Below are 60,368 nucleotides of genomic sequence, written 5' to 3' on the forward strand. Positions count from 1 at the left end.
TTAGGGACACTGCTACAGTACCTATTTTTTTGAACCGTGTTTCTGAGCAGAGTTCTTGAAGCGTAGGCCCACCGGATCTCCCCCGGAGCAACAGATCTCCCCCTCTCCAAAGTCGCTACCTCATTTCTCCTTCAGCCTTTTCACGCTTGTTTCACCGTCCACTTTCAATACCAGCCGATTGCCAGCTCTGCTGCTCCACTCCAGTCATAAAACCAGAACATTTTGTTTTCTGCCAAGCACCATTCCTTCCGTCCAACAATTCAAAAAGAAGCTTTGAAGAGGCAGATTCAAGAAAATATTTTATATACAGACATATATACCATTTCTCCACCTCCCGGTTCTCCCAGCCCATGGGACAGAAATAAAGCAATATATCCTTTCCTTCTTTAGACACCAGAACAAATATCATCCTTTGGAATGTTTTCACTTCAGTGTATTTTTCTTTTTCAAAGCAAGCAACAATAACCAGTACCAAGCTGTAGAAAACTTACACGGTTTTGGATGGCAGCCTTCCCCCCGCTGTTTCACTGGGGATTGTTTTATTTACCCGGGAGAGAGAATCGCTCCAGTTCCACTCCCTCTCTAGCACAATTTACTTGCTTCATTCAGAGCCGGTCCTCAGACTTTCTTCTCTATAAATGCGGTATGTTGGCCCTGAAGATAGCTCACTATCTTTTCCTCTATTTCCATGCCTTGCGCTATTTCCTCATCAGAAAGAGATAACGGAGTCTGTGAGTCTTTGGTTACGATAATAACAGAGGTTCTCCGGGACTCCAGGATATTTGCTACCACCACCTGGTGACGATATTTCTCCAGAGCCTGCCGTGATTTATCGATTAAGATCAAGGGATCCGTCTCCAGTTTAAAGGAAATAACAAACGCCTCTGGGGCCCACTCTTTGACGAGAGGAGACAGCATTTTTGGCACCATCTTCATTGTGATCTACATTGGGGAAAGACAGCAGAGAAAAGTTGCAGTAAAAACATTACGATGCATTTTAAGAAGAGATGGATGGTGCAGGGCTAGGGAAATTCCAGCTTCACTTGATTTTTAGACTGGAAAGTTTTCCAAGGCAGTATTTGGTCAGATCTCACCAAACAAGGTCGAAATGTCACTGGCATGCACTGTAAAATTAAATTAAATAATCAGTCTGGTATTGAAAATAAGGAGGGCGTTCTGAAGTGACGAAGCAGGCCCACAGTAACTGCATAAACGTTTTGTTATTCAAGAGCTAAAACCCACTCCGGGAATATAAATGTAAGCAGAGGAAGATAAAAAAGAATTACAACTGCAGAAGTCTCGAGTTTTCAGCTCTCCAAAATCCAGGCAGCTTATCAAATCTTAATCCTTCTTTCTAGCAACTCTTTCAGGCACATGAAGCAGAAATATGCCAAAGCATGGGAGTCTTTGTGCTCCAGCTTCTTAACCTCTGGGTCTGCCACTGGGAATCAGGCAGGGTCTCGTTTCTCCTGCGCTAAGGATAAAGAATTAAGCCCAGCAACTTGTTAAAAGCTAATTAAACGAAACAAATTTGGTATTTGTTATACACAAAGCTCTAGATCCACCCACTCCCATAGCTGAAAGGGATCTGGGCGTGAGACGCGCTACACTTTTGGGCTGTTGTCAGCGTTAAGCAGGAAGAAAGCAATATGGGTACTCCAGCGGCAACTATTCTTCAGCTATGCAAGAGCCACCATCTACTCACCTCCACGCTGTAAGCACGTACAGCTTTAAAGGGATATTTCCGTGGGATTCTGCTCCCATGGAAATGCACCCTCCCATTCCCAGAGAAAACGCACGCTTTTTTAGCCAGCGAGCCGTTGCTTTGCAGCCTTTCCCAGGTCTTATTCACAGCCAGTCTCCAGGCAGCCACGACCCTGGCAGGACGCCGGGACAGCCAGCGTGCTGGGAGGGGAGGAGGGGGCGGCGGAGGGGGGCCATGCCCAGGGGTGCCTCACCTGCAGGGGTCCCTCCGAGGACTGGATCTTGTGCTCGGGCATCTCTGAGGTGGGGATGTAGAAATCTGACACGGCGGCTGCCAGGTAAAACATGACGCTGGAGCCTGCGAGAAACACAACTGCAGTCACCCACCACCACTGGCGCGTACCAAGCAGCCTGGCCCTCTCACCCCAGGGACCCCCGGGATGGACCAGAGCCGGCTGGGCTGCCAAGCCCCCCCCACACACCAACTAGGGGAGCCCAGGGCCCCCCTCAGAGACCCCCCCGTCACCTGCCAGCACTGTCCTGAGCAGGACAGCGCTGACACCCCACACTGGGGTCCCCTCAGACACACCGTCACCCACTGGAGCCGCCTCATCCCCTCACACCAAGCCCCCGCAGCCCCCAGGGATGACCCAGACCCTCACGCCAGGGTGCTGGAGCCCCCACGGGCCCCCTCGTCCCCTCATGTCATAGCCCCCGTGGTCCCCAGGGACACCTTGTCCCCTCACGGCCCCCGGGGCCACCCCGTCCCCTCACGCCTGGGCTCCCCCCCGGGGCCGCCCCGTCCCCTCACGCCTGGGCTTCCCCCCCGGGGCCGCCCCGTCCCCTCACGCCTGGGCTCCCCGTCCCCCGGGGCCGCCCCGTCCCCTCACGCCTGGGCTCCCCGTCCCCCCCGCCCCGGGGCCGCCCCGTCCCCTCACGTCGGTCCCCTCCCCGTACCGAGGGGCGCCAGGGCGCGGGCGGCGGCTCGCAGCAGCGCCAGGTACTCGGCGAGCCCGGTGAACTCGATGGCCAGCAGCGCCCCCGCCTCGGTAGCGCGGCGGTAGTCGCGGAGGGCGGGCAGCAAGGCGGGGAGAGCGGCGGGGTCGGCGGCCACGCCGGGCGGCGGCCCGGGGGTGAGGCGGAGGGCGTCGAGCAGGGCGGGCCCGGGCGGCGGGAGGGCTCTCGCCCAGGGGAAGGCGGAGCGGGCCCGGTGCAGGAAGCAGACGCCGTAGCCGGCCCCCACCAGCCGCTCGGCCGAGGCGGCGCCGCGCCGCCCGCTGCTGAAGTTCTCCAGGAAGCGAACGGCGCGCGCCTCCAGCGGCACCTGCGTCCCCCCCGACGTCACCAGCGCCACGCGCCGCCCGCGCGCCGCCTGCCCCGCCGCCCAGGCCCGCACGCGCGCCTCCGCCGCCGCCTCATCCGCGCCGCCCGCCGCCATGCCCTGCCCGCCCCGCCCCGCCCCGCCCCGCCCCGCCCCTTCCGGCGGAAGCGCGCCGCCCTCCCCTTGCCGGAAGCGTCGCCTTGGCGACGGAGGGGCGCTGGAGGGGTCCCGCCGCTGCGAGCTGTGCGGGGCGGCGGGGCGGCTCCGCTGCGGCCGCTGCCGCCTCACGTACTACTGGTGAGGGCCCGGCTGGCTGCGGGTGGACGGGGGCAGGCCCCGGGTGAGGCCCGGGACGCAGCCCGGGTGGAAGCCCGGGAGGCAGGGACGAGGCCGAGGGCGCAGGGAGAGGGCCCGGGACGAGGCCCAGGAGGCAGGAGCAGTCCTGGGGCAGAGGGACAGGGCAAGAGGCAGGGACTAGCCCCGGGACAAGGCTCAGGGCACAAGGAGGAGGCCCAGGGTGAGGCGCAGGAGGCAGGAACAGGCTCAGGGCACAGGGAGGAGGCCCAGGACGAGGCGCAGGAGACAGGAACAGACCCAGGAGAGGGCAAGAGGCAGAGAGAAAGCCCAGAACAAGGCTCAGGACTCGGGGAGAAGGCCCGGGAGGCCAGAACAGGCCCAGGACAAGGCTCAGGGCACAGGGAAAATGCCCAGGATGAGGCCCAGGAGGCAGGAACAGGCCCAGGGCAAGGACTGAGAGACAGGGACAAAGCCTGGGACACGGTCTGGGACACAGGGACAGGGCAAGAGGCAGGGACTAGCCCCGGGACAAGGCTCAGGGCACAAGGATGAAGCCCGGGTGGCAGGGACAGACGAGGCCTGGGACAGAGCTCAGCAGGCAGGGATGAGGCCCAGGAGGGAGACAGGGAGAAGGCCCAGGATGCAGCTCAGCAGGCAGGGTAGCGGGAACTGGAGCGGGCACGCTCAGCAACCGCTCAGCTGGAGCGTTCCTCCTCGCTTCCAGTGGTGCCCGCATCAAACAGAGAGCAGTGCAGTGAGCTTTCTAGATGTTTACACAAACATCTTACACGGGGTCCTCAGTGAAGTCATACGCTAACTATATATTTCATTGGTTTCACAATGACTTGGGGTTTGTTTGGCTTTGGGGGGGAGGTTTGTGTACCGCAGTGTTGAAAGCCAGGCATTTGCTCAAACCTAACTGTATCAGGAGTTTTGCGAGTGATTTAAATAAGGTTTTAACATGCAGAATCATGCTCACTTGGCAGGACAGCGCTGTGTTCCCGTTTGGGAATATCAAGTATATATTAGGTACTCTGTGATACCCACAGGCTGGCGGCTGTTGTGGGTAGTTCTTGTGGTGAAAGTCCAGAAGATAAAACAGGCAATAATCTTTCCTTACATCATTTCCAAGCAAAAAAAAATACCGTTCTTCCCTTATTTTGTTAGCGATGTAGATCACCAAAAAGCTGACTGGGTTAGTATCCACGAGCGGATATGCCAGCTGCTGATTCCAATCCGTACGTCCCTCCCTTTTCTCCTTTCTGAAAAAGAAAGAAAACATGGCTCGGAACAGTTGGTGAAAAGGCAGGTATGTACAAAAAAACCGAATACCGCTTCAAAGTGCTGCCAGTGAGATTTAATGAGATCTCTTCTTCCTATATTGTGATGTATGTAGCGTTGGGAGGGCACCTCCTTGGTTGGTCGGTACGTAGTTGCAGAGCTTTAATTTTTTTTTTTTAACAAAAACTCTATAATAAGGGGAGTGGGAGCATCCTCTCTCTGCTTCTACGAGCCTCTTGCCTTTTTTCACAGTCCTTATTTGAAGTCCTGAGCTTCCTCAGGCAGCGGCAATCCTGGATCTCCCCGGTTAGTCCGGGATCCAGCTGAGTTTTGCTCCTTACAGGCTGTCCTCATCCTTCGCTGATGAGAGGGATTCCCCTTTCTCCAAGCAGGGGGGAGGCAAAGAAATGAAGTCCCCTCCCTTTGTTTACCTGGCCAATTTTAAACGCCCTTTCCCACCAAGTACGGTCTTTTATCTCTGCTTTTTGGCCTCGTGGGCGGTGCAGATGTGCAGCTCCTTTTCAGCCCGAGCGGTTTTGAACTCTTTTTTTTTTTGTTTGTTTATAGGGTGGCAGGATCTGCTTTTCCACAGTGTTGATGAAATAAAATAACCCACCCAAATATATCTGCTACTTAAAATCTTGCCCATAAAAATAAATTATCGTTCTGTCATTGCATAACTCCTAATCGCAGAAGAATAGGACAACAGAACAGCTGAAAGTGAGCTGGTAACAGTCAAACGGTGCCACTGGGAAGAACATCATTAATCTTCTGGGTTTTACATCCTGTATTATTTTTAGGGTTGTTTCTGGGCCAGGTGCTAGTATTTTGGTGGCTGGCTCATTGCTGCGGTCTTTCTTGGGAGCATCCAGAAAGAGAAAGTCTAAAAGTCTACCTGCGTAGACAAAAGTCCTGCTTGGTGAAAGCTTGCGACAGGCTTTAGGCAGCAGATTCCTTTTAGGCTTTGTAGGAATTAGGCGCTGACAACCCAGTTTGGTTTTGAAAATCCCATCTGCTCGAAAATCACGGGCAAGATTGCTGACCAAAGTCCGAAGAAGGTATGTTAGAACAGTGCGTCCCAGAAGCGTCAGGAAAAATGCAAAAGCTCCTTTGTTCCAGGCTACGTTTCAGTTGATCTTTTATAAAGTCTGCAAAGAAGCGAAGTTAAAATTGGTCTTACTGGGGGGGGTGGCGGCAGGGTTTTTTTGCATCCTTAACTGCTTAAAGCTTTTCCAAGAAACTTTACGTACATATCGAACGCTGGTGCTTGAAAGCACCTGTTGCTACAACATTGATTTTATAGCAACTAAAATTGTGCTTTATAATTACAAAAGTCCACGTGACCGCCAGATCAAGGAAGTCCTCCTTGATCAGCTGGAAGCTGATCATTTGGTTTTATTAGGTTCCAGGGGAAGACAGCAGGAAGACGGGGCTGGTGGAGAAGGGAGAGTCACTCCTCTTGATTGGAGTGCACACCTAGGTTAGCAGATGGCAGCTGCAAACCTGCAGCTTGGGCTGAGGCCTGGAATGACGTCACAGAGAGAAGGCTCCGTTTTTTTTTTTTTGAGGTAGAGGGTTTTATAGGATCTTTAACAACCCTATTACATTTGTTCTTTGACCTTTGTCTCCAGACTATTTAAATAAAATAGATTCTGGGAACGGTATGTGCAGGGACACTTTGTCTTCCTTCTCTCCTAAGAAAGGAGTGACAAGGCAGAAACATCTTGTTTGTTACCCGTTTGCTTTCACAGCAAGACTGCAGCCCCTAGCCCACGAATGGAGTCTGCCTTTACGTACAGCAAGGTATAGCGTAGACAGCGTTGGGCCTAGACTGGCTGACAAGCGTTGGAAGAGCGGTGTGGAGAGGGCGAGATCATTTACTGCCCCGTCTCAGTGTCTTCATGATTTTCCTATTCACAGAGCCAACAAAAATGCTTTAAAGAAGGCCTTTGGAGCGCAGGGAAAAGCTACATAGTCTCACGACGATCAGAGAAAAAGCTTTCTGCTCAAAGCCTGCCCATAGGTTTATTATTTTTTGAACGTTTCTGCTGTACTTCACAAACTCCCGCACGGTGTTTGTTTAGAAAACACTCGGCTCGAGCCTCAGTCAGGACACAGGAAAGCTTGTGCGCATCAAAATGCCCTGTGGCTTAAGGGAAGGCGCATGAAGCTGAGAGCCAGAAGGTTATGAGTTTCATACCTCGTCTGTACTTCCAAAGCTTTGTTGATAGAAATCTGCTTTTGTCAACATAGCCGGGGGGGTGCCTGCAGACAGTACCTCCAAACTGACAGAACTCCAAGTTTCTGTTTGTAGAATAGCCTCACCTGCCTGCGTGATGTCAGCTTACTGCAGCCCCTGGGTACGGGAAAAGATCCATGCCTCAGCCAGCTACAGCAGTCCTCCAGCAGCGATGCTAGCCCCGCCGACTGCAGGTTTCAACTCAAACCGACTGGAAGCCTGCCTTCCTCTTTAAGTCGTCGTTTCTTCCAGCACGCCATCATTTTTGGTGCCTGTGAGTGAGTAAATGAACGTGGCACCGAACCCCAAGCGTGTTCCCAACCCCCCGCTCCCACCTGGAGCAGAGCTGGGGTCCTCAGCCACCGCAAACCCCAACTGGGGGAAAACTGCGTGGGGGCATCTTCAGAGAAACCTCTGTAATTGCAACACACATGAAAAGAGCCCAAAGTGTGCAGGTCCGGGGGCGTGGGGCTATGGGCAAGATGAAAAACTGTGCAGGGCCAAAGCTAACGATCCCCCCAAGGCTTGTAATTGCGCAGTCTTAAATATTCAGTGCTGCAGGGCTTCTGAGATCTCCTGCCCTTTCTTCTCCTCCTGGGAGCTGTGCAAGAGTCTAACCCTTAGCTTGTCCTCACTGCAGATGTTTTTCAGATAGCTTACATCATGGGAAGCAGCAATGATCCTATTGACAAGGAGTAAAAAAAAGAATGACGCTGATCTCCAGCACCTCCCCAGATGACAATCTGCTTGATACCCACACACCAAAGCCAGTGCCAGTTGCAACAGAGAAAGAGTGGCATGGACAGAAGAGGCAGACTGATAAATAACAGCTTTTACTGCTCCTTGCCCTGAGCACGTGCTGACTTTCTCCTGGGCGCCACACGCTCCCCCAGCACGGCTTGGTTTTGGCGCGTGCCTTTTTCACTCTCTGTATGCTGGCAGCTCAGGGGCTAGAGAGGGGATGACCGCTGCGTTTTCTAGCTCTTGGCTCTCCTTGCTGTAGCAGGGTGCTATCACTCTGGGGTGTGTTCTTCAGAGGTCTCATTTATCCAGAAAGGATGTCCCTTTATCTCGGGAAACACTCGCAGCTGTTCCTTCACCTGTGGCATGATTCCTTCTGCCTCTCTCTAAGCGCTTAAAGCTCAGCCAAATGCCAAAGCCTGGCCTCCAAAAGCACTAGGATTTGTTTTTTTCTGCCCTCTGCTCAGCCACAGCTGTAAAACAGAAGGCAACAGAGAGGTAAAACGGTATTTTCTGCCGGCGCTCACTGCACGGGCCTGCCCGTGCCTCCTAGCAAGAGAAGAGCGAGTGCCTTGCTGACTTACCATGGCAGCACTGCTAGGCACGCCAGCAACAAGATTTCTTTCCAGGTAGCTTTCCCGCTGCACCACTTGTGTGAAAAGCCGACGCAGAAGTGTTGGGAGTTGGCAACAATTACGCTGAAAGCAAAGAGAAACAGATAAATAAGCATCCTGGCTCTTTTTCGCCAGCATCCCTCAGCACATTGTGAGGGCACAAGATCTACAGTTGCTGTAGAGCTCTTGGCAATGAACAGGCATTCGAACGGAGATACTTTTATGGAGCTGGTGGATAGATCAGGGTGAAAAGACCAAAAGCGGCGTGGACTGCTAGAAGCAGCAAAAGGCAGGAAGCAACTATACGTACGGGAAGCATTATGGATTCTGACAACAAACAGAAATCCTGCAAAAGCTGCTTGACCGCCAAACCCGGCTTGGGTGATGGCCATGCAGGAGTATAAGTGCATTAGGGTATTCTGATTTTGACCGGCTTTCCAGACTCCGCGCCCAAAATATCCGGGGGAGGGTGGGAGGAAGCTGCAGCACCGTGCGAGGGGCTCTCTCCTCGCTTCCAGACCGTGCCTCATGCAGCTAGAGGTGCGCCATGCTGGCACCAGCTTGGCAAACCATACGCTCCGCTGCCTTGCTATGAGTCACCGTTATTACCGTCAGCAAAACCCCGCCGTAGCCCCTTTGTCTAATCTTTCCTATGGTCTTGTGATGATCATTTTCTGTGCTTCACAGCTTTTATTGCTGCAGCCTTATTAGCCCTTTTTCGTAGGCGTAAAGGATTCTTCGTTTCATAAGACACCACATGACCTGAGAGGATATCCAAAGCTGTTCCTGCTAGAAGTAGGAACGAAATCCAGGCTCTAATATGACAGCTTTAATTTCCATCCATTAATTACAGACACAAAGAACATTGCAGTCACTGTTTTACAGCTTGCAAACTTGAATGTAAAAAGAGACCATGCGTTTTATTTCTCCTTATCCCTTGCTCACTCTGTCCCATTACTATGTTTCCCTGCAGAAATACATCATCGATCTGGCATACAGCACAGCCCAGGAGTTTGTTTTGGATGGAAAGCATCGAGAAGCGATACCTGCAGCTTTGCATGCTCTGCGTTTCAGTACTGAAGTGTACGGCTCAAATTCTGTGCAATTGGTGCCTGCTTATCTCCTCTTGGCTGAGGCCTCCACTGGTAAGTATTGTCTAAACAGTCACGTTGGCAAGGGCAAGACCTCCCGTGGGTCAGGTTTCTGGTTTCCTTTTACCATTTATCAGGGAAGGACCAGCTCTGCGTTTCAACATTGTGCCATGCCTCTACCCTGCCCTGCCTCAAGGGCATTTCAGAGAGATTTGAGAAGTCACACCCCGCCCCCCTTTTTCTGTGTGGGTCTGGGGAAAAGAATCACTCATCGGTGATGAGAGATCAATGAAAGCAAATGAAATGTTTTCTCCATCTCTACCGATTCCCGCAAGAGAAGCAGTATGAAAATCCATTCTTTACCTCTGTGGCTTCGTATGACTCAAAAGCATTAAGTTCCCGAGGGTGGTTGGTTGCGCTCTTATCTCAGGGAACCAGCAAACATTTCTGAGGCCAGGGCATCAGAGGAATGCCTCAGTCCATTCACAAAAGCGCGGTCTGCCTGAAGCGGAGCTTTTTCTCATTGACTGTATGCTTTATAAAAAATGTCAAATTAGGATTCTGCGTGTGGAGGACTGCTCTCCTCAGCTGCAGACGTAAAGGACTGAGAAACCACTGTAAATCATTGCCGTGACAGGAGTACACACAATGCTGTGCTGGCAGAATTGAGCTATCTCAAGGATTGTCATAAATGGTGTGGCGAGAGAAGGGAAGGAAAATCCCATGAGTAATTCCAGTGTGATAATACACGAGTCATTAGTGGCTGCCTGTACCTAACCTGTTTTGGACACATGTTTCAGAGGTATTGAATGCAGCACACAGTTTCTGGCTTCTCTTGTAGCTCTAGACACTCAGCCTGCCTATAAATTAGATTCTGAACACCTGCTCGACTAAGGAGCACTTAGGGGAGAAGTGGGGAATCCACAAACTAGGTCTCTGTATCAAGCTACTGCAAAGGATTAATGGGCAGTATTCTCTAATTTTCTAAATAAAAAAAAAGTTCTTTATCCTGCTTATTTCTACGTGTCATTTCAGGCGTTGGCCATCTTCCGGAGGCATCGAAGTATCTCTCCCAAGCTCAGTGGATTGTCCTCAGAACTCCAGACTGCAGTGTTGCTGTTCAGTATAAATTACATCGTAGTCTGGGACTTTTCTGTGCTGCTGAAGGAAACTTTGAACAGGCTTTATATCACCTGGCCAATGAGGTAAGCCAACTCAAATACAGAAACGCTTCAATTTTTCTTCCTTCTCTAACAATTCCAGGTCGATGTGGAAGGCCCAGCAGAGAGATTTGTAATCCTGATTTTAGGTACCGAGAGGATACATGTTATGGACACCTGAACTGTCGAGATCTAGGACACCTGTGTATCCATGCGCTACCAAAGCTGTGTTTTACCAGTTATCCTCGTTCCCTTGAAGTGACGTATACCTTGTCCTTACTGCATCTGCTTATAGATTTATCTGTCAGCTTGGTTCCGGTCCTGAGATGAACAGACAATCCCCCCCCTCCCGCCCCAAACTGATATAGTTGCCTTATATTCAACAGATAAGTTACTTTATATTTTGGCTGTCATTTTCCTCAATACTCTTCTGTTAGACAGCAGTTCTCTGTCAGCCGTTATTTAATGAATGCCTTATTTAACTGTTTAAATGTCTGGTTCAATAGCGTTTTCCCCGACCCAATCTTTTTAGCCACGAGAGCAGTTTGTCAGATTTGAAGTGGCTATTGCCTGCTGTGTTCCTGAGGATGCTTTGCCTGTCATTTGATCCCCCAAAGGCAGATGAACTCCGCGACATCCTATTTATGTCCCACGTAGACTAAAGTTATCCAGTGCAGAGTGATGTGTACTCGCTACTGTTGAATTTGATAGTAGCTTTGTGTGGACGTAAATGATGACATACGGTCGAGAATTTGATCCTTTCTGTTATAATACATACAACCCTGTCTTCGCTTAGTCTGTAAACCTTTTGGGAGAGATTCCCCGCTGTGCCATTGTTTTTTTTTTTAGATACCCTGGATCTGGTGCCTGAAAGGGCGTTGGGTAATAGTTTTTTTGCTATTAGCAAGTCGCTGGTATGTCAGAGCAGCCCAAGACCTGCCTGAACTTTGGCTGCGTGTCTGAGATCTGCTGAGAGTCACACGCCAGCTCAGAATAGCTGGAATGTGCCACTGCCTTCCCGCTCCCCCGGCTCTGGCCGGGGCTTTGGGCAGAGAAACGGGCGCCGTGGGCAGGACTGGAGAGCTGAAAAGCGGCAGCAGGTTGTGCATTTGAAGACGAGAGACATACGGGTTGCACAGTGAGAGGAGGAGATGTGGGAAACCTGCCCCATGCTTCAACGGGGTAACACGCTGTGCTAAGCAAGGTTCCTCTGCCCCAGCGAGCAGGGGATTTGGGGGTGTTGCATTCCTTTGCATAAAACCCAAAATACAGCTTTTTTAGTACCACGTTTTACAGTCATAATCAGGCACAACTAACGCTATAGTTATGCAGAAAAAAATTGAATGCTTGCAATATTATTAATCCATAATGAAAAATGTCCCAGGTTTGATACGAACGTTAAACTTCTGCTTTTTTTTTTTTTTAATATTGATTTCAGATTTACCTTGCTAGTTCTACATTCGGGCTGAAATCTATTGAGGCCTCTGGAGGGTATTTCCACATGGCTAATGTTTTCTTTCGCCAGAACAAAATGGACGTAGCAAACTCACTCTATGCTGAGGTTGGTAAAACCAAAGGGCATCCTCTATATACTTGGCAGTTTTTTTCTGTGCTCTTTCCAATGTTTTTCCTGTTTCTGACTGCCTTTGATGTGACGGTGACCATATCGAGTGCCAGCGTTGCCTTTTAGGATCAATCTCAGAAACCCTTTTCATACTTAAATTCTCCGAGTTAAAACCAGGAGAGAGAAATTTCTGCACTCGGTTGAAAATTGTTATCCAAGCTGACTTCAATTTGGGCAGCCAAACCTCATTAAAAACCAGCTTTGCTACCAAATACCCCGCGCCAGAGGTTAAAGAGCGTCCCGCGAGCAGGGAGGGTTGCCAAGGAGTTTCCATAGCCAGGGAAGAGTGGCTGAGCAGCGGTGGGATACAAACGAGCCGTGTAAACTTTACGCTGAGGATCAGTGGAAGGTCACACTGATAAAAGATTGTCAGAACAGAATGATGAAGCAAGGGAAGTAACAACTACCTAATCGCTCTAATAACTGGAAAAAAAATGAGCTTGCATTTGTTGAGCTTGATTTTCTGTGGAAACGAGGCTTTGGCAGCTGTGCAGTCTGCCGCCATCCCCCTTGCAAACTTCAACCAGATTTGCTTTTGCTTAACAATTTAGTTAGATTTGTTCAAGTTTGATGAAAATTAATAGTCAGCCGGAGAAGCGAGCTTCCAGCTAAGGCTGCCACTGGGAGAAGAGCGGTCAGATCTCTACGTGAAACATCCAGCTTGGCAGCAGCCAGCTCACTAACCAGCAGGCACTCCGGTTGTTGCGGCAGGGACGTGCATTACAGGACACATTGTTTATGGAACAACTAGTTGCTAAATACCTTGTATTCATACAAGTGAAATAATTCATTTGTTTCCTGATAGGTAACTGACATCTGGCATGCCTTTCTTGTGAAGTCAGTTCAAGCGCAGGAGCAAATTCTCACGTCACCACCAGAAATGTCTCCGCTCACCAAGGACAAGGAAGTCAGCGAAAACCGTATGAGTAAGCACCGCTATTGCGCAGAACCATTTGGAAGACGGGATTTTAAAGGGTCCATACATCCCGCTGTTCATATTTACGGCGTTGGGTTTTGCGTGGCATTTCTGTAGACCAAACTTAATCGGAATCACGGGTATTTCTGATGTTGATGCTCAGTGGATCGTGCTGGATGAAACAAACGAGGCCACTTTAGGAGTGAGGGTGTTCAAGTGGAAACGCGGCTTTGCCCTTTTTGCTTACGTGCTCCTTTTCACAGCGCCCTCGGCAGTGACTGTAACAATACGAGATTTTGCCTTTCGGGATTCGATTCCACTTCAACATTCTCATTTCTCTGCAGCTCCTTTGTCTCCATTTAATTACATGAAAGTGACATTTCATCTCACTTAGGCAGGTTTACAACTCTGTCTTCTGAAGCAGTAGGACACGATGAAACAGCGTGTACTGATAATTGGATGTATTAATCCGGACAATTCTCTCGGGAGAGGAGCCGGGAAAACTCTCACTAGGACATAAAGGTGCATAAAGCGTTAGGAAATACGCTAGCGTGCATGGTGCTACCCTACGCTCCACTGAGGTCAGGCTGGACTCTGGTCCTTCTCTTCTTTCTGCCATCTGTGCCAATAAGAATCTTGTCAGAGAAGAGAAGCGTTTCTGTAAATCCCTTTACCCGGGCATTGTCTCCATCCAGCAGGAGCCACGCCAAGATGGGGCTACACGATACCATCTTCGGTTATGACAGGAGCATGAAAGTTGCTCTTTTCATGCAGCTGTTATGACTCCACATCCTCACTAAAGGCTAATCAACACAATTACTGACTGGATGAAAAGATATCTGTTAATGGGTGTGGAATTTGCATGGAGCTGGGATACCGCGTTGATGCTTGTAGTAGAAATGCTTTGATGTCTAGAAGAGATAATTGGACAGTTTTGAATATATTATCTTGCATGCATACGTACATCCAACAAGATTATTTCGTTCTTGATGCAGCTGAAGCCCAGCAAGCAGAAGCAATCCGAGTACTGAACGCCGTATTAGATGTCAGAGAACAGGCACCAAAGCAACAACCTGGGGAAACTGCCAGAGTTTTGCATGCTCTCGCCATGCTTTATTACCTGATCCTGGATTTGTCGAAGGTAAGTCTCGCCTGGCGAAAGGGTCCAGGAGGGTTGCCTAACTCTGTTTCAGTGCTCGCCCCAGCTCATGAAGCCGGTTGCCTGCGTTCACCTGGCACCTCTCCTGAGTCCACAACAGCCTTGGGGCACTGGATGACCGAGGACAAAGCTGCCTCAGCAGCTCTGCATGAAGCCGGCTCGCGATCTGCGCTCTGTCAAGGCTAATAAAGCCCCCTGGATCTGTTTTGGCCTCTGCCAGGCCATCCACAGTGGATCCTGTAGTTATCCACATTTTCTGGGTTCGTCCTTCACCTGGGACACCCTGGCAGCGTAGCTGCCTGGCACAGGCTGCGTGCAGACGTCAGGTCAGGTGTTAGGCAGCGAGCAAGGCATGGGCCTTGCACGTGTCTCTCCTTGAGCCAGACTCCCTGTAATTACCACTGTATTAATGCAGGTTCACTCTCTCGGACCCCGTAATTCAGTTTTGAATTTGCACCCCTGTATTTTTACAGCTGACAATTTCAGATGCGGCTGCTAACTTCAGAGTGACCGATTCTCTCTATTAAAAATCGTTGATTTTGAGGAAGTGCTGAGCAGTAACCATCTGGAAATCAGGCCTCTTTGTTCGAGCTAAGCACTCAAAAGCCTGAGTTTCTTCTGCCTGTGTTTTGGAGGGTGAAAATACAGATTACTAATGGTCTCTTCATTGTATCGGAGAAAGCCATAATGATGTGAGTCAGTGTTTGGAAGACACAAAGAAGCAAATTCAAATTAGAAAAAAGGCACGGCTTTATAATTGTGAGAATGCCTAATCCCTGGAAGAGCTGCCGAGGGAGATGAGGGATTTAGTTCAGACTGAGTCCATACAGCTGTTTTTTTTTCTGAAATAGCTTTGGGAATGTTCAGATGAGCTGCTGTGTTAGATGGGAGGTAACGATCTCCAGCGCAGGGGGCTGGGGTTAGTAATCTCTTCCGTCTGCACCACTGGATCCTAAACACGGTATCTGTTGGCAGCTTTACTCTCTCCCGTAAAGCAGCTTGTGCGGGTCACCCTCCGAAGCAGGCGGCTGAGTGGCTGGAGCCTGGATCCGCTCCAGCGCAGCCGTTCCGATGAGCCTCTGCGGGTATTTTAACTGCACCTTGGGAAAAGCCGAATTCCTGACAATTGCTTTGTCTTTTCTGTTTCGTTCCAGGCTCGTGAGGTGGGGATGAAAGCCTTTGACCTGGTGAAACAACTGCCCCAACAAGAGTCTCTAGGAGCCATCGGTCATTTGTTAAAGTTGATTAACTCCAAGCCTTCCCACACAAAATAAAGAACTCTTTCTACCCGAGCCAGGCGTTTGGCTGGGTTATCTGTTTGACTAGGCTGCTGAAAACAAAAAGCGCTACAAGCCGCGGGTCCTTTCTGCTGCTGTCATCGCTCCAGATGTGTCCCTTTCTGTCTCAAGGTGCTTGAAAATTAAACTTTTCGGTACGAATTAATTTTCACGTGCTGATCAACCGCTGCAGACTGTTACGGAATAACAGCGTGAGGGTGGGAAACAAAAGCACAACCAACACACAATGCATAAATCATTACCTAACCTATGAATAAGCAAACAGCCTCTTAACGTCCTCACATTGCCTGTCCAGAAGCTAAGACCAGCTGAGATGTGTTTGTTACCGGTTTCCTCAGTTTGCCTTTCAGTTTGATGAGGGAGATACGAGGGAAGGATACGGGAGGGGCGCAGGGAAGGTCTTCGCTGCATACTTAACCTGGGTGGTTGACACCTCCTCCTCAGGCTCTGGTTGGGCTTCATCAGGTGTTGCACCTCTCTGCAGCGCCCCTCCACCTCCAAATCTACGTTCTCTCGTTTTGCAGAGCTTTAGAGGAGTCTCGTAGCTCTGGGCACCGAGGGACTCGCTTGTTCCGCTTGTGGAAGAACTCGCGTCCAGGAGGGACCACGGGAGCAGCATGAGGGACTATAAGCAGTCTTGAGGGAAAGGATTAAAAGGCCAGCTAGCTCCACTCAGAGCTTCCAGCCCAAAGGAGACGAGGTTTCCTCATGGCTGAGAGCGCCTCAGCGCGTAGGCATCCCGTTAACTCTGACGCCAACCTCAAGAGGAGGAAGTCCCTTGTGTCACCACGCGCTTCTGCCCACAGACCACCAAGCACGCTCCCAACCTGCGGCTCTCACGGGCTTGTGGCCTGGAGAGCAGAGAGACCGGCAGGGCAGAGGGTCCACGTGACCCTCGGTGAGAAGGTAAAAGGAACATTGGCGAAAGGCTGGAGGAGACCCCGGGAGAGCGAGACAGGACGCGGTCTGTGCGGTGAGCTCGGTTCAGACGCCGAAGCATGTGACAACCTCGCACAGTTGGGAAAAAGGTTAAGGGAAACTTGCCCTGCTGCTAAGGTCTGAATTCAGCTGAGCTCTAAGCCTACGATTAAGTCTCATTTACTTCAGGAGGATTTATGAGTGCATTTAATTGCCTTGCTGAATTGGGACGGAGTCAAGTACGCTTTTTAAATGTTTCGTCAAGCTGGGACCTGAGCAATTAGAAGGGATTCATGCTGCTGGTAAAGGGAAAGCCTCCGCTTCAGCCGATGTTCATTACACGGGGAGGGGGAATGGTGCTGGTCGGGGTGCACGAGGGGCCCCACGGCAGACAGGCTTGTGGGACGGGTGGGAGACCCCCGAATACATCTCTCTGCAGGCGATGGTGGTGGACACGTCCACCCTCATCAGGTCTCGCCATGGCCGGACCGACCACCTCTATGGGATGGGGGCCGCTGGGGGCAGGGGTGGGCGCCGCGCCTGCTGGCACGCTGCCTCGGGGCGCAGAGGATTTGGGTCACCGTGGCCGGGGATTTGGAGCTGTGGGCTCAATCATGGCGGTAATCCCTCGGGACGCTCCGCAGCCAGGCTGAGCCTGCCTGACGTGCCAGGCCAGCGGCTTGGTGTCACCGCTCCTGGCTGTTTAACGCCATAAAAGATGGCATGAAAATTAACTTTGCACAGGGCTGAGCATCTCCAGGAGCGGTGACAGACAGGGGCTGGAAATGGGAACGTTAGCGTGGGCGATGAGAAGAGCCCTGGGCAAATAAAGAACACTTTTGGGAGCTTTGAAAGATTTTACAAGAGCTATTTCCTACGACACGCTGCAACAGCCATTTCCAGCGCGTGCACTTCAGGGCAAAGAGACGTTTCAATAAATAGAAAAAAGCCTGAAGTGACCAAGATCAGCGTTTCTTTGCCCGAAAGTGTTCAGACTTGCAGCTCTTGGCATCTTGTCAGTTCAAGGGGAAAAAAAAAAAAAAAAAAATCCGCCAAGAAGCAGCAACCTCCCTCCCTGCCTCGCTCCGGTGCTCGCAGCAAGAGGCAAGAGCTCCGTCCCAAAGCAGACGACCTTCACGGCCCCGCGGGCAGAGCTGGGGTGGGGGGGTGCAAGTTTTGGGGTCCGGCGAGGGGATGGAGCAGGTCAAGGCTCCAGCCAGGTACCCCCACGACACCAGCTCCAGGGCGGTGGGTCCCAGGTGGGGCTGCTCAGGGCAGTTAAAACCTGGTTGTACATCCAGGGAGGGCGTTTGCAACAGGGAGAGTTGTTCCCATGGAGGAAAAGCTTTGCAAGGGCACGAGCTCGCCGGCCGAGCCGGGGAGACCCCCTGAGCTGTGCCTGTACGAGCCCCACCACTGCCAGCACGTCCGCAGGCAGCGCATGCTGCCTGTTTGGCCGCGTGGACAGCTCCGGTGAGGAGCTCGGAGCTCGGGCGGGAGCAGAGCTGCTCTGGTCCCAGCAAACCCCAAATTTAGGAAAGATGCTGCGAGCCACGTCCCCGAAGCCGGGGCTCCGAAGCAGTGCCAGGGCGGAGACCGAGGGGAGCGAATTTCCCCGTCGGGGCTCCCCACTGGCCCCGGCAGCAGGATTTCCCCCTTCCCAGCCCCGCCACAACGTGCTGCGGGAATTAACCCTGGCCCCGGCGACGGTGTTTAAGCACCAACGCAGCCAGGAGGATGAGGAGGATGCGGTGACGGAGGGGGGGGGCTGCGATGCCCCGAGCTTCCCCACCCACCACCGCTCCATCCCGCAGTGGGGACGGGGCAGACAAACACCCCCCTCCCGCACCGGAACGGTGGATCAAAGCCAAGGGGAGAGCCCGGCTAAGCCGAAATAAAGGCACAGGACGCGGCCGGCTGGGTCACTGCAGACATCCTCGTTTATTGTTAGCACACCACACGCCTTCCTCTTGGCACTTATTTGTATGCATTTGTTAAAACAAACAAACAAACAAACAAACCCCCCCCCCACGCGCTCCCTGGGTGCTGCGCAGAGACGCCGTGAGCTTTTCGCAGGGCCTTTTTATACACCTGTTCCCCCCCCCCCTTTGTTTTCGTTCAAGTGTGGTCGAGTGTGTTCACTCCCAAACCAGGCAAATAAATTAAAAAAAAAAAAAAAAAACAAAAAACAAAAAACAAAAAAACACCAAACCCTACGTAAAAAAACCCGGGAATGTGCCAGTAGCTCCCCCAGCAGCTGCAGGCAGGGAGGAGGGATGCTTTTTTGTGAGGGTTTTGTGTTTTTTGTTTGAAAGGGACAGTATTTCTCTTTTTTTTTTTTTTAATATACTACGGCCTGAAATTCAGTGCAATAGATACAACTACAGTGCAGGGAATGAACTATACAAAAGTCATCCTAACCATGTACAAGCTTTTCCTTAGTCGCTATAGAAACTATACCTTTGCATCTGTACCTTTTTGTATACATTATACAGCGTGAATATACTTCAATATTTACAGTACTTTGCTTGTCAAATCAGAAACGCTATAACTTAAACGTCTACTATTAACAACCATTGAACAAAAATATATATAATATAAATATCTTCCAGTCTATACACAGAGCAGGAGATGGATGTGTCCGCGTGACGATGAGTGTCGGTGAGTCCGGGGCCGGGAGCGACGGCGGGGGGGTGCTGTAGTGTGTGGCTGCCGGTTCGCTCTGCCAGCGCTTCACCATCAGGCAAATATTGCCGAGATTAAACCAAAAAAAAAAGGGAAAAAAAAAAAAGGACACTCCCCCTCCCCTTTTCCCCTCCTGGATGAAGTTCAGGCGAAGGAGACGAGAAGCCGCTGGCGGAGACGACGCTCTGCAACCTGCTGGGGGCTGGAGACCTTTCCCGCCGCCCGGGGCCCGACTCTCCGTCCTCAGCGCTCCCCCGGGGCGGGGAAGTCCCCATCCGCGAACCCACCGGGGGCTTGAAATCAATCAGACTGCTTTAAAAAATAACTCGTTTTCTTGGTTTGTTTTTTAAAAAAAAAAACAAAAAAACAAAAAAGAACAACTGTTGGTTTAGATTTAGTCAATTTACGTGATTTTTCTACGATTAGAACGTTAAAAAAACCCCCGTGTTTCCAGCTTTAAAAACTTCCGCTACGTGATTTCTCGTTAAATAACCTATCGCGTCGTTAAAAAAAGGGAGCCGCCCTCCCGCTGGCGGAGGCTGCGTGGTTGGTTTTTAAAACACCTATTGGCTTTGAAATCCTGGACGCGAAACCAGCTAAAAAAAAAAAAATCGTTCCTAGCAGGAAAAAAAAAACACCAACAACAATAATAATAATAATAAAACAGGTCAGTCTGTCCCCGATAAACCAGTGGGAGAGTCTGGAAAAGGGGTGTATGCAGAAGAGCCGGACGCCTCGCTCCCGCCTTCCTGGTTTCTGTACAAAGTATTTTAAAAAACAAAACCCACCAAACTCGGGGGAGCAGGTGGGCGGCCGGGAGGAGCCGGGCAGAGCCGGGCGGAGCCGCGGGCGGGTTAGACCTGGGAGTCGGCGCCCAAGCTGTGAAACTCATCCGGGGTTTTGTCGCTCTGGCTCGCTCCCCCCTGACGGAAACCCGAGGCGATTTCGTCGAAGGTCCGACCCTTCGTCTCCGGCACCTTGAAGTAGGTGAAGATGAAGAAGAGGACTAGCAGCACCGTGAAGATGATGAAGACGTAGGAGCCGCAGAGTTGCTGGGAAGGAGAAAAGAGGAGGAAGGGGTGAGCGCGTGGATGGAGACGGCGCCCCGTCACCGGTGCCAGGAGCGGAGCGATGGACCGCGGCTGAAGGACCGTCCCGCGACCATCCCGCCACCGCGGTCCAAGACCTGGGTCCCCCTTCCCTTGCACAGAACATCCCAAGTCGGAAGGGCCCCGTACGGGCCATCGGGTCCAACCCCCTGCTCCCTCCCTAGATCCTGGCCCCATCCCTCTTCCCCAGGGGCGTTCACCCAACCAAACCCTCCCAGCCCGGGCTTTAGGGCTCAAGGTAAGTCACACAACCCACCCCCGTTCCCGCCGAGAGCACCAGGAGGCGATTACCGCGATGTACTGGAAGCCCATGCCCACGATGAAGTTCGAGGTCCAGTTGGACAGCCCGGCAACGGCGAAGGCAGCGGGACGAGGGCCTTGGCTGAACAGTTCTGCCACGATAAACCAGGGGATGGGGCCTGGACCGATCTCAAAGAAGGCCACGAACCCGAAGATGGCCACGATGCTGAGGTAGGACATCCAGGGCATTTGGTCCTAGTCCAAGGGAGAGAGAGAAGGTCGGTTCGGTGGGGGGGGGGAGGGGGGACGGGGGGACGACACGAAGCATCCGGCCATCCCAGAGGATGAGACTCGAGCAAGCGTGGTGCTGGCAGAGAAGCCGGGAGGTTTCTCCAGATCGGAGACTGGATTTCTGGGCCCTCAAGAGAGGTCTGGGCAGTGGGGACCGCTCAGCCATCACCTCCAGGAGGACGAGCCCTTCCCTGCTCTCCCAACCAGACCTCCCCCTCCAAGCCACCACAGCGAGGGGCAGCCCGCGGGACCTCCTCCCAGCCCACCCGTCTCCTCGACGCCCATCACTCACCAGCAGCGTCAGGGCAATGGTCATGAGCACCGCACACCCCGCCATCCCCGCCAGGCCGATGAGGTGGAGGGTCCTGCGTCCGGCTCGCTCCACCACGAAGAGCTGTCGGGTGGAGACAGGCGTCCGTCAGCACATCCCCAGCCTGGAGGAAAGCCCCCTTCTCTCCACCTTCCCTGGTGAGAGCTTGGTGGGCCAAAACTCACCGAAACGACTGTGAAAGCCGTATTCACCACGCCGGAGCCGATGGTGGCGTAGACGGGCTGCTCCACACCCGCCTTCTCAAAGATGCTGGTGGAGTAGTAGAAGACCTACAAAGGGCAGGGATGTCAGGCCTGGCGTCAACCCACCACGTGATGCTGACTTGGACCCAACACAACCCAAGTTCCGGGTGAAACAAGCTGAGCCCACGGCACCCAGGTCCCCCCAAAACTCACCGCGTTGATCCCCGAGAGCTGCTGGGACAGCTGCAGGACGATCGCGATGAGGATGGGCTGGCGATACATGGGGGAACGGAAGAGCTCCATTATGGTCACCTTCTTCTCCCTCATCATTTGCCGGCTCTCCTCCTTCATCTCCTGGAGGTCGCTGCTGACATCCGTCGTGCCCCGCAGCTTCTTGAGGACTAAGGGGGAGTCAGGAGCAGCTGAGGACCCTCCTGCATGGTGGGAAGAGCTCAGGGACAGGGGGGGGTCACTCACCACTCTTGGCTTTGTTCTCCTCGTTGCGGTTGATGAGGAGGAAGCGGGGGCTCTCGGGGGCGAAGGGCAGGATGATGCACTGCAGCAGGGCAGGGACGAAGATGAACCCCAGGAGCAGCGGCCAGAGTGAGTCGTTTCCCATGATCAAGTCCAAACCGAACACCTGAGGACGAGAGGGGTTGAGCCACCCTTTCCCAGCTTAAGTTGGGCCCAACTCTGCTGCTCATGGGTGCGCAACAGGCTTGGACACCCATCAGAGGGGCACGGACAGCTGCGCTGCTTCCAGGTGGCCAACAGACTTTCATATCGTGATGCTGCCCATCCCAGACCTTAAGACCTCACGGCACCCCTGCTCCTGCTGAGCTCCAGGTCCATCCCTCCAGCCCCGTCTCCTTCTGAAGGACCACGCAGATCCACAGCACGGGCAACGCTCCGCGCTGCTGCAATAAACCATCCCCTGCAGACCCTGATGAGCATCGGCATCAAAGATGGGGAACCCATCCGGTTCTCCGGCACTTACCTGCGCGATGAGAATGCCCAAGACGATGCCAAGCTGGTGGAAGGTCCCCAAAGCGCCCCGCAGCGCGGTGGGCGACACCTCGCCGACGTACATGGGCACAAAACCGGTGGTGAGGCCGGAGTAGAGGCCAATGATGAAGCGGCCAAGGATGAGCATCTCGAAGGAGAAAGCCATCTTGGAGAAACCCATGAGGACAGCGGACACGAAGGCGAGAACGTTGGACATCAGCATGGAGTTGCGCCTGGGGAGGGAAGGGAGGAGGGCGGTGAGGACCACGGGGGTCAGAGAGGCTGAAGGGGTGTCGGGAGAACCCAAACATCAGCTCTTGGCAGGAGGAAGGTGCCCAGAGCCACCGCCCTGGGATGCCGGGGTGGGGTGAGGTTGCACACTCCCCTCCGCCCCGTTGAGGTCCACCACGGGTCCACCACGCTCGGTGCTCACCGTCCAAAGCGATTGACAAAGAGCCCCACAGAAAAGGATCCGACCATGCCTCCGACGGAGAAGATGGCGACGGAGAGGGACCAGAGCGTGGTGAGGGTGGCAGGGCTGATGGGCTCCTCATATCGGTACAGCCAGGTACGGTTGTAGAAGTCCTCAATCACCTGCAGAAGAGGGGGGAGAAACGAAGCCATGGGTCAAAACCATCCCCATTTCGTCTGTGCCACCGGTGTTATGAATTGCTCGGCCTCAGCCCAAGCCACCTACAGACCCTTGGCCAGCAAGCGCGGCTCACAAGACGATGCGTCACGGAGCCGGGAACCGCCCAGCCGGTGGCTCGGCTCCAACCCAAGGGAGGAAACCTGATGGGATGCGCAGAGGAAATGCAGCCGGACGGGTTCTGGTCTTGCCCTGCCAAGAGGCTCGGCGTTGCCAAAATACCTCTTTCACCTCGCCAGGCGGCCGCGGGGAGGTCACGGGAGGCAGGGAGGGATGCCTCCATCACCGGAGGAGAAGCAACAACGGCGGGGAGGGGGAGACGGCAGAGATGGTGGAAGAAGGTGAGGAAGACAGCGGGGTTATCCAGGCAGCTGATCAATTAATTCCCATCCCCCTGGACGCTCCCTCGAATTTAACTTCCAGGTTTTTTTTCCGCAATACTTCCATAATGCAATACTTCTGCTGTAATTCTGCAATACTGCAATGCTAACATCCAAGACAGGCGCTTGTTTTTAATTACCGGCTTCGCAGAACACCCTTTTTTAATTATTTTATATATTTTTTTTAATATATTTTTAAAGCCAGCCCACTGCCGAAAGGTTCAAGTAAGTTATTTAAGGGTCACCCGTACCCAAAACAAAAAAGCAAAGGGCGCGATAACACGCCCGACCAACCCCGGCCGGCCGGAGCGGAGATTTCGTGCAAGCGGGGGAAGCTGCTGCCGGACATCAAGTGGCTCGAGGACCTCGCTGCTTCGAAGGGTTTCGCAGGGGCTCAGCTCCCCATTAAGCGTTTGCACAATCGCGCTTCGTTTTCTAGTCTTCCCGTCGCTTCAAGCACAAACGAGAGCCCCTGGCGAGGGGCAGCGCGAGAAATACACCCCGTGCTTCGCTGTGAACTTCAATAATGTAGGGTTTTGGTTTTGGTTTTGTTTTTAAGTTGTTCCTTTTACAAAGCCCCTAAACCATCAGGATTTCAACAGTGGTCTCGTTTGCCTCCTGCTTCACCTGGAGGTTTTGACGCTTTGGGGGCTTTTTCCCCTTTTCCTATCACCAAAATAAATAATTGATATTATTATTTGGAGAACCCAGGACTGGCTCAGGCTCTCGGTGCGGGTAAGCAGGTCTCTGCACACACCCCACCAAACCCTGCGGAGCTCTAAATTCCTCCCTGCTTTCCCCAAAAGCCTCCAGCTCTCTCCCCTTGAAGCAGAAAAAAAAAATTAATCCAAGCGCCAGCGGGTGCCCCAGAGTTGGCTGAGCCACGCTGGGCTGCGCTTTGGCTTATCAAAAAACAACACCCAAATACCCCCCTCCTGGCCCCCTTTCCTCCTGCAAAAAAGGATGGATGGAAAAACCCACCGTGAGCCGGCTGTCGGGAGAGGAGGAGATGAAAAATCGTGAGTTTAAAGTGAGAAGCATGAAAAAAAAAAATAATTGCATTTCCCAAAAGTTGGGGTTTCCCCCCCCCCTCTTTTCATTTCAGCTGAGTGTTTTCTACCGGCCCTCGCCCCGTTTCGGGCCGGCCCCCTCCACACAGCGCGTCTGCAAACACCCCACAAACAGCAAGCCGCTGTTTCGGCAGCGGCAGGGAGGACTATATTAAGAGGACCCCAAAACGGGGCACTCGGCCCTCCGCGTGAGAACGGGGCCTTTCTGCGAGGCCGCGGGGAGCTGCTGCCAGCGAATGCCGCCGCATTTGCATGGCTGAAGCCAGGGGAATGACGCACCCCAGTCCTGCGCCCCCATGCCAGCCCCGTCCTGCGCCCCAATGCATCCCCATCCTGCATCCCAACCCCGCGTCCCAATTTATCCCAATCCCGTGCCCCGGTTTATCCCGACGCATCCTCATCCTGCACCCCGATGCGTCCCCATCCCAATGCATCTCCATCCTGCGCCCCAATGCATCCCCATTCCAACCCCGATGCATCCCAATCCTGCACCCCGGTGCGTCTCCAATCCCAATCCCGCGCCCCAGCGCGTCCCCACCCTTAAAGGTGGGACGAACCCCCATGCCCGAGCGTCCTGCCACCCGGGACAACGCCCATCCCGCCTCCCCTCGTGCCCCCACTACAGAGCACCCCAAATCCTTTCCCCCCCGTCAGTTCTGCACCCCGATCGCAGGGTCACTCGCTGGGTGACTCGCCCCTAAAATACACAGCCCATCCCTGGCCTGAGCCCCAAGGGTTTAATCCTAAAACGCACGAGGGAAACTGAGGCAACACCCATCGGGGGGGGGGGGGGGGGAGGGCAGAATCTTGCCTTGCTGGGGGTCTGCATGAACCGGAGCTCAGTCCCAAGGGAAGACCCCAGCTCAGACGTGGTCCCTGCCCACGTCACCCAGAGCAGCATCTCCTGGGCCAGGAGAGGACGGAGGAAAGTCCTTCAGCCGTAGGGAAACCACGCGCGTCCTCGGGATGCGGGGCCCGAGCTCCGACGCAAGGCGGTAATTACAGAGCGCCTGCTCCCCACGGTGCCGGAGCTCGGGGAAAAACGAGGGCGGATGCCAGAAAGCGGCGCCTCAGCACGTTTCCAGGGATTTCCCAGCTTGCCGCCGTTTCAAACGCCGCTCCCGTCGCCCGTCTCCAGAGAAGGATGCTCACCGCCAGCCGAGCACGAACGTCACCAGCGCGGGTCGGTCCAGGGGAAGGCGAGCACGGGTCGGGATTTTTTAGCAGGGTGATGCTTTCGGCAGACGGATGCGTGCGCCGTGGCCGTGGGCGCAAGCACCAAGGGTGCTGGTCGGGGGTCGCAGCCTCCAGCCGCGTGAAATCCCACTCGGGCCACTCACCGTGATTAAATACAACTTAATGCAATACCTCCGATACAGGCAATTTGCGTCTTTATTGCTCTTTCCACGCTGATGGGGGTGTGGGAAGTTTTTGCACGGGGTCTTCTCTCCCGCGAGGAGTTTTTTTTGGCGCTCGAGGTGAGATTTTGCAGCCCGTTCGCTGGTAATGGGATTAATACTCTGGCGGCGTGAATCCTGCCTTGGTGGTTTTCATTATTTGGGACGGTGCACCAGAGGCTGCGATGACGCTCGGGGACAGGCTCTGCTCTCGCGCAGCAGCAGCCGGACCCCGGTTTGTCCTTCGACACCTTACCCTGGCAGTTGAGCTTTGCCCAGGGCACGCTTGCAAGCACCACATGGGATTTCTGAGCTCACATTTCCAAGCCTTTGACACCTCAAAAAGCCACGTAATTTGAGGAAAGTCAAGTTTTTCAAGGCTCCCGCGTACCTACCAGTCGCTGGAGGGTCCTGGCACCATGCTAGGGGAGGGAGCAATCGCCTCCTGCTCTCCATCGCCCTTCGCAGGTAGCCCGTCTCCCAGTCGACCCTCTCTCCTCCCAGGGACGTCCTGCCCCCCCCCGATGCTCCGGGATGCAAAGATCCCATCGGAACGGTCATTCCGCAGCCCCCCGCCCCCCCGCCCCTTCGAGATGACTCAAACCCTAATTAGCTCCCAGACCTTCGCTAAAAGCCGAGGTTAAAAGTTACACCAGTCCCACCCGGAGAACATCCTGCACGCGTTCCTGGGATTTTTCCCGGCAAAAACGCTGAGCAAGGAGGAAACTAATTCTCCTGGGAAGGCGGGAGCTAAATAACTCCCTTGCAAATCCCATTACAGGCAGTAAGCTGCCTAGCGGGATGTACTATTTTAGCCGGGCTGGTGGTGGATGCAGGTTTGTTTTCGGGCACGGGGGGTGGGGGGGGGAGGGGTTGGAATTTTGCTACGGCGAGGCTGCTCGGCGCACGCTCACCTTTTGGGGGGCATTGATGACACCGGTGTTGTAGCCGAATTGCAAGGAACCCAGCACCGCTCCTCCCACGGCGAGCATCAGGCGAGCCGTCATCTGCAGGAGGAGGGGGAAGAAAATGAAAGAGAGGGGTTAAACTTGGGGTCCCGGCTATGCCCCCCTCCCCCCCCCCCATCAGAGAGGTCCCCCAGCGCTTCTCCCCGGGGAGCAGCAAGAGGAGGAGGGCTGCTCGTCAGATTGTGAGCGTGAACATGCAGGAAGAAAGAGAAAACTTGCTTTTTTTTTTATGGCACCCACGTGGGCTAGCGGGAAAAAAAAATAATTAAAAAAGAATACCGTTTCGGGCTTAAAAAAATACTGTTTGGGGATTCCAGGAATTTTTTGCCTCTGGACTGGGGCGGGAGGTTTTATCTGGGCTCGCAGGGTCCCCTCCGAGGGCTCCACGTGACACCTGGGCGGCACGCCAGTGCGAGATGCTTTTGGGGATGCCGCGGTGACGCCGCCGGCTGGCCAAGCATCGTCCCAGCATCGGCGCAAGGATGCCCTGGACAGCCGCCGCTAACGAAGCTTTTGCATCGGAGCCTAATTAACAGTCGCTAAGCAAAATCCCGGCTATTTGGCAAACCCTTCGCCTGCCTCCTCTTCCTCCTGCTTAAGCCGGAGCGACAATCGGAGCCTTGTTTGGGAGCGGGGTCAGGGCAGGCCAGTGCTCAGGCCACCTTCGTTAACAGACCAATTATCCCAGGCAGGAGATTTTCCCGGCGCTCAGCTCCAAGAACCAGGATCCGACATTCCCGGTTAATCAGCTTTGGGATGATCCACATGAAGTTTATAAACCCCTTAATTCGGGGGGCTGCGCTCTCCCCGGTTATCCCAGGTACCGGTGCATCACCCCAACCCAGGGATGCTCCCCCGGCGTCTCAGATTAATATTCCCAAGGGATTGGTGCCGGTCAGACCCCACCTAAATGCAACCCCTAGATTAGGAGGGTTAATTGCAAAGCAGACGCAAAAAAATTGGGCATTTTCTTATTTAAGAAGCATTTTCTTTCTTTTTTTTTTAATAAATAAATATAAATAAGTGCTGCTCGCTGACCTCGCCTCTCCGGCCAGGCCGCCTCCCCCCACGTTAAAGTTTGCAGGGAAAAAGCACCAGGGAATAAAGCCAGCCCCGTTAACGAAACCCATTAATTAGGCTTGGCCCCAACACAACTAATCAGGGAGGTTTCGGCACTCGGTTTTGTTCGGTGCTTCTGAATAAACCCACCCCGAGAAGAAAATGCCCCGCTTGGGAGGGCAAAAACAGGCTGGAAAGTTGCTGGCATCCCAGAAAAACAAGGAAAAAGCCCCCAAAAAATCTGAAATCCTGACTCCGACCTCATCCACCCGCCCGCCGCTCCGCAAAACTGCGACGGGCGACACCGGGAATGCTGAAAGCCACCTGTGCTTAAATAAAAGCTGTTAAAAAAAAAAAATGGGCTTTTTCGTGGTTTGGGAGGAATTTTTTTGGTTGTTTTGGGGTGTTTGTGGGGGTTTGGGCGATTTATCTTCGCTTTTCGGGGTAGCAATTGTTACTCTGCAATGCTAAAGGCCGGCTCGCCCGCCCCGGAAAGCCGATCCCCCACGTACGGCGAGGGCGCGGGTGAGTCACGGCGGCACCGTGCCACAGGGATGGGGATGCATCACGCCAGCGCGAACTTTGCTCTGGGAAGGTGGCAGGTAGCAACACCTCTTCGCTCCAACGCCAGCCACTACCCCACAAAGAATTCAATAAGAAAACTACTTTTGCTGTTGTAACCTCTAGCAAAAAAATAAACCTTAAGTTTTTAACCTCTAGCACGAAAAAAAATCATCTATTTTTAGCCTCCAGCAAAAAAAACACCACTTAGATTTTTAACCTTCAGTAAAAAGCCCTTGTCCCTTGTATTTCTATTAAACTCCAGCAGCTCGAAGAGGCGAAGGGACAGTTGGTAGGAAAGCTGCTGGCATTTTTTGGAGGCTCTCCCCGGGCAGGGTCACCGTGAGTCAGCTCTTCCTGCTTACTTCTGGCTTCCCAGCTCCAAACACGCTGCCCGGCCCGATCCGGGAGCCTTTCGGCTTTAACCTCACCATTAAAGGAGAGGCTTAAGATGGCGAGTTGGGGGGGGGGGGGGGGGGAGAATAATAAAATAAATAACAAAGTTGATTTTTAAGGGCAGCCTTGCATGGGAGACTCCTGTAAAACCACATGCAGCGTTTGTTTTGGTTTTGTTTTGGTTTTTTTTTTTTTTTTAAACTGCTTGCAGAAAACAGCAGCTTTATTTGGAGTTTAGGAAAGGAAAAAAAAAAAAGCCACCAAACCAACATACTTCCCCTTCTTGCTTTTGTGCAACAAACTTATTTACAGCCTGGAGATATCCAAAAAACAACCAGTGAGGCATTTACAACTCAGATTCTTCCAAGGCCCAGGCTACAATAATGCAACATATTAAAATATATGGGTTTTGAGCAATATCAGTTATTTGAAAATAAATTTAATTGTACTTCTCAGGTTAACACTCATGGTTTTTTCCCTACTAACTCATATACCTTAGGAAGGCAAGCGCAGCGCTTGTAATTTTAATAAATTTGGTTTTGGTTTTTTTTGCTGCTTCCTGCTTCCTTTGTCGCTCAAACACGGAAGCCGGGACGCTCGGAGGAGATATCGACCCATGGGGTGACAGCAGCCCCCCCAAACCCCCAGTGGGTTGTGTTTGGCTTTACCACTCTTTTTTTTTTTAAACCCTTTTTTCCCCCGCCTCCCCCTCCAGTCTGGAAGGGTTTCGGGATGCTGCCTGCCTCATGGAACAAGGAAATGAATAATCCCTTTAAAAAAAAAAAAATATATTAAAAAAAGTGTCCCAGAAGGGAATTTCAGGAAAACCCACATTTAAAAAGAGCCCGTCAAAATTAAGCACGAAGCTTTAACAAGCATCCCGGAGGCTGATTGCAAGAGGTCCCGTCCTGGGACGGATGCAGGGGGTTATTGCGGGGAGGGGGTGCAGCCTTGCAGCATCTCGCACGCTTGCTTGCACGCTTGTGCACGCTCGCCGGAGTGAAGACAACCGGATCCGGCCATTGCCCTGGATAACAGGGCTGCACACTGGCTCCCAGTCCAGGAAAAACTTACGCACCCACCGAGGGCCAGGTAAAACCTGCTCCCAAAGCCACGGCATGTGCCACAGCGCCGGCATTTACCAAGGGGGGGGTGGGGGGTGGGGGGGGGTGTTCTGCAGCCAAAGAGGGGGAGTAACACCGGCACCACGGGGATCAGACGAGATTTTGGGAGATTATCGGCGTGGGAGAAGACTCGCGGTGAGGGGAAGCGGAGTCAGAGCGACGTTATTTTTTTTTTTTTGTTCCCCCCCTTAAAGGTCAGCTGGGGACGGCGACACAAGCCCTCCGTGTTTTGCAACCACAAGAGCGTCTGCGATGAGCCCAGGAAATGTTTTCACAAGCAAAGAGCCGGAGCAGCCCAGCTCCGTGGGCAGAAAAGCATCTCCGGCTTCAATAATATCAAGTATTAAATTCAAGGGTGGAGGGGTGAGCTCGTCCCCCACCTCCCGGTGCCCCCAGCATCCCTGCCGCCGGCTGCTCCAATAAAAAAAATCCCTTTTTTCCTTGCAAAATGCACTCTGGATTTAAGCGTCGCCCATCAGAGCGCAGCAAATTATTCCTGCAATTAATTACCTTAAAAAAAATGAATCATTTCTAACCCAAATTTATCTAATGGGGTAGTTATTAAGATGGAAAAGCAGAGGGAGCGCGTCTCCGGCTCCATTTTGGTAGCTGGGAGTTGAGCCCCGCTGGCAAGCGCATCAGATTTCTTCGTTACGAGAGCAAATTTCTTCTTAATTCCTTCCCCCATCAATGCACTGCCGGCCGTCACGTTCCCGGCTCCCAGCCCCAAACCCACACCTCGACCAAAAAAAACCGGCGCTGGGGTAGAGCCAGCTTTAAATAGAAATAGTAATAATAAAAAATATAATGGGTTTATAAATACAAATTTAAGTTACAAAAAAACCCCCTAGTATTCCCAATGCTCCAAAGCTGGGGGGGGGGGGGGGGGGGGGGGTGGAATAAGGAGTTGTTTGCTGGGGAGAAAAATAAGAGGAGTCGTTCCCGTAACATCTTTAATTGGAATAAAATTATTATTTTTGGTTTTAATCACACATAGCCCGGCGCTTTGCACCGCCACGGAGCAAATTTTTTACTTCCTTCCCTGGAAAAAAACAAAAACAAAACCCCTATAGTACTGGAATACATCCCAAAACACTCCCAGGAGGGAATATTTTGGGGGGGCAGCATCATCAGGCGAGGCCGGGACAAGTGAATCCCGAGGTCTAACGTTAATGACCCCGCCGCAATTAACTCACCTTCCTCATTTAGGGCCTGACGTCGCATCGCTTTAACGCACCTTTATTATTATATCAGTTTATTTGAGGCAGGTCGAGGCGCTGCGGGAGGACTCGGCTGCCGCCGACCAGCCGAGAGAGTTGATGTTATTTAATAATTCCATTTTTTGGGGGGGGGGGGGGGGGGTGTAAATTGACAGGAATTGGGTCAAAACGGTGCAAAGAGCTCACGCTGCGATGCGACCCAGCCGTACCCCCGCAGCGCCGAGGGGGTCCCGGGAGGGGGGGGGTGTCCCCAGTGTCACCCCGGCCTTGCACACACACACCCCCCCTCCAAAAGCAAACTCAGCAGTTTTGGGGGCCTTGTGGCCTTTTCCTCACCCCCAAAACGGGGCCAAAAGGGCCTTTTTCGGCTCTTCCCTCTGCATTTTCTCACCTCAAAGGCGGGGGGGGGGGGGCTGTCACCCCAAAACTCTTTCCCGGGTGCGCTCTGCAGCGCGGAGGCTGGGGGCGGGCTGCTTTGGGGTGCGGCCCCTCGTTTCTGAGGTAAAAAAATCTTTTTTTTTTTTTTTAAAAGCCGCTTAACTTTGCGCGGCGGCGCCGGCTGCGCCCCGCGACGCCTGACGGCTCGGGGGGGGGGGGAGGCCGAACGGAGCCCGGTTGCCCCCCCCCCCCCCCCCTCACCCCTCCCCGCCGCCTTCGACCGGATCGCCCGCGGACGACCGTTGCTTCGCCGGTTGTGTAACGCGGCCGAGGGGGGAGGGCGGGCCGGCGGGGGGTGTAAGCGGGACGGCGGGGATTTGTCCACGCGCGGCGGGCTCACCTTGCTGCCGGTCTCCATGGCGGCCCCGGGGCGGCGGCGGCGGGGCGGCGGGGCTGGCGGCGGGACGGGGCCGGGGGGGGGCGGCGGCGGAGCGGCACGCGGCGGAGCGAAGCGGAGCCGCGCGGCCGCGGCGGGGGCATTGAAGCGGCTTAAGAGCGCGGGCGAGCAGGGGGCGCGCGGCGGCGCGGGGCGGCGGCGCCGGGCGGTGGCGCCCATTGGGCGGTGCGGGGGAGGGGGCGGGGCCCGGCCGGGGAGGGGGCGGGGCCCGGCGGGGGCGGGGACGGGGCGCGGAGGGGCGGGGGCGGGGCGCGGAGGGGCGGGGGCGCGCGGCGGGGGGGGAGGAGGGCGCGCGCGTGTGGGTCTGCACGTGGGCGTGGGGGCGGGAGGGGGTGTGTGCACACGCGTGAGCGTGCAAGCGTGGGGTGTGCACGCGCGAGTGTGCAAGTGCGTGTGCCCGTGTGTGTGCGCACATACGAGTGTGCAAGTGCATGTGCCTGTGTGTGCACGAGTGTGCAAGTGCGTGTGCCCATGTGTGTGCACATGAGTGTGCAAGTGCATGTGCCCATGTGTGTGCACATGAGTGTGCAAGTGCGTGTGCCTGTGTGTGTGCACGAGTGTGCAAGTGCATGTGCCCATGTGTGTGCACATGAGTGTGCAAGTGCGTGTGCCCGTGTGTGTGTGTGCACGAGTGTGCAGGTGCATGTGCCCATGTGTGTGCACATATACAAGTGTGCAAGTGCATGTGCCTGTGTGTGTGCGCGTGCACATACGAGCGTGCGAGTGCATGTGCCCATGTGTGTGTGTGAGCACACAAGTGTGCAAGTGCATGTGCCCGTGTGTGTGCACACATATGAGTGTGCAAGTGCGTGTGCCTCTGTGTGTGTGTGCCCATGTGTGTGCGTGCACACATACAAGTGTGCAAGTGCGTGTGCCCGTGTGTGTGTGCACATATGCAAGTGCGTGCATGCCTCCGTGTGCACACATGTGAGTGTGCAAGTGTGCGTGCTTGTACGTCTGTGTGTGTGCTTGTGTGTGCACACACACGTGTGGGTGTGTGCCTGCGTGTGTCTGTGTGCACGTGAGTGTGCCTGTGTGTGTGCACGAGTGAGCAAGCGCATGTGTGTATGTGTGTGCCTGTGTGCACACGTGAGCATGCGTGTGTGCGCCTCTGTGTGTGCACATGTGCCTGTACACGCGCGTGTACCTGTGTGCGCACACATATGAGTGTGCATGTGTGTGTGTGCCTGTACATGTGTGCGCGCTTGTGCAAGCACTTCGCTGCACGCCCTTGTGAGCTGTGTGTACCTGTGTGCGTGTGTGCATGCACATGTGCCCGTGTACCTGTGTGCATGTGTCTGCACGCACCTGCGTGTGTTTCCGCGCACATGCATGCACACGTGCATGTGGGCACCTGTGCGCGTGTGCATGCGTGTGCAGGTAAATGCGTGCGTGCACCTGCATGCGTGTGCGTGTGTGCAGTGCATGTGTGCATCAGTGTGCGTGCGCACCTGTGCAGGTGAACGCGTCTGTGCACGCGTGTGCTTGCCTGTGCGTGTGCGTGCACCTACCCACATGCGTGCAGGCCCCTGTGTGTGCGCGGGCGTGCGCGTGTGTGCATATACATGGGTGCGTGCGTGCAAGACCTTCCCTGCAAAGCCCTGGCGAGCACACATGCGCGTGCAACAGTCCCTGCAAGGCCCCCCGTGCAGCCAGGTGCACGGCACCCCCTTGCACCAATCCCCTTTGCGAAGTGCAAGCCCCGGGGGTCCCGGCTCCACCGCCCTCCATCCCCAAAAAAAATCCGGCAGTCCCGCTGCCGAGCAAAACCCCGGCTTCCCGGGAACGGCGCTGGAACACCAACGTCAGGGGAAGAAGGCGGCCGCGAGCCAGCATCCTCCTGCAGCATCACCCCGGTGCAAAACCCCACGGCCGGTGCAAAACCCCACAGCCGGTGCAAAACCCCACGGCCGGTGCAAAACCCCGCGCCCGGTGCAAAACCCCGCGCCCGGTGCAAAACCCCGCACGCGGTGCAATACCCCGCATGCCCTGCAAAACCCCACAGCCGGTGCAATGCCCTGCACGTGGCGCAATACCCCGTGCCCGCTGCAACACCCTACACCTGGTGCAAAACCCCACAGCCGGTGCAACGCTCCGGGCCTGGTGCAAAACCCTGCAGCCGGTACAAAACCCTGCAGCCGGTGCAATACCCCACACACGGTGCAAAACCCCACGGCCAGTGCAATACCCTGCATGCGATGTAGAATCCCACACGCGGTGCAAAACCCCGCACCCGGTGCGATACCCCGTGCCCGGTGCAACACCCTACACCTGGTGCAAAACCCCATGGCCGGTGCCATACTTTGCATGCGGTACAAAACCCCTGCACCCTCTGCGATACCCTGCACCCGCTGCAAGACCCCCCACGGCAGGTGCAATACCCCAGTCACGGTGCAAAACCCCGCTCCTGGTGCAAAACCCCGCACGCGGCGCAAAACCCTGCACCTGGTGCAAAACCCCGCACCCGGTGCAAGACCCCCCACGGCGGGTGCGATACCCCCGTCACGGTGCAAAACCCCGCACGTGGTGCAAAAACCCCACACCCAATGCAACACACACACACACACACACACACACACACACCCACCCCCGGCCCCCGCAAGGCGCAGGGCTGGGTCGGAGCCAGCCAAGCACCCCCTCTCCCCCTTTTCCAGGGTGCAACGAATTTTTTGGGGTGCACGCAGCTGAAAATCCGGAGGGAAAACCAGCCGGGCAGGGGTTTCTGGGGTGGATGTGCCGGCGTGCACGTCCGCCAGCTCCTCCCATCCCGGCGTCCCACCACCAGGCCACAAAAGGTGATGCCGGGGGTCCCGCGCGGGGACGCGCCTGCAGCTCTTTGTCCACCCTCGGGCCCCAAAATCTCCCTCCTTCCCTCCCCCCCCCCCGAAACCGTTTAGAAAAATCATCGAAAATCATAAAAATAATTCAAAAAATTCGATTCCCCGCATTATTTTTCTTCCAATCCTCATTTTTTGCTATAGCAAAAAATGCAAAAAGAAAAAAACAAACAAAAAAAGAAAAAGCAAAAGGCAAAATCAGAAATTGGGCAAAAAAGTCCAAAAAACTCAAAGTCAAGTTAATTTTATTTTCCTAAAACTGCAAAATTTTGCCCCGAATTTGGCCATTTTGGGCGAATCCTCGACTCCCAACTCCAATAAATATAAATTTTAGCAATCGCAATCCCAATGCCCCTTTCGAATTCCCCCCCCCCCCCCTTTTTTTTTCTTTTTGCTCATCCCAAATGGGAAACGGGGCAAATTTTTCTGCTGATCTGGCATTTTTATGATGGGGGGGGTGGGGGTGGGGAAATGGGTGTCGGGCGGGAATGCTGACGGAAGGGAAAAGGGCCGGAGGAGGGATAATCCCCGCTGGTGCGATGAGCTGGAGGGGGATTTAGGGGAGATTTGGTCAGTCCCGTCCCTTTGAACGGGGGGAAAAAAGGGTTAAAACAATATCCCGGCGCTCCCGGGGGGATTGGGGGGGGGGGGGCGGGAGGGGACACGGGAATGAGGGAAGAAAAGGGGAAATTGGGGTTTTGGGGGGTTTTTTTTCCAAGGGTCAAGGAGGGGGGTTGTGGGGAGGCCGGAGGCTGCGGTGACGGGCTCGGCCTCCCCAAGGGATTCCAGCCGCGGTGGAGGCCGGAGGCCACAGTGATGGGCTCGGGGATTCCAGCCGCGGTGGAGGCCGGAGGCCGCGGTGACGGGCTCAGCCTCCCCAAGGGATTCAAGTTGCGGTGGAGGCCGGAGGCCGCGGTGACGGGCTCAGCCTCCCCAAGGGATTCAAGTTGCGGTGGAGGCCGGAGGCTGCGGTGACGGGCTCGGCCTCCCCAAGGGATTCCAGCCGCGGTGGAGGCCGGAGGCCGCGGTGACGGGCTCAGCCTCCCCAAGGGATTCAAGTTGCGGTGGAGGCCGGAGGCCACAGTGATGGGCTCGGGGATTCCAGCCGCGGTGGAGGCCGGAGGCCGCGGTGATGGGCTCAGCCTCCCCAAGGGATTCAAGTTGTGGTGGAGGCCGGAGGCCGCGGTGACGGGCTCAGCCTCCCCAAGGGATTCCAGCCACAGTGGAGGCCGGAGGCCGCGGTGACGGGCTCAGCCTCCCCAAGGGATTCCAGCCACAGTGGAGGCCGGAGGCCGCGGTGACGGGCTCAGCCTCCCCAAGGGATTCCAGCCACAGTGGAGGCCGGAGGCCGCGGTGACGGGCTCAGCCTCCCCAAGGGATTCCAGCCACAGTGGAGGCCGGAGGCCGCGGTGACGGGCTCAGCCTCCCCAAGGGATTCAAGTTGCAGTGGAGGCCGGAGGCCGCGGTGATGGGCTCGGGGATTCCAGCCGTGGTGGAGGCCGGAGGCTGCGGTGACGGGCTCGGCCTCCCCAAGGGATTCCAGCCGCAGATGGAGGCCGGAGGCCGCGGTGGCGGGCTCGGGGAGCCAAGCGGTGGCGGAGGGACAGAGGCCGTGGTGACGGGCTCGGGGATTCCAGCCGCGGTGGAGGCCGGAGGCCGCGGTGGTGGGCTCAGCCTCCCCGTCCTCGCCCTCTTCCCCACCGCCGATCTCGGCTCTGACTCACCGGCGCGGCGCACACCCCCTGCCACGCGGCCGGCAGGATTTCTGCCGAAAAACGTAATTCCCGGCAGACGAGGAAATCCGGTCTCTTTTATTCCCCTCCCCTGTGTCATCTCACCTCGTCGTCTAACGAGGCCGTTGTTATCTCGCGGCCTCTCCCGTCCCTACCCGTGTCCCCAGCCTTGGGGACACTGGGGACACGGGTGTCCCGCTGACACACAGGATTTGGAGGGGGGGGTTTGGGCAGCGGCTCCTATTTTTTTGGGCAAAGTCCAGGCTGGGACAGCCTTTCCAGGGACGGTTTTTGGGTAATAAAATCGGCATCGCCCGGCGGCACGAGGGAGGGAATTTGGCTTCGCCGGCACTTGATGCCATCGGTGTCTCTGCAGCCAAAAATCCCGGATTATCCCTAAAAAAACTTAGAGAGATCTTTCGCACTTGACCTCCGACGCCGAGCACCCTTGGGACGGAGTTAATACGCTTCGGGGGGGAATTTATTTTAGTATTTCCAGCGTCCTTCAAGGCATCTGAGCCTCGAGGAGCTTGAAAATAAGTCCCTGAGCCGAAAGGGTTGGGGTTTTTTTTTTTCCCCCTCTTAAAATCCAGGCAGAAATCCCCAAAAACGGGATTTCCAGAGATCCACCACCCCAATTTCTCCCCATCCCCAAAAAAATCACGGAAAAAAAACCCCCAGCAACAGAGCTTGTAATTCCTATTGCTGCTCGCACAACAGTCCCGGCCCCCAACAGCTGGAAGCAGCTGTCATCAACATCTGGCCGGTGCCACACCCCTGTGACCCCGTTGCCGCGCCGGCGTTCGGCAAATTGGGTCAAACCGCGGCGGTTTTGCCGCCGTGAGGCTCTTTGAAGGTGCGGGTTGAGATGGGGTCGGGCCAGGAAGCGGCTGAACCCGGCAAAACGTCAGCCCAGGTGATGAAATTCGGGGCAAAGTCCATAAGGAAACGGGGATTCGTCATAAAATTGGGTTGGGCGACGCCGGCACAGCCTTCCCCCGGGATTTCAGCCCTAAAATATCTTGGGGTTGACTTTTCCGTCGGGATTTTGGAGGGGTTTTGGGCTCCATCCTCATCCAGGGGATGGACGGTCCTGCTGCACGCCGGCACCGCGTGGGGGGACGCGGGGAAGCATCAGCCCCATCACCCCAACCCTGGAGACATCGGAGCTCTTCAACGTCCGTCCGGTTTGGATTTAACAGCCATGACCTCTTGGATTTCACTCTTTGTCTTTAAACCAGGACTGGTTAAAGCCCGCTCCTTGTTAGGCTGGGATTAAAGTGCATTAAACCCTCCAGTCCTCGGGTTAGCGTGAGGCAGACAGATGCCCCGCGTCCGAGAAAGCAAGAACACCGAAGCCAATAAAAGCAATTGTTGTCATTTAATTTATCCCAATTAATAAGCAGCGAGCCTCGTTTCAAGTTTCCCAGGCTAGGCAGCGACTTTCTAATCCTGAACCGCGCTGGTTTGGGTGGCTTTTCACCCTTTAAAGATGGAAAGGATTGGAAAATAAAGGCAATTGCTGGTTTATCCATTAAAGGGGGGGAATTATCCCCTGGTCCTGGGTCTTGCACGGGTAGATTTTGCATTTCAGCCCTTATTTTGCATTTTTAGGGCAACCCGACGTGTGTGAAAACATGGGGAGAAAAGAGGCCGGGGCTAAAAATAACTGGGTGAGTCACACCACGGCGCTGGGAGGTGTCGTGCCGACGGAGCCGGAACCGAAAACCATGGGAGGGGGCGGGGGAAAAAAATCCATTTTCCCTTCGGCTTCGCACGTTCACGCGATCGGATTCCTCCTCCTCCTCCGAGCAGAAAGAACAAGGGGTATATATATATATATACACACAGACAGACAGACACGTACATACGCACAGACACATACATGTGTAGATAATGCGGCTTTTCCCCGCCCGTAAAAACTCCTTGGACTTCACAAACTACCCTCGCACAGCCAAAATTGCAGGAAAAGGGGATTTTTTTTCCCCCCCTTTCCCATAACATTGAGATGGAATAATTCCCCTTTGCCGGAGTTTTCTTCCCTTCAGGAGCTATTTATGGAGCGAAAGGAGAGCGGCTGTTAACGATGATAATTAATCATTAATGATAATAAGCAGATAACGGCCACTCCCACATCTTAATTTGCAGGGATGCCCCTTTTTGTCTAATTTTTGACCAGTTCAGTTATTTTTTTCATCCCATTCCCATGGTGTGGACGATGCTATGGGGGAGTTTGGGGGGGTTGCAGGGATTTTGGGGTTCAACCACGGGGATTTTCTCCGCCCGGAGAGACAAAGGGTGGAATAAGGACGTTTTTGCCTGTTTTCTGCCCCAAGGCCGGGCGGCCGGCGCGTCCCAGAGGCTGCCGACCTTGGCTCAAGGTCGCCGGGATAAGGGATGTGCGAGCAAGAGCCACCGCGGCGGCGCCCCGAAAACCGCCGCCAGCAAAACCCCCTGCGCCCCACCACCCTGCAAAGAGCGTCCTCCCCTCCCTGGCGTCGCCATCCCAGCGGGGATCCATCCAAAAAATTGCTCAGGATTTAGGAATTCTCCAGGTTTTGGGGGGATTTTGCAGCGGCCGGATCCTGCCCGACGCCGAGCATCCTGCGGCGCCCGGAGAAATTGCAGGTTTGCTCCCGGAGCGATGGCTTTCGTTGCAGGCAGATTTTGGACTGCCCGTCCCGTGTTCCCTGCCGGGCTTGGCAAAGCCCAAAATGCTGATTTTTTCACCCCAAATACCCCAATTTTGCTAATTTAAGGCATCCTGACAGCCTGCAAGCTGGGCGGGGAGGGGGAGGGCTGCCGGTGCGGAGGGAGCGTCCCCATCAGCATCCCCGAAATGGGCTTTCTGCGGCCGGTCACTTGCAGGGAGCCTGGAAAGGGGCTGGAGGACAATTTTGGGGGTGATTTTCAGGGGTTTTGGGGACGGGGGAGTTGCATAAATGTGGTTTTAGAGGCTGGGAGCGTCGTCGCTGTTGCAATATCGAATGCGAGGGTGGGCTGGGTGCTGCTGAGCACCTCCCCGGGGGGACGCAGGGCGAGACGCTCCACGCATCCCGCTTCAGATGGAGAAGGAAGATCTGAAGAGCTTTAGGGGCGCTCCATGGGACGCCGTTCCATTTTTAATTAACGAATTTAATTAATAACTTTCCCCCCTCCGCACAAGGCTGGAGCCGGGCGGGTTTTTTCCCCCCCCCCCGCGCCCACGGGGAGCACGTCGGATGCTGGGCGCAGGCGGCGTCGGCATCCCAAGCCGTGAAACACCAGAAAGGGGAAAAACAAGCTCATCCTAGAGTTCAAAGATCCTCGTATCTTGCATTAAAAAAATCCCTCCAGCTACAGGCAAGATGGGCTTTGCCCCCCCCCATCCCCGTACTGGACTGGGAAGTGCCCAGTTTCTGGACTGGGAATATGTCGGAGCAAGCTCGCATCGGCAATTACCGCCCCGCAGGATGACAGATTAATCCCCATTACCTAATTAACTCGCTGAATAATAATTAGTCAGGTATTTCTTTGCTCTTCAGTCATAAAAACTCTTTTGCAGGGGCATGTTTTAAAGCCGGTCCCGCACATCAAACACGTTTCTGCTAACTCAGAAGCAAAAAAGAATCATCACCCTCGCCCCGGGGCGGCGAGCATCACCCTGCTGCCCCGTGCCCTCCCGCTCCGGCAGAGCTGGGCTGGGGTTTTGGGGGGGTCATCACCTTCCCAGGATGATGCAATTTGATTTTGGGGGGCCATCACCCTCCCAGGATGATGCAGTTTGATTTTTGGGGAGGCCAGCGTCCTCCTAGGATGATGCAATTTGATTTTTTGGGGGCCATCACCCTCCCAGGATGATGCAGTTTGATTTTTGGGGGCCATCACCCTCCCAGGATGATGCAATTTGATTTTTTGGGGGCCATCACCCTCCCAGGATGATGCAGTTTGATTTTTGGGGCCATCACCCTCCCAGGATGATGCAGTTTGATTTTTTGGGGGCCAGCATCCTCCTAGGACGATGCAATTTGAGTTTTTGGGGGGTGCTCCCAGCACCTCTCCATCTCACAAAGACTCACCCGCCCTCTCAATAACCCCATTCCCCAAACTCATGACTCAGCATCTCTCAAAAATTCAGGAGGCGGATTGCAAAACTCATGACTTGACCCGTTCCTTTCCAAGTCGGGGAAGAAGAAAAGCCACGCCGCCGGCTCGCCTCCAAAACAAAACCTCCCAAAAACCGTCTCTGTCAGCTTTGGGATTTATTCAAATTTTTATTTGGGGTTTATAAATTATGAAGAATAAAAAGGCTGGATAGAAATTATCTATTATTATTAGCTGTGTCAGGATGGGAGAGGTGAAGAGTCAGCAAACGCATGCCCTGAGCGTCGATGGGCGAGATAAAGCAGAGCCTGCAACCCCTTTGCTCATGGATTTGGGGATATTCTCCCTATTTTGGGGGGTGATGTAAAGCCGTTGGATAAAACCGGTGGAAAATAGCCCCCCAAAAAACCCCCTTGGTTGATTTTCTTGCAGTGCTGGGTCACCGGCCCCTCGCTTCTCCCAATTAAAAGAATTAAAGAAAGGAAATTGGAAATGCGGCCCCCGCTGCACCTCGTCTGGAGTAATTAAAGCCCAAGGTTTTAATGAGCGGCTGATTAAATACAAAAGCAGAAGGAAAGGGAAATTCTCCGCTCATTAGAAGAAAGCGGAGGCGGCGGGGCGGGGGGCTCGGACCCCCCAAAAATGTGGGGTGACGTGGAGGGTCTTGCTGCGGCCACGGGGGAGGGGCATCGATGCCATTCACCATTAAATCCCGAAATTTGGAGGAGGGGTTCCCGGCTGGATTTGGCCGGAGGAGATGCCAAGAGGCTTTTTGCACCTTATCTGGGCAGTTTGCAAGGTTTAGTGCTTGTAAATCCAATTTCGAGGCTTCGGTGGAGCCTGAAAATCCCCTACGGCCAAACCGGCTCCGATATCTTCCAGGTTGGATTTTCCTTCCCCATTCCCAGGGGCTGTAAATGCGACGGGACCGGTTCAAAGCCCCGAATATTTGCCGAAGGGCTGCAATAGGGCCTGAGTCCGTCCCAAAGTGCACCGGTGCCAGACGTCCCCCTTCGTCTTGATCCCACATCCCCCGAAATCCTTCATGCACCTGCAAAAGCGGCTCTTTCTCTGTTTTCAGGCTTTGCTTCCCATGCGATCCCATTAAATCCCATGCAATCCCGTGCAATCATCCAACGCAATCCCACGCAATCCCGTGCAATCATCCCATGCAATCCCATGAAACACCAGGCAATCATCCCATGCAATTCCCGTGCAATCCATGCGATCCCATTAAATCCCACGCAATCCCGTGCAATCATCCCATGCAATCCCATGAAACACCAGGCAATCATCCCATGCAATTCCCGTGCAATCCATGCAATCCCATGCAATCATCCCATGCAATCCCATACAATCCCAGGCAATCCCATACAATCCCGTGCAATCATCCCATGCAATCCCATACAATCCCAGGCAATCCCATACAATCCCGTGCAATCATCCCATGCAATCCCATACAATCCCAGGCAATCCCATACAATCCCGTGCAATCATCCCATGCAATCCCATACAATCCCGTGCAATCATCCCATGCAATCCCATACAATCCCAGGCAATCATCCCATGCAATTCCCGTGAAACACCGGGCAATCGTCCCATGCGATTCCCATGCAATCCCAAAAACCAGACCCTGCGGGCAGCATCACCACCGCATCCCGCGGGGAGGGTGGGATTGAGCCAGAGCAAAGCCCCCGGCGCCGGTTTTTTAGCACCAAATTCTTTGCATAGGAGCGGAGGGAGATAGGAAAATGCTGGAAAAGCGAGTGCTTCCCGGCACGTCCCAGCATGCCAGAAAACTGGCCCGGCTGCAAACGTGCCGGTGGGTTTGGGGGATGCTGAGCCACGGGGGATGCTCAGAGCATCCCGAAAAAGCCGGGTGTCCAAAAATACCCCCCCAGCGGGGTCCTTTAGGTGCTTCGAGCCCCAGTTTTGGGGGCGAGGCGGGGGGTCAGCCCGGCGCGCCGGCTGGACGGCGAGCGATGCCGGTTGGACGGGCCAAAATGTTTTGGGATGTCAAAGCAAGGTCACCTTCGGATCCCGCCGGGGCTTGCGAGGTTCCCACGCAGCCACTTTGATCCCTCCCTCAATTTTTAGCCTCCGAAATTCTTGCGGCTTTTGAATTACGCTCTGCCTTACCCTGCCCTGGATTTCGGATTTATTTTTACCTCCTTTCCACATTCCCTGGCTTGTTGGGGGGTCAATATTTAGGGGTTCCCCACCACCCCCCCATTGCCTGGGGACCCCCTCCCCCTCAAAAATGAAGCTCAGCTTTTGCAAGAGGAGCAAAAAAAAAAAAAAAAAAAAAAAAAATCCCTCGCTTCCCAAAACTGAGGTCAAATCCTGGCAACACCCACCCAAAAATGATCCATCCCGGAGCTGCAGGGACCTGCCCTCCCGCCGGTCCATGGGAGCCCCGACATTTTGGGGGGGGGGGGGGGGTGTCAGGCCAAGGCTTGTTGCCTCCTGTTGCAATAATTGGGCCTGTTGCCGGCTGGCGGTTGGGGAGGGCGGCGGAGCTCTGCTCCGGCACGTCGGGCTCCCGGCTGGCAGCAAGCGGCATCTGAGTCCTGGGAAGCTCCTTGACACCAATAGGCGCCATTTCCCAGTGGGGTTGGTGAGGTCCATGGGGGGATGAAGGACATCGGTGGGGTGAAGAACACCCGCGGGGTGAAGAACACCCACGGGGTGAAGGACACCCATGGGGTGAAGGACATCCGCGGGGTGAAGGACACCCACAGGGTGAAGGACATCCATGGGGTGAAGGACACCCACGGGGTGAAGGACACCCACAGGGTGAAGGACATCCATGGGGTGAAGGACACCCACAGGGTGAAGGACATCCATGGGGTGAAGGACATCCATAGGGTGAAGAACACCCGTGGGGTGAAGGACATCCGCGGGGTGAAGAACACCCACGGGGTGAAGGACTTCCACGGGGTGAAGAACACCCACGGGGTGAAGGACATCCATGGGGTGAAGAACACCCGTGGGGTGAAGGACATCCGCGGGGTGAAGAACACCCGTAGGGTGAAGGACACACATGGGGGTGAAGGACACACACTGGGTGAAGGACATCCATGGGGTGAAGGACACCTGTGGGGTGAAGAACGCCCATGGGGTGAAGGGCACCTGTGGGGTGAAGTAATCTGTAGGGTGAAGGACATCCACGGGGTGAAGAAAACCCATGGGGTGAAGGACATCTGTGGGGTGAAGGAATTTGTAGGGTGAAGGACACCCACGGGGTGAAGAAAACCCATGGGGTGAAGGACATCTGTGGGGCGAAGGACACCTGTGGGGGGAAGGACATCCACGGGGTGACGACCAGCAGATGCTTTGGAGCATCTGTTGAGCAGGGACCCCCACCGAGAGGGACCGCGGTGGGGACATCCGGGGACAGGTCGCTATGGGGTGAGGGTTGGATTTTGGGGTGACGTCTCAACCAGGCTCCGACACCCCTTCCAGGATGTGGGGAGGAGGAGGAGGAGGAGGAGGAGGAGGAGTTTCTTCCTCATACCAAGGTCTTTTACAAGGGCGGAGGGCAGCGGGGTTGGGCATGTGGCGGCCTGACGCCAGGGTGATGGGCACCGTCTTGCCCGGGAGCGTGCAGCTGCGTCCTCCCTGCCTCTCCCGGGCTCTTCATCCCCCCCGTTTCCCATTTTTCGGGATGTTCCGGGGCTGGATTTATCCTCCTGGGTGGAGAAATTCCCCCGGTATGGGGGATCAGCATCGTGGTCAAGCCCTTTTCCCAGGGTCAGGGTCACCTTCAGCAGCCAAAAACGCTCGCTGGCAGCAAACCACAGGGGTGGGGGGGGGGGGGGGGCTCACGTGTGTGCCCCCCCCCCCTCCCCCCCCAGTGTCGCCCGCTTTCCATGAGCCAAACTGAGGCAATTTGCACCCAAAATACCCCTAAAACTGACCATTTCCAGCCCTGGGTGCATGGGGGACGCGGGTGCTAACGCCGCGTGCTCGCCCGGCTTGCAGCAGCTTTTTTATAATATCTCTTTTTAACATTTATTTTAGAAAAGCAAGGAAAAAATAAAGAAAAATTAAATATAAACACACACCCCCCCACACCCCCCTCCCCCGGCGATATTTTGCCCCGGGGGGGTGGGGGGGGGGAGCGGGGGGAGCTGCTGGCGGCGTTTGTGCTGCGTCTGCAGGGTCAGGGCGGCGGGTCGGGCTGTGTTGGCTTTGCAAAGCCCGGCTCCCGCCGCGCTCGGCTGCGCAGCAAAGCCCGCCGGCCGCGGGAGAGCCCCGAAAGCGGGGCGAGGGGCTGCTTCCCTCGCACGCTCGCTCCCCTTGCACGCTCGCCCCTTTGCACGCTTGCTCCCCTTGCACGCTTGCTCCTCTTACATGCTTTGTGCACTCGCTCCCCTTGCCCGCTTGCTCCCCTTGCACGCTCGCTCCCATTTCAAGCTTGGTCCCCTTACACGCGTGCTCCCCTTGCACGCTCGCCCCCTTTGCACACGTGCTCCCCTTGCACGCTTGCTCCCGTTGCAAGCTTAGACCCCTTACATGCTTGCCCCCTTTGCACGTGTGCTCCCCTTGCACACTTGCTCCCTTGCACACCTGCTCCCATTTCAAGCTTGGTCCCTTTACACGCGTGCTCCCCTTGCACGCTTGCTCCTGTTTCAAGCTTAGACCCCTTACACACGTGCTCCCCTTGCACGCTTGCCTCCCTTGCACGCGTGCTCCCCTTGCACACTTGCTCCCCTTGCCTGCTTGCCCCCCTTGCACGCCTGCTCCCATTTCAAGCTTGGTCCCCTTACACGCGTGCTCCCTTTGCACGCTTGCTCCCGTTGAAAGCTTAGACCCCTTACATACATGCTCCGCTTGCACGCTTGCCCCCTTTGCACGCGTGCTCCCCTTGCACACTTGCTCCCCTTGCAAGCTTGCTCCCCTTGCACGCCTGCTCCCATTTCAAGCTTGGTCCCCTTACACGCGTGCTCTCCTTGCACGCTCGCTCCCTTTGCAAGCTTGCTCCCCTTGCACGCTTGCCGCTTGCAAAGAACTACGAGGCTGAATAAACCCAGGAAGGAGAAATCACCCCTTTGCCCCCCCAGAATGATCCCCCACCCAAAATATGGGTGCTGGGGGGGGGGGGTGCGGGCGTGAAAAACCCCGGTGACGACAAAGAAGAGAGCGATCGCTCGCCCTGCCGGCCTCGAGCGCGCAGGAGAGACGCTTCGCCCCCATCGCCATCCCACCCCGGCCACGTAATCCTAATTTTGGGGGGATTTCAGGGTGCGGAAGCCGCTCGCCCCCTTTCCCACGGCCCCAGCCCCTCCCAGGGGGTTTATTTTCGCCGCCCCCCGCGGCGTGAGCTTTTCTCTCCCTTCCCTTCCCCTGCCCAAGATTTCCTCCCCGTTTCCTGGCCCGCCTGTTTATTCCCTTTCCCGCTCCCAAATCCCGGATTTCTTTGTTCGCCCGACGGTAATTTTCCATCGAGGCTCCAAATCCGACGCGACGCCGTAAATTCCTGCATTGCCGTGCCGAAAAATCAATGTCCCACCGAAAAAATACCATATTTATGACTTCTGTAGGCACCAAAAGCTCATTTATTCTCCCACCAAATCCCTAAAATTAATTTCTGAAGGGGGTTGGAAAGGTGTGAAAATAAATCTGGGAGAAAGAAGGGGGGGGGGGAAGATAATAAATATAATTCTGCATGGAAGATTTTGCCCAAAATATCAAATTTTCCGAAATTTTGGAAAAACCGTTGTTTTGCATCCATCGAAAATTAACTAACATCTGGATCTGGGCTGCCAGGGAACATCTGGAAGAGTTTTATTCCCAGTATAAGCTACAAGTGCTGGGGTGGTGTTTTCCTTACGGAGGAAGGCCCTGAGGATGCCGGTTTGGGATGAGCCGGGGGCTGGTGCCCAGCCGGGAGGCCGGGATGCGGGGGGCTGCGCCGGGCGGAGGTGCTCAGACGCGCCAGCCGCAAAATTAGATCTAGAAATATACATATGGGGGGGGGGGGGTTGGGGTCTTTTTTTGCACTAGAAAGCTGCAAAATTGTATCTATAAATATAGGGGGGGGGGGGGTCGGGGACTTGTTTGCACTGGAAAGCTGCAAAATTCTGTATATACACACGTAATATGTTATATAAATGTAATATTAATATGTTAATGTATTACACAATATATTACACAATATATTATATTGTATATTGTATAATATGTAGTATATTATATAATAAATATACTGTACTATATAATATACTAGATAATATAATATATAATATAATATTATATTATACTAGATAATATAATAGTATCATAAATGCAGCCTAATGGAATGATTATATATAATTAAATATTAAAACAATACATTGTTTTATAAATAAATAAAACATTATGTAACTAGGACTAAAATAAATATAATGAATAAATATACTGAATAAGCACTGCTAATAACTAACTAACCAGGCGTTTTAATCGTTCAAATCCTTCCCGCGGAAAACCACCTTTTTTTTAGTCCCTTTTTCTAAGGAGACGCGGAGCAAAAAAGGTCCCGGCGAAGGGAAAGTTGGGCCGGGGAGAGGGGAGCAGCCGGGCTGAGACCGTGGCAAACTCCCGACACTGGTGGCGCCGGCCACGAGCCCTTGGAGCATCACTGAAATCCCACGGGGCGGGGGGTGATTTTTTTTTTGGGGGGGGGGGGGGGAGGATTTTCCAAAAGCTAGGAGAGCTCGGTCCGCGGGTTAAGGGTTTTTTGGGAAGTCCCGTCCCCGTCCCCCGTCCCCCCGGCTTCAGCATCCCGCCTGCGGTGGGTACCACAGGCCGCAGCAGCGTCACCCCCCCCCGGCGATGCGGGCAGGGATGCAGGAGACGCCGCATCCTCCCGCATCCCACCGCCCGCGCTCGTTCGGAAAGGCCTTTTCTGACCAGCTTTAATCCACGACGGGGGTTGGTTGGTTGGGTTTTTTTTTTTTTTCCCCCCAGGCATTAACATTTTTCGGATATTATTCTCCGCCGTCACCTGATGTCCAAGGAGGTTTTGGGGGGGTTTTTGATGCCTGCGTGGTTTGTTTTCCTCTTCCCGGAATAGCCGGAGAACAAAATAAAAAAATAATAAAATAAACCACCAACGGGGGCATTCGCGGGGTCAGGAAAATTCCAGAAAGGTGGGAAAAAAACCATGTTTATTTAATTCAGGAAACCCAGAAAAAAAACCCTCCCGGTGTTATTGAAGGCGGGATGTGCATTGTGCCCAGTCGGTTCCCCGCTCCGGTCCCCCGCTAAGGGCGCTGGGGGGGAACAAAGCGGCCGGGAACCCCCCGCAGGGGGGGCTGGAGGAGGAGGAGGAGGAGGAGGAGGAGGAGGCGGCGGAGGTGTGAGCGCTCCTCATCCGCTCCAGCACAAAGTCATCCCCTCCCCGGAGCCGGCGTTCCCGGCAGAGCGACGTCGTGGGAGCACGTGGGGCGGCACAGTAAAATGATGAATGTTATTAGTTTTATTACTGTGTTATTTTTATTTTTGCATTCTTTTATTTTTGCATTCTTCTATTTTTATATTATTTTATTTTTATATTATTTTAGGTTTGCATTCTTCTAAGTTTTTATTTATTTTGCTATTTTTATCTTTGCATTTTTATTTCCGTGTTAGTTTATTATCGCATTACTTTATTCTTGCATTAGTTTGGTTTTGTATTATTTTAATTTTTCACTACTTCTTTTACAATTTTTGTTTTTGTATTAGTTTTCTTTTTGCACTAGTTTATGTTTGCATTCATGGTTTTTGTATTATTTGTTTCACTAGTTTTATTTTTGCATTATTTTATTTTTCTATTGTTTATCTCATCATTTTCATTCCTGCCTTCTTTCACTCGCTCTTCTTTGCATTATTTATTTTATTATTTTCATCCTTGCCTTAGTTTATTTTTGCACTCTTTTACTTTCGCATCGTTTTACTTCTCCATTGTTTCATTTTCGTGGTATGTATTATTTTCTTTTCGTATTATCCTTCCAGTAAAATTACAAATTTTGCCCATTTTCAGCCCTTTTTCCGGGCATCCAGCCCCAGCCGGGCCTTTCCTGGCTGCCCAGGCACATCCACCCCCAGCGCCTGACGGTCACCCTCCCCCCTCGCATTTTTTGTCTCCCGAGTATATTAAAAAACGGGGCTAAATCCTTTCAAAACCCTATTTGGAACCATTTCAATGAAACAGCTCGTTTCTCAAATGCAATAATTAAAATTAAAATTGTCGTCGTCGTCGTCGTCGTCGTCGTTATTATTATTATTATTATTATTATTATTATTATTATTATTGCGGCGGGGCCCTGGGCGACGGGGGATGGAAAGAAAAGGGGGGTTGGGGGGGGCACGTGAAGGGGCTGTGCGCCCTAGGCTGGGTTTATCTTTAGGCCGGATATTTTTAGGCCGGCACAAGCCGCAGAAATATCCCTCTCGGGGGGGCCCCGGGTGGGAGAAAATAGCTTGGGGGGGTGGGGGTCGGATGCAGCTCCCGGGGGGTCGGCACGGCCAAGAGCTGCTGGGGTTCCCGGGGGACCCCCCTGCTGCAAGATGGGTCTCCTGGGGGGCCCCATGCTGGAAAAACAGATTTATCGGGGGACCCCGCGGTGCAAAATTGGGTCTCTTGGGGGATCCCGTAATGCAAAAAATAGGTTTATTGGGGGATACCGTGCTGGGAGAATGAGCTTTTTGGGGGACCCCCATGCTGCAAAAAAATAAAGAGTCTCTTGGGGGACCCCATGGTGCAAAAATAGGTTTTTTGGGGGACCCCAACACTGCAAAAATGGGTCTCTTGGGGGACCCCCTGCTGCAAAAAAAATAGGTCTCGGGGGGGGGGGCGGTGATGCAAAACTGGGTCTCTTGGGGGACCCCACTGCTGGAAAAATGAGTTTCCGGGGGGACCCCCCTGCTGCAAAAATGGGTCTCGTGGGGGATCCCAACGCTGCAAAAAGAGGTTTATTGGGGGATCCCACACAAGAAAAATGAGTTTCTTGGGGGACCCCGGGCTGCAAAACTGGGTCTTTTTGGGGGGAACCCATGCTGCAAACATAGGTCTCTTGGGGCACCCCAACACTGCAAAAATGGGTTTATTGGGGGATCCTGTGCTGCAAAATGAGTTTCTTGAGGGACCCCCCCGCGTTGCAAAAAAAATAGGTCTTGTGGGGGACCCCGCGTTGCAAAATGGGATCTCTTGGGGGACCCCAACGCTGCAAAAACGGGTCTCTTGGGGTACCCTGGGCTGCAAAAAGAGGTCTCTTGGAGACCCCATGGTGCAAAAAGGGGTCTCCTGGGGGACACCATGAGGCAAAAAAAGTAAGTCTTGGGGGGGACCCCAATGCTGCCAAAATAGGATTATTGGGGGACCCCGCGCTGCTGAGATGGGTCTCTTGGGGGACCCCACACCTCAAAACCAGGTTTACCGGGGACCCCAATGCTGCAAAATGGGCGTCGCGGGGGACCCCGGGCTGCAAAACACACGGGTCTCGGGGGGGGGGGGCCTCGTGTTGCGAAAATAAACCTCTTGGGGGCCCCTGTGGGGGGTCTCTTTGGGGCCCCCCTGCTGGAAAAATGAGTTTATTGGGGGACCCCGCTCTACAACCCCCCCCCCATCTCAATTTCACGCGTTTACCTTTGGGGAGGGAACCGATTGGGGGGGGGGGGGGGTAAGGGGGGGCCAGGCTGGAGATGCCGCGTGTCCCCTTGTCCCCACTGGCAGAGTCCCCGGCCCAGCCGGTGACGTCCCCTCGCGCGTGTCCCCCCCCCGCCCCGTGCCCCCACGCCTGCCATCGAATCCCTTCCCACATCAAAAGCTCCGCGAGGGGCTGGGAGGACGCTCCAGCCCCCGACCCCTGTTTTGGGGATCACACGGCTTTCGGGGCGCAACCGGCCCCGGCAAAGGCTTTTCTGCTCCGAATGGGGATTTTTGGGTGCTTTTGTCGCACTATTTTTGCTGAAATAACAGCACGGGGATCAAGTAATTAGCAGATTAGCTGGGAAAGAAATCGCACGGGGATAAAAAACAGCCCTTGAGCCACTCAGCGAGGAGCTGCTGCCAATTAAATCATTTCCCAAAACCAGGGGTTTTTCATTTTTAATACCTATTTAGGGGTTCAAGGGCATTTCCCACGCGGGATGGGGTGGGAAATCCTCCCGGGACGCCCGCTGCTCGAAGCGAACCTGGGACCCTTTGCGCAAACCTGGGACCCCTCTTAGCAATCCCGGGGTGCCTTTTTGCAAACCTGGGACCCCGTTTTACAAACCAAGAGCCCTTTTCGCAAGCCTGGGGCCCCGTTTTGCAAATCGGGGCTCCTTTTTGCAAACCTGGGGTCCCTCTGTGCAAACCTGAGGCCCCATTTTACAAACCAGGGCCCCTTTTTGCAAACCTGGGGACCCTTTTTGCAAACCTGGGACCCCATTTTGCAAATCGGAGCTCCTTTTCTTAAACCCGGAGTGACTTTTCTTAAACCTGGGACCCCTTTTTGCAAACCTGGGGTGCCTTTTCTTAAACCTGGGACCCCTTTTTGCAAACCTGAGACCCCTTGTTGCAAACCTGGCGTGCCTTTTTGCAAACCTAGGGCCCCTTTCTGCAAATCTGGGGACCCTTTTTGCAAACCTGGGACCCCATTTTGCAAATCAGGGCTCCTTTTCTTAAACCCGGAGTGACTTTTCTTAAACCTGGGACCCCTTTTTGCAAACCTGGGACGCATTTTTTGCAAACCTGAGGCCCCGTTTTGCAAACCTGCGGTGCCTTTTCTCATGCTTGGGGCCCCATTTTGCAAGCCAAGACCCCTTTGTGCAAACCTTGAGCCCCATTTCGCAAACCCGGGGCACCTTTTCTTAAACCTGGGGTGCCTTTTTGCAAACCTGGGGCCCCGTTTTGCAAATTTACGACCCCCTTTTGCAATCCTGGGGTGCCTTTTTCCAAACATGGAGCCCCTTTTTGCCGACCTGAGGCTCCGTCACCTCTTCCCCTTTGACTGAGCATCGTTTTGGTCACGTTTTCACTTCTGCTTCCCCTGTGAAAAGCAGGAGGGCTGCAAAATTTATTGCCTCCGAGTCCCCGCACTCAGCGGGATGCCTCGTCGGCTTCAGCACCAAATATCTTCCCTGTGAGGGTCGCATCCGACCCCGGAGAGGGATGCTCGCACCTCCCTCGCCTTCCCGGCCATAAAAAAAAAAGGGGGGGTTTGGGGCATCTTAAAAGCAGAAAACAGGCGTCAATTTATGTATAATGCATTGCTTAAAAATCAAAAGGCTGGCACTTCTCACTGCTTGTCTCTAGGAGCTTTTATTTAGCTTGAAAAATTAGAATTTTGCTGGATTTCTAGCATCCACTTCTATTCCCAGGAGTGCTTTCCCATTTCCAGGTGGGGAAAAAAACCCTTATTTCACCTTAAAAACCATAAAACCGAGCCTAAAAGCTGCAGGAGGATGTTTGAGGGCAGCGTTATGGATCGAGATTAAGACAAACCTGGGCTAAGCAGCAAACCTGGCCGTGGGATTTAGGGGCACGTGCCCCAGCAGGAAATATTTCCGAGCATCTGTAGTTTTATTTCGCCATTTAATGAATAACGGGTCTATTCTTCGTTAGGAGCTGGTGGGGGATTAAGCTGGAGACAGCTAAGCTTGAGGCCGGGTCTCACTTTCCAAGCCAGCCCCTTTGCAGGGAAAAGGGGTTGTAAATTTATAACTTTTTATTTTATATATAAATAGATATACTTATATACAACTTTGTGTGCGTGTGTGTGTATATACATAAAAAATTTATAACCCCTAGGATAGCTCAGGCTGGGGGATTTAAAAGCTCCCCCCCAGGGCTGCAAAAATCATAAATACAACTTAAATCCCCCTTTTTTGTTCACTTTAACTATCGGGGTGGACCGATACGTTGGGCATCTTCCCCCTCCGCGTGCACCCGCTGCTACGTGGGATGCGGGGATGCTAATCCGGGCTGCATTGCCTGCCGGAAAACTCTGCCGGGAAGGATTTTTGGGGTAAAAAAAACCCTCAGCTGAGATGTTTGCTCCGGATTTTCATGCCAAGGGCTTCGTCGGAGCTGGATGGATTCAGTGCCGGGCGACGGTCTTTGCTAGGACCCATATTGCGGTTGGACGCGCGGCGTAGGGTTCAGTAGGGTCGGGGAGGAGCGGTGGGGGGGGTTTTTTTATTTACATTAAGTTTCTCCCGCTGGTGCAAAGGGCTGGAAAATAGAAAGCGACAGCTCTGCCGGCGCCTTGGCCTCCTTCCGACCTGTTGAGCCGAAATAATTTGCAGGGTTTTTTGTTCGAGGTTCCCCCGGTTTTGTTGCGGATTTATTGCTACCGAGTTATAAAATGCAAAGGGGAGGGGGAAGGAGGGCTGAAACCGGAGGGGTTTCTGCATCTCCAGGGCTTGCGTTGCCCCGCGTTATGGAGATGGTGTGTTGGAGCGTGTTGGAATTGAGGTTATTTTAAGGTAAATTGGGATTTTCAGGCAGGTTTGGCGCCGTCCTCTTTGGGAACACCCTCCACGTCGCTGTGGTTGTGGTTACACCCTCCCCTTACCCTCCTCTTCATCAGCATCCCCCAGCCCAGCTCCCCCATATTTCCCAGCGTGCGTTGACCTGGGCATCTTGGTGACCCCACGTTGGTCCTTCCCCGCTTTCCCTTGACCTAGGGGTCCCCAAACTGGTCACATCGTCCCAAGAAGGTGCCACCAACCCAAGAGGCAAATGTCTTGACTGGCCACGCTCTTAACATCAAGAGCATGTCGGAAATACCTTCTTACTCCTCAAGAAGAGAGCTGTCGCCTTCCCTGGTGATGGGGCTGTGAATTCTCCTGGCCAGAGGAGAAAGGAGAAAGCCTGGTTGATATCTTAACCTCTTCTTCTCTCTTGTCCTTCTCCCCAGAGCAGCATGGCTCATCCAACCCCACGTTACTCACATCTTTGCCCGGAGAGCGCAGGAACTCCAGGCTGACTCAAAAGGAAGCAAAAACTCTGTTTCAAAGGGTAGGAAAAGGAAGAAGCCAAGTGGTAGACAAATAATCACGGCCAAAAGAGCAAAGCAGGAGGATGCAACCCCATGGAAACGGTGGTGGGAATGGGGCTGAGTCTCGCCTGGGACTGTGTATCCAACCCGCGGTGCTCTTGGTGTGAGCAGGAGATGAAGCTCTTGGTGGGAGCAAGAGATAAAGGTCTTGGTGTGAGCAAGAGATTAAGGTCTTGATGTAAACATGAGATGAACGTCTTGGTGTAAACAAGAGATGAAGATCTTGGTGTGAGCAAGTGATGAAGATCTTGGTGTGAGCAAGAGATGCAACGAGGCTGGGCTGGAGAACCAGAGCCGTGAAAAGGAGGAGCTGGAGCTAACTTTGAAGATCTCGATTACTTTGGGTGGATCAAGTTGCATGCAAAGCCAACAGGAGCTTTGCATCGGGAGCTCCACAACTTTGCATGCTCCCGGCTCTCATTTGCATGCGACTCGAAGCGGTGCAACGAGGCTTTGTGGCCCACGTGGTTTTAACATTAGCTGGAAAATGAAGCTGGAGGAGAAACTCAACCAGCAATAGCTCAGCACTGGGCGAAGCGAGGAAGAAGCGTTGCACGCCCAGGCGCTCCCCGTTGCTCCCAGAGACGACAAAGGCAGCTTTTGCCCCCCAAATCTATTAATAGAGCAACGAGGAGGACGTGAGCTGGTGGAAGACTTTGTGTCAATGACCTCCAGGTGGCTCAGAACCATCTGGTTGGAGAGGAGCTGAGCAGGGATGGATGGGGCTACACGGCTCCGGCCAAGTCCCAGCTCCATCCCAGGCCGGAGGAAATGCAGGAAGAACATCGGAGCGTCATCCATGAAGGTCTTGGAGGGGAGAGCTTAAACCTTGCATCAGTTTGCAGTCGGATGCATATGATGTGTCTGGGTAAAGCAGCTGGAGGTGACACCACGCTTATTTTGCCCTAAAATGGCATTATGTGCCCCAAAAGCAACGGGAAATCAGGCTGGATGCAGCTATGGGATATGGTCACCCACTCATAGACTCATATACTCAGCATTTATATATGATAGACAAGAGACGTATTTCCAGCTAATTACATCCCCACCATGTTGATACCAGTCTTAACGACCAAGCCCACCCCGCCTAAGCCCGGCTTACGTCCCAAATCCACTGTTTGCCTTCTGTAATTGGAAAGAAGAGCCTGAACCCGGAACCGTTCCCACCAGCTCCGGTGATACCAAGCCTGGTTCGCTGCCACATTAAATAACCCAGGAAGAGCTCGCCGTGTTCGTTTTTCCTCACCGGCGTTCCCAAGATCCGAGCAGATCGTTTCCGATGGGTGGTGGGACTATCCGGGAGGTGGCTGGAGGAGAAATTCCCGGTGACGAGCAACTATAAGGGGCTTGTAGCACCTTCATTAGAGCCGGGCTCTTGGCGTGTCAAGATTTTGGAGGTGATTGCACCCAAATGATGGATGGATGCACCTGGGGAACGAGGGTTTTGCACCTCCCCAACGCCATCCGATAGCGGGATGGCCAAGCAACGTCATGGTGGGCTTCAAAATGTGCCCCCATCCTCTATTAATTAGCGGCAGCACTTCATCCCTGCTCTAGAAAATGGCTTTTTTGCAAATTTGGGTGGTTTCTCTAGCAAAACATCTCCCTGGGAGATGCCCAGGAGCTGGGCGAGGGGCTGTGAAGCATCTCCGGCAGCATCAGAGCATCATCGTGCATCCCCGGTCACGGTGGGGAGCACGGGGAGGGCATCGACTTGCTGCTCGCTGCACACACAGAGGGATAAACACTAAACACTCCGTATCTGCAGGAAAAAAAACACAGCTCCATTTGCTCCACCAAAACCCCACAGCTCCACCAAGCAATCGAGGGGATTTTAGCTTTACATCCGCATCGCGACGCAGGTTCGGCATCGGCGCAGGTTTTTCCCCGGTGGTATAAATGAATCGAGGAGTATTTTGCTGCGGGGGGTGGTGTCTACTTTTCCTGCGTTATCTCCTCCTTTGCTTGATTTGGTGGGTGTTTCTGGCTTGGGGGGAAGCAAACCTGGATGAGTTCACCAGGATCTACCGGCGATAACGTCTTTGCTCCTCCAAGGAAAAATCAAAACACCAGGAGCAGGCTCTCCAGGAGGTTTCTCGAAGGGTAAAAATCCACGCGGGAGGTTCCCACACACCCACGGGTGACTGTACCCATGCAACCGGTTGTGGGGCTGGGTGAATCATTGCATTTCGACGTGGGTGAAAACCCTCCGACCCGAGCTCCTCTTCCTTTATTTTGGATATCAAGCATGAAAACAAGCGGTTGGGATGGGCTGGGAACCTCTTCAGACCAGTTGTGCAATGTCTTCTCCACCTCCATCCCAAAGTGACCCCTCCTCGGCGCTTTCATCTCGGCATCTCGCTCCGGCAAACGGGATTTGGGATTGCAAATAGGATGGCTGGGGGAATTTCCAGCAAAAGGCATTTCCATCCCCGATCCGTTGCAGTTCAGGCCCTGATATATGTAATTTTTTCAGGGGATGATGCTGAACATCCCCCACAGTGCAAAACAACCCCAGGGACAGAAAGCGCCATCAGATCCCACTGGAAATAGGCAAAAGCTCGAAAGCAAAGTGAAACCCCACTGGTAGAGTAGCCCCGTTAAGAGAAAAAAATCAGAAATATCTAATATAGAGAGACAAATGCAGGATTGATTATAAAATATGCATTTTGTTCTCAATTTGGGGCAAAGTGATGGGGAACGGAGATTCGGCATCACAGGCAGGTTGGTGGTACCCAATGTGATACCGCATCGAGAGGTGGAAAAGCCATAAATTAGGATTGGGAATAAGGCAATAAATCCTTATTTAAGGGAAAAGGGATTATTTTTTCCCTTTTCCCAAGGGAAAGCCGCCAGGAAGAGGAGGGGGACAGCAAGCACGCTTGGGTTCGGGTTGGGTCAATGGCCGAGCTGGCCCCAAGGAGGGGATGCTGCAGAGCTGGGAGCCGGTTTGGAGCTCTCCCACCCAAATCCTTGTTAATTTGTTTAATTGACGCAGGATTGCTCATCGAACAAGGGCCGTGGTGGGATTTGATTGACTTTTGCATTGGAGTAAATGCCTGGAGCGAAGCAAATTTTGCAATTGGTGGGGCTGGTTTCCTCTATCTGCAATACAAATCTATAGCAGAGGCTGAAAGTAGCACCAAATTCCTTCCAAAATGGCAAAAATGCAAGTAATTCCCCCAATTTATGGGCGTATTTAGGTCTTCTTTCAAAATTAAAAATAAAATATATTCTTTCTAATCCGATGATTAACGTTTCCTGGTTAAAAACAAGGGGGAATTGAAGCAAAGCGATGCCCGGCGGCGGGTGAGAGCGAGCCCAGGATGGCCCGAGCAGGACAACAGCATCATTTTCCAGCCTTTCCCAAAAAATCCCAACCTCAGGTGATGCTGTGGGAGAAGCGGAGATGGACCTGGAAGTCGCTGCTGGCGGCTCTCGTAGATCTGCAAACCCATTTTCGGGGCTTCACCTCTACTGTCTTAGCACTGCTCTTGCTCAGCAGCGGTGCCGGGACCTTCCGCTAGCGTTTTCCAGGAGAAATCCGAGCGTTTCCCACCATAAATTGGATTTATGGTCTCCCTTGGGGTGGAAAACGGCATGGAGCAATGCTCTTTAATTTCGGTCCCCCCCCGATGCCCAGCGTGCAAGAAGGTCCCTTGGTAAGTTGGGATCTGCTCGTTACGCCACCAAATATTTGTCTTAAATGCGAGATGGGGCGAGGGGAGGGTGGGGGACCCGCGGGAGCAGTGAGACCGCTCAGGTGTGAGAGGAGCAGCCCAGTGTAAGCCCGTTGCAAGCCCGTTGCAAGCCCGTTGTGAGCCCCTTGCAAGTTCATTGCAATACCCAGTGCAAGCCCACTGCAAGCCCCTTGTAAACCCATTGCAAGCCTCTCACAAGCCCATTGCGAGCCACTTGCAAGCTCATTGCAAGCCCACTGCGAGCCTGTTGCAAGCATATTACAAGCCCATTGCAAGCCTGTTGCAAGCCCACTGTAAACCTATTACAAGCCCGTTGCCAGCCTGTTGTAAGCCCATTGTAAGGCCCTTGCAAGCTCATTGCAAGCCCACTGCAAGCCTGTTGCAAGCCTGTTGCAAGCTTGTTGTCAGGCTATTGCAAGCCCATTGCAAGCCCCTTGTAAACCCATTGCAAGCCTCTCACAAGCCCGTTGCAAGCCTGTTGCGAGCCGCTTGCAAGCTCATTGCAAGCCCACTGCGAGCCCGTTGCAAGCCTGTTGCAAGCCCATTGTAAGCCCATTGTAAGGCCCTTGCAAGCTCATTGCAAGCCCACTGCAAGCCTGTTGCAAGCCTGTTGCAAGCTTGTTGTCAGGCTGTTGCAAGCCCATTGCAAGCCCATCGCATCCCCACCACGGAGGGAAGGGGGAAGCCGGGAAGCGATGGCCGGATCAAAGACACCCCGCTGCTCCGAGCCTCCCTGGGCTGAATTTCCCAGCCTGGACTCCCCTCCCTTCTGGTTCCAGTTACTCGGAGGCTCCAGGGCTTTCTTCATCTCGGCCGTCCCGCCTTCCCGCGCGTCACCAGCCACAGCCCCACGCAGCCATCGCACCTTCGGGGTCCTTCTCCGCAGTGCCGCGGGGTTTTTCCACCCTCCCTTGGCTTCACCCGCCTCTTTCATCTCCCACTTTTGCAGCTGCTTTTCCTTAAATCGCAGAAAGCAAAGCAAAGGGCAGGGGGGGTGGCTTGAAATAAAACCTCTCCCTGGATGGTCTGAAATAAGAGACAGCCCTGGGAAAGCTGGAAGCATCACGAGGGCGTTGGGAAACCTCAGCGCCGGCTCCGGCCAGCCGGCTTTTGGGGAGGAGGTGCAAAAATCGGGAGCTGGGATTTGGCTCCCTGAGATGCGCTAGTGGTTTTGCCTGCCGGTGTTGATAGAAGCTATTGCAAGCCCGTTGCAAACTCACTGCAAATGCACCGCACACCCACTGCAAAACCCTTGCAATCCCATTGCAGACCCATTGCAAACCCTGGAAGCCCATTGCAAACCCTGTGGAAGCCCATTGCAAACCCCGTGGAAGCCCATTGCAAGCCTGTTGCAAGCCTGTTGCAAACCCCTTGCAAGCCCATTGCAAGCTTATTGCAAACCCACTGCAAACTCATTGCAAGCCCCCTGCAAACCTTGGAAGCCCATTGCAAACCCCTTGCAAGCTCACTGCAAACTCATTGCAAGCCCCTTGCAAGCCTGTTGCAAACCCCTTGCAGGCCCCTTGCAAGCCCCTTGCAAGCTTGTTGCAAACCCCTTGCAGGCCCCTTGCAAGCCCCTTGCAAGCTTGTTGCAAACCCACTGCAAACTCATTGCAAGCCCCTTGCAAGCCTGTTGCAAACCCCTTGCAGGCCCCTTGCAAGCCCCTTGCAAGCCTGTTGCAAACCCCTTGCAGGCCCCTTGCAAGCCCCTTGCAAGCTTGTTGCAAACCCCTTGCAGGCCCCTTGCAAGCCCCTTGCAAACCCTGGAAGCCCATTGCAAACCCCGTGGAAGCCCATTGCAAGCCTGTTGCAAGCCTGTTGCAAACCCCTTGCAAGCCCATTGCAAGCTTATTGCAAACCCACTGCAAACTCATTGCAAGCCCCCTGCAAACCTTGGAAGCCCATTGCAAACCCCGTGGAAGCCCATTGCAAGCCTGTTGCAAGCCTGTTGCAAACCCTTTGCAAGCCCCTTGCAAGCCCGTTGCAAGCTTATTGCAAACCCACTGCAAACTCATTGCAAGCCCCTTGCAAGCCTGTTGCAAGCCCATTGCAAGCTTGTTGCAAGCTCGTTGCAAGCTCATAGCAAGCCGGGGCTGCTCTCAGCTCCCTATCCCACCCTATTTCAGAAGCCACCCAAGCCTCCAGCTCGCCAATCCGTATCTCCAGTTAAATTTTCTTTAATTAATTCTTTCCTGTTGGAAAAATGACGGATGCGCCAAAGCCAAAAGAGAAAAACCGAATCTCTTCTTGCTGCCTCCCCCTCGCAAAGCCCGACGCCTCGCCAGGGCATCACCCCGTCGCTCCCAGCCCAGCCGGCTCAGCAGAACCCGCCGACGGCCTCGTCGGGGCCCCTTGGCCTCGTTAGGGCTCATTAACGAAGCGCCCGTCTCGCTTTTCCAAGCTGTCAGTGCCCATTACCATCCGGGTCTCCCTCACCCCGTCCCACGGGCTGGGAACGGGACGGGACCGGGAGGATCAAAGGCGACGGGTGTCCAGCTCCAGCGGGGCAGAATAATTTAATAGAGAAGCTTATAATTTATTTTTACAAGGGGTGGTTTTTTTTGCTATTACCAGGGGTTTTTTTATTTTCTTTGCTATTGCCAGTCTCGATTCAGCCTGCAAATCTTTGCTGCAAGCTTCGTCCGCTCCCTTCCCACCTCCACCACCAGGAAAAATTGGGGGTTTTTATTAATTAAGCTCAAAATTTTTGGCAAATTCCACTTTTCTCTTTCCAGGGAAATTAAAATTTGCTGGAAAGGCCGGGATGGGCGAGACGGAGGCAGCAGGACGCCGGTGTGTTACCACTGCTCTCTGCTGGACCCGCCGCATTTCCCGCAGCCAGAGCCGGAGCCAGACACCGGCCACCGCCAGCCTGGGGCAGGGGAGGAGGAGGAGGAGGGGGAGGAGGAGGAGGAAGTGGGATGGTGCTGGGGCAACCCTGTCCTGAGCATCCCCAGCCGGGGAAAAGCAGGCAGTGGTGGAGATCCCGTGGCCCTGCGGGCAGCAGCGCAGTCTCCAGCATTGCAACCCTCTCCCCAGTGTTGCAACCCTCCCTCCAGCGTTGCAACCCTCTCCCCAGCATTGCAACCCTCTCCCCAGTGTTGCAACCCTCCCTCCAGCGTTGCAACCCTCTCCCCAG

General features: G+C 54.1%; 4 protein-coding genes across 4 annotated transcripts in view; 2 read left to right on the top strand and 2 right to left on the bottom strand.

The window, feature by feature from the left end:
* Positions 1–286: 286 nt before the first annotated feature.
* Positions 287–3,142, bottom strand: PPCS (phosphopantothenoylcysteine synthetase). The gene is made up of 3 exons (XM_076355994.1): positions 2,662–3,142; positions 1,959–2,062; positions 287–942 (listed from the first exon to the last, which is right to left on the bottom strand). Exons 1-3 carry the CDS (start codon positions 3,140–3,142, stop codon positions 619–621), a joined length of 909 nt encoding a protein of 302 aa, XP_076212109.1. The 3' UTR covers positions 287–618.
* ZMYND12 (zinc finger MYND-type containing 12) lies at positions 3,141–15,586 on the top strand. The gene is made up of 8 exons (XM_076356429.1): positions 3,141–3,322; positions 4,490–4,631; positions 9,171–9,342; positions 10,324–10,493; positions 11,887–12,009; positions 12,878–12,998; positions 13,984–14,129; positions 15,302–15,586. Exons 1-8 carry the CDS (start codon positions 3,141–3,143, stop codon positions 15,419–15,421), a joined length of 1,176 nt encoding a protein of 391 aa, XP_076212544.1. The 3' UTR covers positions 15,422–15,586.
* A 2,695-nt stretch (positions 15,587–18,281) lies between these two features.
* On the bottom strand, positions 18,282–31,859 carry SLC2A1 (solute carrier family 2 member 1). The gene is made up of 10 exons (XM_076355942.1): positions 31,809–31,859; positions 26,617–26,709; positions 22,640–22,800; positions 22,199–22,439; positions 21,679–21,841; positions 21,415–21,602; positions 21,184–21,288; positions 20,981–21,082; positions 20,449–20,652; positions 18,282–20,100 (listed from the first exon to the last, which is right to left on the bottom strand). The coding sequence occupies exons 1-10, from the start codon at positions 31,824–31,826 to the stop codon at positions 19,903–19,905; spliced, it is 1,473 nt and encodes a 490-aa protein (XP_076212057.1). The 5' UTR covers positions 31,827–31,859; the 3' UTR covers positions 18,282–19,902.
* A 23,144-nt stretch (positions 31,860–55,003) lies between these two features.
* HSPG2 (heparan sulfate proteoglycan 2) overlaps positions 55,004–60,368 on the top strand; it is a 28,380-nt gene continuing 23,015 nt past the window's right edge. The window contains 1 exon segment of the mRNA XM_076356430.1: positions 55,004–55,022. Within this exon segment, the coding sequence (XP_076212545.1) occupies positions 55,004–55,022 (19 nt within the window).

The sequence above is a fragment of the Aptenodytes patagonicus genome, chromosome 19 (assembly GCF_965638725.1).
Source record: "Aptenodytes patagonicus chromosome 19, bAptPat1.pri.cur, whole genome shotgun sequence".
In the NCBI taxonomy this organism is placed as follows: domain Eukaryota; kingdom Metazoa; phylum Chordata; class Aves; order Sphenisciformes; family Spheniscidae; genus Aptenodytes; species Aptenodytes patagonicus.

What these genes read in the sequence shown, in the direction of transcription:
- ZMYND12 (XM_076356429.1), top strand. Translation starts at nt 3,141, where the DNA reads ATGCCCTGCCCGCCCCGCCCCGCCCCGCCCCGCCCCGCCCCTTCCGGC. An exon ending in TGCCGCCTCACGTACTACTG is followed by an intron (nt 3,323 to 4,489) that starts GTGAGGGCCCGG and finishes TTATTTTGTTAG; the next exon opens with CGATGTAGATCACCAAAAAG. An exon ending in AGTCAGCGAAAACCGTATGA is followed by an intron (nt 12,999 to 13,983) that starts GTAAGCACCGCT and finishes TTCTTGATGCAG; the next exon opens with CTGAAGCCCAGCAAGCAGAA.
- PPCS (XM_076355994.1), bottom strand. Translation starts at nt 3,142, where the DNA reads ATGGCGGCGGGCGGCGCGGATGAGGCGGCGGCGGAGGCGCGCGTGCGG. An exon ending in CCGCGCCCTGGCGCCCCTCG is followed by an intron (nt 2,063 to 2,661) that starts GTACGGGGAGGG and finishes TGTTTCTCGCAG; the next exon opens with GCTCCAGCGTCATGTTTTAC. An exon ending in CCTCGGAGGGACCCCTGCAG is followed by an intron (nt 943 to 1,958) that starts GTGAGGCACCCC and finishes TCCCCAATGTAG; the next exon opens with ATCACAATGAAGATGGTGCC.
- SLC2A1 (XM_076355942.1), bottom strand. An exon ending in TGGGCATTCTCATCGCGCAG is followed by an intron (nt 21,842 to 22,198) that starts GTAAGTGCCGGA and finishes TCTCGTCCTCAG; the next exon opens with GTGTTCGGTTTGGACTTGAT. An exon ending in CGGCTTTCACAGTCGTTTCG is followed by an intron (nt 21,083 to 21,183) that starts GTGAGTTTTGGC and finishes TCCACCCGACAG; the next exon opens with CTCTTCGTGGTGGAGCGAGC.